The sequence below is a fragment of the Amborella trichopoda genome, chromosome 11, assembly GCF_054954075.1.
Source record: "Amborella trichopoda isolate Santa Cruz 75 chromosome 11, AtrichopodaSantaCruz75HAP2 v2.0, whole genome shotgun sequence".
In the NCBI taxonomy this organism is placed as follows: Eukaryota; Viridiplantae; Streptophyta; class Magnoliopsida; order Amborellales; family Amborellaceae; genus Amborella; species Amborella trichopoda.
This window is the reverse complement of record NC_142346.1, coordinates 16,844,674-16,916,762: the sequence shown is the minus strand read 5'-3', so window position 1 is coordinate 16,916,762 and position 72,089 is coordinate 16,844,674. Positions and strand designations below refer to the sequence as shown.

Below are 72,089 nucleotides of genomic sequence, written 5' to 3'. Positions count from 1 at the left end.
GTTTTAGAGAGAGAAACTCTCTTAAAATTTGAGAGTAACTATATCAAGTTTTAGAGAAAAAAAACACCTACAAAATTTTAGAGAGATAAAATGTCTCAAATTTTTTAGAGAAAAACTATATCAATATTTAAAGAGAGAAACTATCTCAAAATTTTAGAGAGAGGAACTATCTTAAATTTTAAGTTTTCAAGAGAGAAAGTATCTTAAAATTTTAGAGAGAATAACTATATCAAGTTTTAGAGGAAAAAAGTACCTACAAAATTTTAGAGAGATAAACTGTCTAAAATTTTTTAAAGAGAAATTATCTCAAATTTTAAGTTTTCGAGAGAGAAAGTATCTTAAAATTTTAGAGAGAACAACTATATCATATTTTAGAGAGAGAAACTACCGAAAAATTTTTAGAAAGAGAAAGTATCTTAAGTTTAAGAGAGAGTAACTATATTCAAATTTAGAGAGAGACAGTACCTAAAATTTTTTAGAGAGAGAAACTCTCTCAAATATTTTAGAGAGAGAAACTCTCTCAAATATTTTAGAGAGAAATTATCTCAAATATTAAGTTTTAGAGAGAAAGTATCTTAAAATTTTAGAGAAAAAAAGTATATCATATTTAGAGAGAGAAACTATCTAAAATTTTTTAGAAAGAGAAACTATCTCAAAATTATTAAAGAGGAAAACTATCTCAAATTTTAATTTGTGTGAGAGAGAATCTTGAAATTTTAGAGAGTGAAACTATATTAAATTTTAGAGCGATAAAGCACCTGAAATTTTAGAGAGCTAAACTATCCCAAAAATTTTAGAGAAATAATTTCAAATTTTAAGTTTTGAAGGGAAAGTATATAAAAATTTTAGAGAGAGAAACTATATGAAACTTTAGAAAGATCAACCATCTGAAAATTTTTAGAGAGAGAAAGTATATTAAAATTTTAGATAGTGAAATTGTATCAAATTTTGTTACTAAACAATGGACATGGAAATGATTGTAAGAAATCTATAAATTTTGTATAGTTTATCCAAACAAGAGATTTGAGAAATCTATGATAAAAATCATTGATACTGATTGTTTTGGATTTCAAATATTCAAGATTCTTAATTTCTTCCTATCCAAATGGTCATGAATTTTCGAAATTCATGAAATTAAGGGGGGGAGAGAGTGAGAGAGAGTCTTAAGTACCCAAGAAAAATTTAAGAGTAAAACAGTGATGATTGGACGTATCAAAATTTTGGAGGGAAGAGGAGTATTCAAATTTAATTCCATATGGATAAATATTTTGGAGCATTGTTACAGCTTGATCCAAAATTTCCCAAATGTTATGCGCAGTTCCAAATGCAATTTGTAGTGTTATGTTTTTTTAGTTGTCCCTTAGTTTGACATTTCCAACATCAAAACGGTAGGAATTCCTTTTTTTTTTTTTTTCTTTTCATGTTATGATACTATCTCATACCATAAAGAGAAAATGATGTATATATATGCTATACTTAGCATTATTATAGAATTACCTCGACGTTTCAATTATTACATTTACACCTGCTTTTCAACTTCATAACATTTTTTTTTAAAAGACAAAACTACCCTTTTCAGTTGTTTCAAACGACGAAGTAGTAAATTTCAAATTTTGAAAATACGAATTTATAGTATTTTGGTCCTTCGAAAACCGAAAAAAAAATAATTTTCTGGTTTTTGAGTAACCAGAAATTTTCACCCTAAAATAGCTTTAGAAATAACACTATCCAATGAGCATTTCTCTCAAGTTTTTAGGTTTCTCTCCTACTCTACCACTCACCCTCTCATAGTCTCTCTCTCTCTCTCTCTCTCTGTAACCTTTGAAATTGAATGTATTTGCCCTTTGTCTCGTTGTAAGTGGTATATTTCTTACTCTTGCCTTATACCAAAATTTCTCAAATATTATGCCCAATTCCAAACACAGTCCATAGTGTTCTATTTTTTCAGTTGTCCCTTAATTTTTTTTCCTTTTTTTTTTTTTTTTCATTTTATGAGATTATCTCATACCATCAAAAGCAAACAATGTATATATCCATTATACTTAGCATTATTACGGAATTACCTCGACGTTTCAGTTATTACATTTACACCTGCTTTTCAACTTCATAACATTTTTTTAAAAAAGATAGAACTGCCCTTTTCGGTTTTTCCAAAAACCCAAAAGTTATAATTTTCAGATTTTGAAAATCCGAATTTATAATGTTTCGGTTCTTTAAAAACTGAAAAAAAAATATTTTTTTGGCTTTTGAGTATCCTAAAATTTTCGCACTAAAAATAGCTTGAGAAATAATACTATTCAACGAGCATTTCTCTCAATTTTTTAGGGTTCTAAAAATTTCTCTCTCCTACTCTACCACTCACCCTCTCATAGTCTCTCTCTCTAACCCTCAAAATTGAACGTATTTGCTCTTGTCTCGTCATAAGTGGTATATTTGTTACTCTTGTCTTACACCATTGACTAAATTTTACTGAATTATTGCAATACTTTATGTTTGTGTTGTTATTATTTATCTTTGAAGTGGATTTTTTTTGTTAAATATTGGATTGTATAATTGATTTACTTTTAATATTGGATTGATTAATTAGTACATTGTTGGATGCTCCAAAGATGCTTTTGAAAATGGGAATATTTAAATAAACATTAAACTTCAAATAGAAACCTAGAGAACATCACATTCGGGGCCAAATTCAACCGTGCACTTCATATCTGAAACACATGCTTTATATTATACTAGGCACTGAACAAATCCAGATGTTTAATCCTCTGTTACATTTTACATCGTCTAGAGAAAGGAAAAATAAATCGAACACCTTTGATTATGGTTTTGAAACTTATACATTCATTTCTAAGGAAGAAAATATATAGATATATCAAAAGGGAAAAGATAATATCGAGGGCATATCGGCTCATATACCTGTGGATGTATGCAGGGATACTATCCTTCAAGTCTGGTCTTTCTAAGAGAATAGGTATCACGTGAATCGTAGGAGACGATAATTTCTATCTCTCTCTCTCTCTCTCTCTCTCTCTCTCTCTCTCTCTCTTCGTGTCTTGAATATCACTCTCTTTTCCACTCTTAATTTTTATTGAGACAAATTATCGGAAGAATTATTATCTCTATTGGACTGTGTCTATCATAGCCTCGGAAGAATTCTTATCTCTATTGAATCATGTCTATCGAAAATGTGTGACCTCTCTTTAATTGAGAAGTACTCTTTTTATACTGTTGCGTTATGGTTTTTCAAGGGATAACCATGTATTTTCCGTCTTTGAATCTTCACCCTTCATCTTCATCTTGGACTCATCCTTTTATTTGAATCTCAGAATCTATAGGTGTAATTTTTATCTTCATAATACTTGTTTACCTCTTGTGTTTAACTTTTCACACTTCTAATCTTACCTTTGGGTTGTTCACGCATGTATAATCGCTGACGCTTGTCTTGAATTTAAAACATTTGAATCTCATGATCTTATGGAGGCAAAATCAGGGATTCATCACTGTTGTTAGTGGGCTACAACTACTTCTGTTGTTCAACTCAACCCATGCTACACCTTTTAAGGGTGATAAAGCAATAGACCAAGAATCCAACAACACTGATTTCATGAGAGAACTCCTTGTATTGAAGAGGGGATCCCCCATTTCGGTAACCAAATGTCGCACGACATGTAAAGTTTTTAAGGCCTTAACTGTCGGGTGATGTGGATGATGGCTTAACCCATCTTCAGATAACTTTAGACTGTCGATTGACATGGTGATGGGTTAAGCCATCCCTCAACAGCTTTAAACTATCGTTGAGGTGGTGTTGGATTAAGCGATCCCCTGGCAGCTTGAGACTGCCGATTGACGTGGTATGGGTTAAGCCATCCCTGGGCAGTTTTAAACTGTCGTTGAAGCGGTGATGTGTTAAGCCATCCCCGGGCAGCTTTAAACTGCCGTTGATGCAGTGATGGATTAAGCCATCCATGGGCAGCTTTAGACTGCCGTTTATGTGGTGATGGGTTAAGCCATCCCTAGGCATCTTTAAACTGTCGTTGATGCGATGATGAGTTAATCCATCCCTAGGAAACTTTAGACTGTCGTTCGTCATGAGAGCGAGGGGAGGGTTACGATGGCTTGAACATGAATCCTCCAGAATCCCAACTTAACCTTGAATACAAAGGTATATTTTAGCTAGCAATGGATATGGAAATGGGTTAAGCCAAGCCTAAATATCGTCAAGAACACATTTTAGTGGTTTTACTAAGAACCATGCACATTTCTAACCATCTGTCAAGGACAATCATCCAGCGTACATTATCGCCTTTGCTACATGTGTCAATCAAGCATTCGTTCAAAACATACCTAGTCTTGTATGGGGACTATGTAATGTATCTTTAAAGCAAAGCTTGTTAATGACTTTATCTAGTGGTCACTCGCACCCCAATTTTCATCAAGTGTCTATTGGGATGTATCTGGTCCTTTAAAGACTAAAAGTACACCCAACAACTGTATTACTTAGTCTTGCCCCATGGGCAATTCCAACTTGACATATTTATTACGTAAAACTCACATTTTTTGAACCCTCAATCAATGTTTAGTTATGTACTATGCATATCCTATTTTTTTATGATGTGTTTTATTTATTCTCTATAACACGAATTTTAGTAATCATTAATATTGTAGCATCAACAATGGTTACCGAGGAAGTGCAACTGGTATTTCGATATGGGGGTGTTTTGAGACGAACCCATATGACATATTTTTTTTAATAAAAGGGGAAAATTGAAGAATACAAAGTACCATGAAAATAGTTCATTGGAGCAACTAAAAATTCATATACATATTCTTGAACCCCATTTATATTTGAAACCAATTGCTTTTTTTCACGCTCTATTATCTTCCATAGCATATAGGACTCAAGAGTTTGATTCATAATGTTTGATTATTTGTCCTTGCACTATTATTATAATGGGAAGCTTTCTATGTGACCTCACCCATATATATAATATATGTGATCATCCATTAGATCTGAGTAGATGGATGAGATAGCGTGAGTTTAACCGTCAGACGACTCATAGTTTTTTATTTTTTATTTTTATTCTACAAATAATTTTGAAGCAAAATTTGGGGCATGCATATATATGATAGGGGCGCACATGATAAAAATTATAAAATAAAATATTTTTTTGATGAAAAATTTACTAGAATACCCCTGAAAATTTCAAGGCATTTTGATTTTTTTTCCTTTTTTTCTTTTTCAGGTTCGCCCTAATTTTATGATGGGACGCCCAAAATTTCTTCCAAAAATAGTGCTTGGCATGATATTGTGATATGAGCAATCCTAGTCGTTCTATTACGATCAAATAGCTAAGAGGTAGGGTCGCATATATCTTATATATGTTGTTCGGCTCACGTAGAAATATTTTCCTTTTTATAAACCTTTAGTCATGAATATATAATGAGTTCTTGAAACCAATTTGCCATTTTTTCTCTATAATTTCCACTCCATAAGGCCTTTGAGACTCTTTTGGTATCAATTTCTCGATACCTTGAACATTGCATACCATAAACTACATAGATCCAAAAGAAAACTAGATGCGCTATCAAATCTCTAAACCCTTGTTCTTCTTAGGTTGATTGGTATTTTAGTTTTATTTCTCTTTTACTTTCTTTTTTTTAGAGTAACATGATTTGATTAGGATCTTGAATAAATAAAAGAAAGATCATCGAGATATTCATGAAAATTGTGCTAATTTGATATTAAATTATTCTTTTCATGGCTAATTTTTGGGCAGCCGAAAGTTTAATGTTTTTCAAAACATGGAGAAGGAAATTTTTCAAAGTAACTTGCATACAGACTACCACTGCATCAACCACCTGCCACCGTGAAACGAAGAGTCCATAGATGCTAGCCGTTGAATTGCAAATGCCTTAGATAAGATAATGGAGAGAAGTAACAATTGTGGTCAAGATAAAATGATGCAAGCTACTAAAGAAGATTGTTCTCATGGCACTTATTCAGAAGAGTTGCAAGATTTATTAAAATTTTCTATAGCTGAGATGGTAGAATTAATACAAAATTTGAAGGATGAAAACAATGGAGTTGCATTAAAAAAACTAGAAGAGCTAGTTAGTGAGGCTTGTTACACTAAAAAATTATTGAATAGTATACCTTATTTGTTGTTTTCTAAGCGATATAAAAATAATGTTTTGGACACCATCAGACCTAGTTCAAACTTATTTATAATGATTTTGTGATCAGCTGTAATTGTTTTGTTGAAAAGGTTCCAAGTTGTTCTTATTTTATTCTCCTTGATTTATATTGACATGATATGATTATTGATATTTTCATATTTTGATGTGATAATTATATAGTAACTGATACAACCATTTCATAGAAATATAAAGTTGTAAATTTGGAATGATGCAATATTTGATATTTATGAGATGATTTATTGTCACAACCATACCCCCTACCCCCCTTACCATACTTGCCGGAGGGCAACACGGCGTGCGACTGCAACTAAAGGTAGTGAATGCCATTTAGATGAGAGTGCGCTCAACGCTTTAATAAAAAGGAATCAAAGCAAACCACTAAAAAAAACAAAACTCCAACCACAAACCATCAACAAAAGCTGGACAATTAATTTCAAACTATGTACCTATAAAACTCTCAAGGTATTACAACTATGTCTAAGGCACCAAAGGCCCAACAATTATATATATCTTCAAAACAAAAACCACTATATGGCCAACTGCTATCTAAAACATACAATCAAAAGAAATGATCCCTTAAGAAAATACGGGGCTCCGGCAGCCGACCACAGTCACCAAGCTGTCCGCCTTCAACCTGCGAACTGTCAGTCTACACAGAAGAAAGTCAAAGGGGTGAGATATAAAGCCCAATAAGTAGATCAAGGCACCATCTTTTCTTGCTTATGAATATCACCTCATGGTATTAAGAAATTCTTATAAAACATGAGCCATGGGTAAAAGTCACATCTATCAGTGTACCGAGCATGATTCATAGTAAAGCACTAACAGATCGGATCAATCATGTATAATATGAAGCAGAGGTCAACTAAGTCATTCAGTTATACAATTCTTAACATACCAACATTTTTAGATAAGTATCAACAATTACCAACTAACTTACTCCCTAATTCACCTACTCCCGAAGTAGAAGCCCTATTAATTAGGCCAAGCCAATCTCATTATTTAAGACTTCTACTATCACTCAGGAGGGAAGACAATGTCAAGTGGGTGACCCACTTCGTAATGCCTTTACAAACACACTCACAATCCTAACGTGCTTTGGGGCTTTTGATAGACACTAGCATTACAATACACAACCCTCTTATATGCCCTTTTGGCTAGAGAGAGTTACACTACCAAAAGGATCCCAATAGATAGTGCCTCATACAAAAATTTGGGGGGACGCAACTCATCCCAACACACATAATCATCCTAGCTCCCATGCTATCATAAGGAGTTAGGGAAATATCCCAACTATCGGTACAACTTCTTATCATATCACATCATGGCCATGCAATACGCTCAAAGCATGCCAACAAATCACATATCACATTATGGCTATGCAATACGCTCAAAGCATGCCAATAAATCACATATCACATCATGATCATACAATACACTCAAAGCATGCCAATAAATCACATATCATATCATGGCCATACAATAAGCTCAAAGCATGCCAATAAATCACATATCGCATCATGACCATGCAATACGCTCAAAGCATGCTAATAAATCACATATCATATCATGACCATGCAATACGCTCAAAGCATGCCAATAAATCACATATTATATCATGATTATACAATACATTCAAAGCATGCCAATAAATCACATATCACATTATGACCATGGAATACACTCACAGCATACCAATAAATCAAATATCACATAGCTGACCACACATGTCTTATCACATAGCATGTCTCAGAATCATGCACACAGGTCACAATAGAACATGTATCATAACATGTACACATATCATAATAGATCATATCTCACTATATGCTTCTATATCATAACAGAGTATATCTCATTGTCATACATTCACATCACAACAGAGCATACTTTCATTTCATAACAGAACATACCCTCATTTCATAATAGACATACTTTCATTTAATAATATGACATACTTACATTTCATAACAGAACGTACTTTCATTTCATAACAGAATATACTTTCATTTCATAACAAATATGCCTCATATCACATTCTTATCATATCACGTTACACTACCAATGGATGATCTATTGCATAGTGCTTCATATCACATTCTTATCATATCACATCACACTACTAATGGCCGACCCATTGCATAGTGCTTCATATCACATCATGTCTTACTTCATGCATTCATAATATAAGAGAGCATATCTCATTAACAACAAATTGACATGCTCACACCTCATTCCAGCAACCTGTTCACATAGAACACCCACATACCCTAAGCATACTATGATCATAATCACATCATCAGACTTATTAACTCAAAAGAAATTGTTATACCATTTTTCTGGTTTTCACAGTGACCACGGTCTAATTTTAAAAGACATATCATAAGGTTCAAAAATCATTTGGATCTAAAACCACTTTTATAGCGATCGAAGCTCATGAAAACACAATTTTTTTGAAGGGGATAACCCCAAATATTGGCTTAAAATTGCCAAACTATATAGTGTTCTTGAATGAAACTTCTGGCTTTTCACAGTAGAACAATGCAGGGTGATATCTTAATGGAAAGTAGAATATAACTTTTAAACCATAAGAAATTTCATCATGCTTTCATAACCTTTTTCAAAATAGATTCATACATATTTTATTTAGAAATGGTTTGAGCTCATTCTGACATAATTTGGTCAATGAATAATCTTATACATAAACAATCTTACACAAAAACATGCAACAGTTTTAGAAAAGTTTCTGCATTCACAATAATGACATCTTCCTAGAAAAAGGGACATAATTTTCGATCCACAGGGAATTAATTCTAAAGCTATATTTAAATTAGACTCACTCATCTTTCATTCAAAAGTTGTTTGAGCTCATTTTGACATGATTTGGTCAGTAAATAGTCTTCTACAAAAACATATAATAGTTTTGGAAAAGTTCTTACATTTATAATAATAACATCTTCATAGAAGAATGGACATAATTTCCAAACCACAAAGAATTTCTTCCTGATTTCAAAAATATATTTAAATTAAACACACTCATATTTCATTCAAGAGTAGTTTGAACTCATTTTGATATGATTTGGTCAGTGAACAGTCTTACATAAGAACATGTAATAGTTATGGAAAAGTTCATGCATTCACAACAGTGACATTTTCATAGAAGAAGGTGTATAATTTTCAAACCATAGCAAATTTCATTTGACTCTAAAACATATTTAAAGTAGACTCACTCATCTTTCATTAAAAAGTCGTTTGAGCTCATTCTGACATGATTTGGTTAGTGAACAGTCTTACACAAAAATATGTAAAGTTTCTATAATTTCCTTTCACAACTCTGACATGTTCTAGCAAATGTCTCATAACTTTCTAATCAAAAGAGATATTGATATGTGGTCTTTTTTTTCTTAAAATAGACTCAAAAAGATACTTCCCCGCAAATTTTATAATCAATAGAGATAATTTCAGTACTCAAACAATTACTCAAATAGGAGGCGCAATTTTGGAAACAGAGTACATGCTTAACAGAATTTCAGCAACATAACTCCACACCTATTTTCACAATCACATTCATAATCATACTTAAATTTCATGTTTTTACAAATTAATTAAGCATGCATCAATGAAGGCATGAAAATATGGAAGCTAGATCCACTTATAATACTAAAATGAAGACCCAAAGTACCCTACATAGGTTCATTTCAATGCCAAGCTCCAAGATTGAGTTCAAGCTCCTAAGCTCGTAAGGCTAGATAGGATGGGCATGCTTGAGAGATGGCATAGAGAAGAGAGAGAACAAACCTCAAGGTAGGGTATGAAGTGAGGTATAAATAAGCAAAGGAAAAGGGGGGGGGGGGAGCGGGGGGATGGTGGTTTGGCACACAAGCCAGCATGCAATGGACAAGTGGCATCCAAAGACAACATACAAAGGACAAGTGGCAAACATAGGGGAGAGCAAATACTTAAGAGAGAAAATAAGAAAAAGTCCCCGGGACTACCCTATTCAGTTGCGCACGACGGCTCACAAGTGCAGCCGTGCTCGGTGGCAACGACCATTTGCGCTCGGCGGCGTCGCGCGTAGCTGCCGCGTCACACATGATGGCAACACACACGACAACACTGCAAACAACGACAATGCACACGGCGGCGTCACGCACAGCGGCAACGCACACGGCGATGTCATGCACGGCAGCAACACACACGGCAGTGTCGTTCATGGTAACAACACACACAGTAGCGTCACGCACAGCGGCAATGCTCGCGGTGGCGTCACGCACAGTGGTAATGCACACAACGGCATCAGGCACAGCGGCAACACGCACGGCGGCTTCACGCACAAGGGAAACACACACGGTGGCGTCACGCATGGTGGCAACGAACATAGCGGCGTCATGCAAGGCGGCAGCGCATACGGCGGCATCGCTCACAGCGGCAACGCCGCACTCTCGGCAGCATCTGCGCGCCAGATCACTAGTGCCAACGACTCGCCGGTGCACCACCAAATGCCGAAATGTCCGGGTCCTTACATTTATGGACTAGGATTGACTTAAATTAGAACTAATCAACTTTGTCTATGGGATATGAATCTAAAGAAGAAAGCCAACTGGAAACCATGCTAGAGGTTGTTGTTGTTGCAGGGTACTCCACAACTTACTTAGAAAAGATGCTTTGATGAACATCTAGTCTCCAAGTGCTAAATACATGCATGAGTTACTAAATGGACATCCTATTCATTATAAAGATACTCTACACATGGCACAAAAAATCCTTAAGAATCTGTGTAATACCTCGAAGGGAAAATCTCATCTAAGACTTTGAGTATATTAATGTGGAGGAACAAGTGGGAGTATTTTGTTATGCTATAGCTAATACCTCTAGCAACTGCATATACAAGAATGATTCCAACACTTTGGTCAAATGGTTAGTTGGTACTTTTAATATGTTCTTAATGTTATCTGTACATTAGCACCCCGCTGCATGTGCTTGTTATCAACAAATACTCCTCCAGATATCCATTATAATGACATTTACTTCCCCTCTTCAATGTACAATTCATATAGTATTATTTTCAGAATTATCAATGTCATCATTAGTATCTCACCAAAATTTTATCTTGTAAGGATTGGATTGGAATAGTTGATGAAACTCAGAATCTGAGAACCAAGCATGCTATTGAAATCGGAAAGGGTTTCTTTCCTAGCATGTTATGGCAGCATGTTCAGTCAATCTATTATTCACATGTGTTTATAAAGGACAAGAGGGTTATACTGCTGATTTTATAGTTCTTCAGACAACCTCACAAAATGGCTTCCATGTTCCCTAAGTTACTTCAAACTTAAGAAATAATTAATATACTTCGGTAAATATGTCACTTAATCATTTAGATCTTTTCAAACAAGCTAGGTAAATACTACATAGTTGATGCAAGTTATGCGAATACCCCAATTTTATTAGCCCATATTATCGAGTTCGTTACCACCTCAAAGAATATGGTTGTGGACAAAATGCTCCACAAAACTACAAGGAGTTATTCAATTTGAGACATTTTTCTCTAAGAAATGCTGCATAGTGCTATTGTAAAGTTAGAGGAAATTGTATTTATTTTTGTGTACAATATCTTCATTCATTTTATTTGTATCTATATTAGGAAGGTGATTCATTGCATATGTTACTTTTTTAATAATACATAGCTTTGTAACCCTATAAATTGGGGCTCTTGTACACATCTTCGATAAGCCTTGAGGGCTCTGAAATACATTAAATTCAATAGTTTCTTACAATCATAAAAAATCTCAATGGACACAGAGAGTCTCTAAAAAAAAACCTGATACTCTTCACATGGTATTAGAGCTATAGACTACTCAACCTCAGATCAGAGACGCAATCTCGCCCCTCAAATTTGAGATCTGAGCTCTTCTGTCAAGTCGTGTTTTGACTCTCTGCAAAATAGCCATTAGCGACTCTCTCATATGAGCTCTTCTGTCGATTCATGTTTCGACTCTTCGATATGTTCTTTGATCATTCATGTACCCTTTGATGTTGTCTTTCTCTCTAAAATTCATTTTTTGCTTTTTTTTTAAATTGTTGCATCTCTTTTAATTTCTCTTGATCGACTCTCCAACTATTAGCAAGTTGACGGAAGAATCTGATCTTCTCCCTCGGCTCGGCTCTGCTCCCTCCGTACTAAGGGAACTTCTCCCACGTTTTCGGCTTTGCTGCCCAATGGCTTCTTGTTGTTGCTATTTGGTGACGTCGCTCTAAAACCAATATACTTCCCCTCGTGCACTGTCTATCTGGACCTTGCACCATCTATTTGCACGTCCTAGTTAATAGTAAGTGTGGGCCATCTCAAAATTGTTCCTAGTAAGTATACAGTTGCTATTCCAAAACAAAGCTAGTCGCTACCCCTCCCATGAGGCAAATGATGGCTGTTATTCACATTACCCCTTTTCGACTAGTGTAATCGGCTAGGCTCCTGCACATTAATGCATCACCATGGAATCAATTGTCAAGATGGATTAAAAAACAAATTCCCAAAACCGTTAGATATGAAATACTTATCTGAATCGAATCAGAAACCCACCTCTAATTCTACCTTTGAAAAATGGCCTCTGAAAACGGCCGATCTGCCCTATCTGAAAAACCACCCCTATGCATGTTCTTGTTTTTGGATCTTGACCCAAATCCATCTGAAATCTCACCCAACCGCATTAACCATCTGAGTCCATATTCATATTATATGTTTTTATATGTATGATCGAGTTTATTTATTATGTTAATTGATCATGTCTATTTTGATATGTGAACTTGATGCAAATAAAAATTGAAGTTTATTTATTTATTTTATTTTTAATTAGGATAAGGATAAAGCTAGGTAGGATGAGGGAGGATTTTTTGTTACGTATTATGAAGTGGGATATTTAAGGAAGATTTAAATATGAGAAAGATATAGGAAAGTTTATTTTTTTAGCTTACGGTTTTTAGAAGGTAGAAAGTTATCATGTTGGAACCCAAATCACTATTTTTTTGGAGTCTAAATCTTTTAAGATGTGAAGAGAGTGAAAATAGGGGGATGACATGAGGAGAGAGAAAATAGGGGGATGAAGAGAGAGAAGATAAGGAGAGAGTAGGGGATGAAGATAGAGAAGATAGGGAGAGAGGGAAAATACATGCAAATTAGAGAGAGGTATTTTTTTTAGGTATAATTTTTCTTCTTTTTTAGTCTATTTAAAAGGAGATCTCCTTTCATTGTAAAGTAATGAATGAGAATTGAATAAAATTTGCTCTTGTGAAGAGATCGTTTTTTGGGTAGATTCCCTTGCAGATCTTAAGAGATAGTATATTCTCTCAACCTTTTCTTTGTTCATTTTTATTGTTCCCATGTTATTTTTCTCTCTGCATCAGTTGGTATCAGAGTAAGTTAGATCTAAAGAGAGAGAAAGTAAGATCCAAAGATTCAGTTTAGAAAGCAAGTAAGATCTAGAGATTTAGCTTTTTTTTTTTGTAATACCACCAAAAGCTAGTCAAGCTAATCATACTCCTACAATGGATGATCCTTGGGGACAAGCGATAGAAAATTTGATTAAAGCTATAGTTGGAGGACGACATTCATCGAGTAGAGGGCACTCATAACTATGAAGATCCGACACAAATCTTATTGTAGAGACGATTCGAGCTCCTCGACCGACCTGGGCTGCTGATCCAAAACGTCAAGAACAAATTTGCAGACAAGATTCCTATCCCATAAAACGTCCATGAGATTTCAGTTTTAAAATGGATCTCCAGAATTTCATGGTCCAAAGTGTTCATCGATTGCATATGGTGCTTGTTTGGAGCTCGGTACCTTCCTAGTAAGAAATAAACAGTCCATGCTCGTATTCAAAATTATTCTTTGAGCAAAGTCGCGAACTTTATGGTTTTTGAAGAGTTCCTGCAACAACAAAAAAGAAGAAAATGTGATGAGGTGGATGGTGGCATTACATCACCATTTAATAGAGGGTGATTGACTTTAAACTCAAGGTCGAGCTTCTCCCAACTCCGGAAGAATGATGTAAATAAAAATTGGAGTTTATTTATTTATTAATTAGGAATAAGAAGAGAGCTAGGATAATGATAATGTTAGGTAGGATGAGGGAGGATTTTTTGGTATGTATTATTAAGTGAGAGATTTAAATATGAGAAAGATATGGGAAAGTTTATCTTTTAGTTTAGGGTTTTTATAAGGTGGAAAGTCATCATGTTAGAACACAAATCACAATCTGAGTCCAAATCTTTTAAGACGTGAGGAGAGAGAAGATATGGGGATGACTTGATGCGATAGAAAATAAGAGAATAAAGAGAGAGAAGATAGGGAGAGAAGGAAAGTACATGCAAATTAGAGAGTGAGGGTTTTTTTTTAGCTATGGTTTATCTTTTTTTTTTAATCTATTTAAAGGAATATCTCCTTTCATTGTAAAGCAATGAATGAGAATTAAATAAAATTTGGTCTTGTGAAGAGATCGTTTTTTGTGTGGATTCCCTTGCAGACCTTGAGAGAAGGTACATTCTCTCAATTATTATTATTTTTTTTTAATATTTTCGAGTTATTTTTATTGAGAGAATATACCATTTCTTAAAGTCTGCAAGAGAATCTACCCCAGAAACGATCTCTTCACAATACCAAATTTTATTCAATTCTCATTCACTTTATAATGAAGGGAGATCTTCCGTTACATAGACTAAAAAGAAAATACCCATAACTAAAAAAATAAACCTCTCTCTCTAATTTGCACGTACTTTCCCTCTCTCCCTATCTTCTCTCTCTTCATCCCCTACTCTCTCCCTATTTTCTCTCTCTTCACCCCTATTTTCTCTCTCTTCATGTCATCCCCTATTCTCTCTCTCCTCACATTTTAAAAGAATTGGACTTAAAAAGATATTGATTTGGGTTCCAACATGATAACTTTCCACCTTCTAAAACCCCTAAACTAAAAAGATAAAGTTTCCCATATCTTTCTCATATCTCCCTTAAATCTCCCACTTAACAATGCATACCAAAAAGTCCTCTCTCATCCTAGCTCCATTATTAAGGCATGTTGCTCTGTTGTTGCTTGAGCTTGTTTTATTTGAGCCAACTGTTTCAGAGGCTTGCTGATTTGCCGCTGCTCGATCTTCTGTTCCTGCCATGTTTCTGAGGGTTGTCTCCTGTTGTCCAAACTCCAGTTGCTCTCTCTTAAGCTTCTTGTTTGAGGAGGAGTGTGAAGTTATAGAAATTTATATTTATTTTTGTGTACAATATCTTCTTTCCTTTTATGTGTACCCATATTAGGAAGGTAATTCATTGCATATGTTATTTTCTTTAGTAGTATATAGCTTTGTAATCCTATAAACTGGAGCTCTTGTACATATCTTCGATAAGCCTTGATGGCTCTGAAATACATTGAAATTCAGTATTTTCTCACAATCATAGAAAATCCCAATGGATACAAATTTGGTGTTCTCAAAAAGCGCTTTGCGAGCTCTCAAGGCCACCTGTATAGATAATTTAAAAACGAGTCGAGTTAGTTATTTTAATATTTTTCTTACATAATCATGTTTGTTTAGAGGTGATGACTAGCTCTATGAAGAATATGACAAGGAAAACCAAAGTCAAATATATAGACCAAGGGATTTTGAAGAAGAAAATGACCCAGATCTTGCTTATGCAATTAATCAACATGACATAAGTTATCTATTACAAGACAACATTGCATATAATATGTGGGTTGACTATTGCAATAGAAGAAGCTAGTTGTTGTTTGATTGATGATATTATGTTAGGTTTTAATTTTTTTACATATGAGATCATGTATTCTTTTTTTGGGGAACTTACAAAAAATATTCCTTTTTAATGTTATTTAAAAAAAAAACCCAAATCTTTTAAGACCTTATCCATACCCTTTTTTGTCATTGGTTGCGATTTTGTGACTAAAATACCCTTCACGGTAGAGTTAGGTCAGTAGAGGTTATCATGATTATCTTAAAACCGTGATGGTCAAATGGCGACCCTCTTTATGTGGGATTTTAGATCTCTACGGTTCTAATTGAACCGTGATTCTTGACTTCTTGAATCATCATCGTACAAGAGGAGCCGTGATGCTTTTTCACTTTATAAAGCATCACGTATCATAGAACCATCCCATAACTTAAAACCCCACCTTGAAAGTTCATTTTGTATAAGATACCATCACTGTTGTGTAAGTACACTCTCTCCCCCCCCCCACCCACACCCACACCCACACCCACCGTAAACAGTAAAAAACAAAAAAACCCCAAACCACACTCCCTTCCCCCACCCCCAACCCAACCCAACCCCCCCCCCCTCCCCCCACCACGCCCCACACACCGCAAACCTAAACCACACTCCCTTCCCCCACCCAAAAAAAAAAAAGTAAAAAACAAAAAAAAGAAAAACCGAAAGTACAGGTAAGGCCTCTATAACCATCACGATTCTGAGTCAAACTTGATAACCTCCACATACCCAACTCCACCGTGAATACTATTTTAGTCACAATATCGCAAACAATGGCAAAAGGAGTATGAATAAGATTTTAGAAGATTTGCGATTTTTTTCAATAACCTGAAGAAAAAAAAAGGTTTATTTTTTATAGTTTTCTTTAAAAAAAAAAAAAAAACGAAAAGAAATAAACTTTTATAATATTAACTTAATTTGCAATCATATCCCTTTATGGATTTTTTTAATGGAGCTATTTTCTTATATGACATGCCAATGAAGTTTCAATTCAAACAAATGATCTCCCTCTCTTCCTCTCTTGTAATCTTGTGTGTGGAGGTTGGATATCAATATAAGGCAATTCAATATCAATAAACAAAATAGAATATGGAAATACATGTAGGCCCATATTTGTTTGCAAGTTATCAAACAATTACTCTCTCTCTCCATTGTGTTGTGCTTCTATAAATTGTTGATTTTAATTTATAAGTTTTATGGGTAGTGCATATCTTTAATGGCTAGAGAGCCCAATAAAAAAAATTTAATAAATTCTGATTTTGTCTTTCAAAAAGTCAAATATCTCAAATCTAAAAAAATTCTATAATACATGTGTACACAGTCAGGCCTGCATAAAAATCCACATAATAGGATTAATACGGAAAAGTTTATATAGAGCCGAGGCTCTAAATAATCAAATTAGAGCCTACCTCAAAAATTTCACTAGAAGCTGTTTGTTTTGATGCTCAAATATCCTCAAATTGATCATCTCGACATCAAAATGCACGAACATGAGGAAAAAATGGATTTCAAGTCTTGGAAATAGTGTATTTTGTAAGGCATTTTTGGACCGTCAATTTTCAATATTTTCAAGTTTTCATAGATCAGTCGATCTACACTATAGTTGAAGTTTTAAAATTTACAAATAAAGATTAAAATATATTTTAAGTCTATCTTAAATATTTCCAATATTGAAACCACATTTCTCGACACTATTTGTAGGTAGGCTCTAATTTGATTGTTTGGAGCCTAGGCTCTATACAAACCACACCCTTAATATAATTCGGACATACGAAAAGCAGCCATTGCCTTTATTTAGATTTCCTAAAATTTGAACATTTTGATTCACTTTTGTCCAATAGACCCTTAAATCTATTGTGAGGATCAGGACGTAAGAGAGGTGGGAGTTTAACGAAGGTTGCAAAACCGAGAGAGGGGGAAGTAGTTCATGGATGGGAAGAGAGAGAGGAGGGGCTTTTTAGGGTGGATGATATAGCATTTTAAAAAAAAAAAGTAAAAATGACTAAATATTGTAATTTGGACAATAACAAAAGTGTTCAAAGCGAATTCAACTTTTTTTTTTTTATTATTAGTAATTTGAAGGTCCATGGCCTCTCTATAGACCAGGGTCTATTTGGAATGATAATTATAGAAATGGATACATGACTTTTTCCTAAAATACGTATTACCTTCGAACCCTCTTCTATAAAACCAAAACTCAAATATTTTATATGAAGAGTTTCAAGAAAGTTTGAAAATCTTTCTTGAAAATGAAGACATTTGAATTAAAAGAAAACTAAGAAATTTTTTCATTAAAAGCTTTTTGAAAAAAAATATGCATTTCCATTGGTTTCATATATAATAATAATAATAATAACTTTTAAAGATATTTTGAAAAACTCAAATTTTTAACTTTCTCAAAAATCACTTTTTTAATAGAAGATTTGCTAACAATGCCCCCATATACTCCTAGTCATTGTCCCTCTCCATCATCACTCCAATTGCTTAGTTCCTCTCCACTGTCACACCAGTAATCTTTCACCATGGCAAGCAATTTTTCCATCTTCCCTCAACTCTATTGCAACTCCATTAAATAATCTAGAGAACATAGAGAGAGAATACCAAAAAGGCGTTATAGGGAGAAAAGTTCTATTTCTTTTGAGACCGCAACATCAAGGAGAGAGAAACCAATGTTTGGGGCTAAAAGGGGGACAGGAAGGGAAAGAGAGAGAGGAGTATATAGAGATTGAGAAGTATTTAGAGAGAGGAGAGAGAAATAAGAGAACCCATCAATCACAATCTCCTCCCAGTTTTTGGTGATGGAGAATAGGTAATGTGCTTGTTTTGAAGGCTATTCTCGTTATTGAAGGATCTGTTTTTGTTCATATTGGTTAGTCTGGAAATTCATATTCGTTAATCTTTGCAACTTCTGTCATCATTGTTTGTAAACTTTTAACTGTTTTTCTCGATAAATCAATGGCAAAACATAAATTCCCTCCTCTTATTCTTCACCGAGTTCCAATAAATTTGCTGGCTTCTTGATCCAATCATTTCTCGAACAGATATATCCATTTGATTTGATCTAGGCATTTCATGGCCTCTGCATTGCCCGTCTGCCTTTTCGAATTTCAACTTCCATGCTGATTTTGTTCAAACTCAAGGATCAATTTGTTGGCATGTTTGGATATGAGGCCTTCCGTATCTTAGTCTATATTTATGGTAATTTCATATATCCAATGGTCATATCCATATAAATATAACCCTTCGAAGATCAGAGAACCATTTTGTTTCCTAGAGCCCCATTGAAAAAATACAACAGTTATCCCTTCTTCTTCCTATAAAATGGGATGCCAGAGAGAGGATGCGTACATCTCTTTAAAAGGCGAAGGGATAAAAATCCAGGTTCTGGGATTACCAGCTTCACGACACCCCTTTTCTAATCTCGGGTTTGATCTAATACACGCTTCATCAAATTTTACCAACAATGGTATCAGAGGGATCAAGTTTTATCTTCCATATTGCTTTATCTTATATTGCTTATATTAGATCCATATATATTCAGGTATATCTTTAATGGTGAGTCATACGTGAAGTATATGTTTTATCTTATTCACATGTTTTCAAAACAATAAACCTCTATTGGTATTATTGCAGTGAATTTCAGTGAGTACCATTGATTGTCATTACATATCACGTATTGATTAAAGGATTGTATAATAGTTACATGCATTTTTATAAGCATGTATTGTTTAAAGGATTAGCATTTATATCGTTGTTTAATAGATTGTTTGGAATTACAAAGTGATATGGCAATATAGATATTTTAGATTTCATATGGTAGAATTTTATGTCACAGAAATATTATCGCCTCTGTGAGTAAAATAAAATTATCCGTAGGGCTGAAATTTACAAAAAAAAAAAAAAAAAGTCACTAGATCCTGCGATCTCAGAGTTTTTTCGTTCTGGTTTTCTCTCTTTGAAAGGGTGAAACTCTCTCCTATTCTTTAACCTATATATAACCTCAGTCCAAGTAGACATAATACAACCAATACTTCCTTTGACTTCCCCACATATTTGAGAAATATGCTACAATCAAACCCTAATGCTTCCAAAGAAACCTTGGAACAACAAATGAAGGAAATCTTTGCAGAAGTAGGAAGGAAGCCGGTCTCATCAGATGAGACCATACAGTCATCACCAACTCACAACAATAGGTACTTTCCCTTGGAAGAAACAGACCCTGAAGAAGAAGATGATCTAGACGAATTCAGTCAAAGACCATGATTCACTCATATCACTATGTCAAGATACTCTCCACCGACATACGACAAACCAAGACTGTGCACAGATTCTCTCCACCGACATAAAAAGACAAAATGACGACTATTCAAGGATACCATCACTGTAGCACCGACATAAAAGACAAAGTTGCATACTGTTCTCTGATGCCTTTTTGTCCACAAGTGCCGACAACGACAAAAGGCTTTTTCACTTTTTCTTTTCCATTTTGTTTTCTTTCGCCGACAGCATATTCCCTATGTCACATCTCTTTTGCTTTATGCCTTGTCACCTTCTTCCTTCCTTCGCAACGAAGGCAATCCTTTTCCCTCTATATAAGAGCCTCTCATTCCTCCGAAGAGGTAGGTCACTCAGGAGCCCTTCCTCAGACGCTCTCCTCTCCTCTCTTCCTCTCTACACTTCTCTCATTTCTTCTCTGCACTTCTCTCTTCTCTGCATTTCTCTCATCTCTCTCTCTCTCAGAAGATACTCTTCTGCCCTCTACCTGCTCCATCTCCTGCAACAGCTATCTTGACCTCATAGCTCATACCAGGTCACATAATTCACCTTAATTTCCAGGTTCTATCTTTTCCTCCTTTTCATATTCCTAGCATGTGTGATTGTAATCTTCGTTCTCTCCTTTCCTATTGCCCTCAACACTGGAAAATCTTTTCCAATTATTGCATATGTAAACAGTAAGTTTGTTTTACAGTTTGTTTACAGTTAGTTTGATTTTCAGTTTGTTATACAGTTTGTTATAATTTGTTTACAGTTTGTTTTCCTTTTCGATGTATCTGTACAAATTTTTATATAAGAATGTAATGTGATGTTATGCAATTTAGTATTTAGTATCAAAATAGGTAATCTTAACGACACACATTGGTTAGTCATAGATATATCAATTTTACCTTTTATTTGCATAATTCTATTCTGTTTAAACTTTTACAGAATTCTACAAGAAATACTAAAATATAACAGCTTAATATTCACATACTTAATCTAAAACATTTTTTGACCCTAAAATACCCTTGGTAATACAAACTTTTTCAAGTAGGGGCAATTTTGGTCATTTAGAAGGGTAGAATGGATATTTTTATAAAAAAAATAATGACATTCTATTAGTAATTAAAAACAATTAATTGACCTTGTGGGTGATGTCACACCGCATATCGATGATGTCACGCACCATATCGATGAGGTCATTGTCCACTATTGTTAATAAATGCTTTTGTTTCTATTAGGAATTTCTAGTTTACCATTGACTAATTAATTAAAACACCCCTAAACAAAAAGTTACTATACTATAAGATAAAGGTATCTATCTAAATGTTTAAAAATGTTGAGCACTTTAAGGGTTTACATCACAAGCGATGTAGTCTAACAAAACCATATATATATATATATATATATATATATATATATATATATATATATATATATATATATATATATATATATATATATATATATATATATATATATATATATATATATATATATATATATATATAGGGAAAAGATGTGATTAACCCATTAGCTCATATGAACATATGAGTCCAACGTCTCAGATTGAATCTGGACCGATCTGAAGATCTGGTAGTGTTTGAATTTTAAAGTTTTTTCTACAAATCCAAATCACTTGAAATTTTACGTGTATATTCATAAAAAATAGGTGAATCTTGAAAAAATATCAAAAAAATATTTTACATGAAATAAATTGACCAAAATACCCCCAAAAAGTTTTGGAAGATATTTTGGTTATTTTATTTCTTATGAATAATTTTTTTTATATTTTTATTAGGCTTAATGAGAAGAACGCACTTGAAATGTCAAGTGATTTGGATCTGTAGAAAAAAAAAATTCAAACACTACCGGACATCCGTGATGGTCAGATCAGCCCAGATTCAATCTGAGTCATTGGGCTCATATGTTCATATGACCTAATGAATTTATGCATCTTTTCCCATATATATATATATATATATATATATATATATATATATATATATATATATATATATATATATATATATATATATATATATATATATATATATATATATATAACAGCACAAAACTTTACTACTCAAGCTGCGTTATATGCTCATTACCAATACATCACAAGCTCCATCATGACAGGGGCCTTTGCTCATGGAGCTATATTCTTCATTAAAGATTACAATCCAAAATAAAACGAGGATAATGTATTGGCAAAAATGTTAGACCATAAAGAAGCTATAAAATCTATTTGAAGTTATATATATATGGAAAAGTTTATATAATCCATTTTCAAGATTTTCATATATTTATAGATCTACTTGATTTTAACTATTTTTGAAATTTAAAATTTTCTAATTAGGTATGAAAATAGATTTTAAAATAATACTAAAGACTTTTTACAACAAAATTACATGTTATGATATAATTTTAAGATGCGCCTTAATTGGATTGTTGAAGGTTGCAACCTTTTAGAAACTACACCTATATATATATATATATATATATATATATATATATATATATATATATATATATATATATCTTAATTGGATTGTTGAAGGTTGCAACCTTTTAGAAACTACACCTATATATATATATATATATATATATATATATATATATATATATATATATAAAGAAAGAGCAAGCTTTCTATGCTTTCCCTACAGCATAGAAGTTCCATCCTCCCCCTAATCCAACCATCCATTTTGAATGGAAGTCTAAGATTGCCCCCATCACAACGTCAGATCTGTACACTATTTTATTTCTAATTTTTTTTATATGAACTATTTTAATGCCAAATTTTGGACGTCCATTCCTCTATTAAACTCGTACTAGCGAAAAATAGAAAAAAAATATTTTCAATAAAATAAAACGACCACAATACCCCTAAAAGTTTTAAAGGGTATTTTGGTCATTATATTTTATGAAAAAATTATTTTTAATAATTTTTATAGGTGTGCCCCAATAAAAAGATGGCACGTACCAAATTTCATACTCATACAATTTTTATAAAACAAACTAAAAATAAAACACTTTGATACGTCAAATCTAAAATCAAACAGTCAGTAGCTCTCTTGATCAAAATTGGACAACTGGATGGTAGGGGAGGAAGAACTACGTTATAGAGGAAGCATATAAACCTTTCCCATATATATATATATATATATATATATATATATATATAGATATATATATATATGAGTTTGTCTAAAGTTAACAACTTCTCAAAATACAAAAGTTCAAACTGGAAGGGGTTATGATGGGTGCATTTTTCAAAACAAACATTACAAAGACAAATTTGAAATTTTTACAAAAATACAATGACATTTTAGAAGTTAATATCCTGAAATTTTATCTGTAAAATACCTTTGTCTTTTAGTTAAAATTTCAATTTTACCTCTTATAGAGATGTCAAAAATACCATTTGTCTTGTAATAATATTTACAAATTTGCCCCACAAATAATTATTTAAAAAAAATAGATAACAAAAATTAATAAATCTACCCTTCACAACTCTGTCTATCTTGAACCTTTATAATTTGAAGGATTGTGAAGTTTAAAATATCCCTATATATATATATATATATATATATATATATATATATATATATATATATATATATATATATATACATGAGAGGTTTCCATAACAAAAATTACACAGTAACCGAAAACACAACATATATTCTAACAAATAAGGTTTGGCTATACAAAGATCAGATATGCATAACATCTTGTTCTGTCAATTAAGGGGGGAAAGGTTGCAATAGAAATCCATGTCTCATAAAGCACAAAGATCCCACTGCACACAGTAATGGAGCAGTCCTGGTTCATTTCATCAACTTTCAGCACTTGAACCCTCTACATGTTATCAGCCACACGATAAGGACAAAGACCAGCACAGCGATGGTGACCATGATTTTCAGTCTCAGGTTCTGCAGCCACATCTTCCTCCGAAGTTGCCGGCCTTGTCTCTGGAAATTATCAGCCTAAACACAAGTTTCCAAAAATCACCCTCTTCATTAGAGAATTGATGTCCAACTACTTATTGCCTCTCTCTCTCTCACACACGCACACACACACCCCTACTATACATCCTCCTACTAACATTACATTATCTTACACACACACGTACTAGACATCCTCCTCCTACTAACATTAATTATCTTACACCATAACCCAATGAATGGGGGATAAAATGCAACTCTTGACTATACCTGGAATTGTAAGCCTTCTGTTTTATCCACCAGAAGTTCGATTCTCTCCCCACGATCCAAAACCTGCCAATGTAAAAGAAACTGGTCATCAACAGATACTACAAATGGAAATCTAAAACATGAAACCCAGAACATGTGAGAACTCAATTACATGTTCTGTAACCATGTGAGTTCCCATGTTCTCTATTGCATCTCCTTTTTTCCTATGTTGCGTAAACACAAGTATGTGTGCCAATGTTTGACATGGTACGGGGTGTTTAATTCCTCACAATGAAGAAGAAGATTCGGCGACACAGCTATAGTAGGAAGAGAACCAAATCTCACAATGTTTTACTAATACTCCATTTCATGACTAGGAGCAAGAGATAATTAATTACACCTTATTTGTTTAAATTTGTAGATATTATGGAAATTCATGGAGATTTTCATGGCTAACATGTCCACTCAAAATGTCTCTAAGATTAAGCAATAAATGATTGATAAATAAAATTGAGAATCTAAAATAATCTGCATTGTTACACGAGTTGATAAGTGCACACGGTGTCAGATTTCCTCATGCCATGAAGAAGAGGATTCAGAGGCATGGCTATATTATGAAGAAACAGCCAAATTCAACAATGTTTTACTAGTATTCCACTCCGTGACAAGTAGCAAGAGACAAATAATTACACCTCGTTGGCTAATTCATTTGAAAGTTTCATGGACAATTTACAAAGCTCACATGTCTACTCAAAACAAAGGAGAAGATCATCTCTAAAATGATGTAATCAATAGCCAACTACAAGAAAAAGAATCCAAAAAAATCTACATTGACACATGCGTAACATGGGTATGATACCCAAATGGACAAAGCCTTGTAAAGCAATTGTCTTCTCATGTCTAGTTCCAGTAACTTCTCTTTTACTCCGAACCATCATTACAAACAAGAAAGGAAGTACCCATAAATAGCATTGGCCTGGAAGAATCACTAGATGCCACTCTCGTACACTCAAAAATCAATTTGTTTGACAAAATCCAAGTAATATATATATAGTTAATGACATATTCCATAGTAAATGCCCTCTTGAATAAATAGAACGAACAAGCAGAAACAGGACCGTTGCAATCATCATTGCCTTGGCATCACAACTCCAAAAAGATGCCAGAAGGCGATCTTCAAGCCCTAACTGTCTTTTCAGGCTGAAATCAAAGGTCCATAGAACCAAGAAGGCAAATAACTTCCTCAATTTCAGTCTAAAACAAACATTCAGAAAAACACTTGCCATATCAAGATCTCAATTTTAATTAGACCTCTATACCCATCATGAAGTATGGTTAGCTATTAAAAAAATGAAAAAAAAAGTCCAAGCCCCGCAAGTCCAAAAACATGGGCCTAAAAAGTGATGTAATCAAGGTCTTTATTCTTTATTTGTATTATTTCTTTTAGGATATTGAAAGTAGGTTTGAGATTATTTGGGCTTCTAGTTTTCGTTCAAGATATTTGTATTTTTTTTGTTATAGAAAATAAGGGGGAGAATTGAATTTTTAATTTCTAAAAGATGAAGGGTTATGATTTATTGTGATTAAGGCTTCTTAAGGAGCGAGATAGGTTTTAGGGTTGGACATGAAAGGAGATAAGATGATGAATTTATTTTTAGTTTTTTAAAATATCTTGGGGTGGATTTTGAGCCTTTTAAAATAGGGATGATGAATTTATTTTGAGCCTTTAGGGGTATATTCCCTTAAAGACCTAGAGAAAAGTTCAAACTCCTGAAACCTTTATGACAGACTCCCTTGTAGACCTAGAGAGATGGTCAAATTCTTTCACCCTTATTTTTGTATTTTTGCTTTTCTGGTTTAACGACTGGCCTTCACTTTCTATTTTTTTTATTCTTTCCCCCTGCAACAATTGGTATCAAAGGTTCAAAAGATCCATCCATCACAATGTCGCAAAAACCCACTTACACTTGAGGATATCATAGAGGCCGTGAATCAGATTATTAAGCCACGAAGATATTCAAGTTGAGCTAAGTAAAATTTGAGGAGAGATTAATAAATTTCGAAGAGATTGGTAAAATAAATCAACGGATGCGAAATTAAAGAATACATGTTGCCAAGAAGAACATGCTCCTATTCCAATAATTTTGGCACCAAACCTCAACCATGGAGATCAAATGGAGAACCTCTAAACCTTTGAGCTTGAAGGAGAAATCAAGATTATATGTGGTATCCTAAAGTTCAATTACAAGTTGCACAATTAAGTATTTGATTAGTTGACTTACTGAAGTGGAAAAAGTACCTTAGCAAATGGTGGGCATCCATTACCAAGTCTTGAGAAGGCGAGTAAAGGATATGATGAATTCAATGAACTCAACTTCGAGCTTCTTTCAACCTTGGGGGAATGATAAAACTAGGGTTTCCATTTTTTTCTTTAGGAGATTGAGATTAGGTTGGGGATTATTTGGGCATCGAGTTTTCTTTTGGTATTTGTGTCTTCTTTTATTTTAGAGAATTGAGGAGTAGGATTTTAGAAGTTTAGTGGGTTAAGTAAGAAAGAGATAGAGAAGAATAGAATTTAAGGAAAATTTCGTACAGACCCCTAATTCCCTATCTTATTTCATGACCCTCCTATTTTTCTTTCAAGCAGCATAAAAAGACCCTCAAGTATTTCACCGTACTCCCTCATCTCTTCTCTCCCACATTTATTCACTTTTGGCCACAAAAACTAGCCCCAATAAATTTTTTTGTTCCATCTCAATACAAAAAGCCTTCCAAAAAAGAAGAATTTGATTGTGTTTAAATTGTGTGCGCACATGAGAGTGAGAGTGAGAGTTTACACAATATAAAAGGAAGTATAAAAACTCCACATAAATTTATAAAGTGTAAAATAGGGTTAAAAAGGCTTTTGAATTGAGATGGAATAAAACAATTTGTTGGGGCTAGTTTTTGTGGCCAAAAGTGAATAAACGTGGGAGAGAAGAGATGAGGAGGTACGGTGAAAATACTTGAGGGTTTTTTAATGCAGCTTGAAAGAAAAATAAAAGGCGGTTCTATTGTGAAATAAGATGGGGAATTAGGGGTCTGTATGAAATTTTCCCTAGAGAGGAAGTCGAACCTCTAAACCTTTGGGATAGTGTCCTCTATGGGCCCAAAGAAGATATAAACGCTCAACCCTTATGTTTATTTTTTATCTCCATCTTCCCTTGCAACTCGTAAGTCCATGACCTACATCCTTAAATCTAACTCCATGACTGAACTCAGGACATATATAACAAATTCCCCTCTAAGCCTGAGGTACTCTTACACACCTATCCAAAAACTTAGTACACCTAACTATCACTGCATTCACATCATCATCATCATCATCTGAGCCTTATCTCAACTATTTGAGGTCGACTACATGAAACGTGTTGCGCCATTCTACTCTACCAAGGGCCATACCCTCAGCTAGACTACAAATCACCATATCTCTTCACTACTACCATCCATGTCTTTAGACTATATCAAGGGCAATACCCTCAGACTACAAAACCCACCCATTCATCCTCAAAGGCATTGTTTGCTCTATGGTAGCCATCAAGGACATGACTCTATCAAAGGCCAAATGTAGACCGACTTTGAGCAGTAAATTTCATTCCCAACATCCAAGGCTTTAGAGGCATATTTGAGACTCGAATATTCAAGAAAACTGACAAGTGGGTTTTAAAAATCATAGGGCTTATGCTGCCATTTCCAAAAATGGAGTAATAATAGCTATTTTGAAATTGGAGTGAAAGTTATGCCTATAAGAAGTTGGGGTATCTTTTTGGGGTTAGTTTTTAAGACAAGTTCATCTTATTTTATTTTTTCAATGGAAAAAGTCAATTTCATGGTCAATTTTAATCAAGAGTCCTAATCACATTAGAATTAAGAATCAGGTCAAGACTCCAGACATAGGGGTTTGAATTAAGATTTATATTCAGAGTTGATTATTGCTATTTCAGCACAATGTCCTAAGGAATTCTATTGAATTCACAACGCCATTAAAGCTATGCTTGTTAGCTTCCATTAATTTTCAGTTCATTTATTACTTTCTTGATGTCTTGTCTACTACTGGAATTTGCACAATCTAGTATCAAAGTGAGCTCATCTCCCAAAGCACCCTAGAACCACCACAAGTTGCACAGAGGCTGCCAGAGGAGGTCAAGTTGGTCAAGGTCAAGGGGCGGTATGCGACGCAGAAAGATATTAGTGAAATAATGATGACATTTAGGGAATTAACACACAACGTGCTCCAAAGCCAATCCAAGAGACTCAACAAGCCAATGAATGAGGTGAGGTGCATCAAAATTGACCTTATTGAGGTTTGGTCACCAATGAAAATGACCAGTTCGAGCCCGAGTTCAGGAATAACTCATTAAACAACTAGGGTGGGGAGATACAAATCTATTTCTTTTGAAATCCGTTTGATACGAGCTCTCAAAGGTACAGAGAAAGGTATTAGGGTTGATGTGTATGAATTTACCATGTGAAATGCATGGTCCAGGGCAAGGTGTGCACAATCATTATTGACAGGCAGAAGTTATAGAAACATAATGCCACAAAAGTTAGTGGATAAGTTCAAATTGAAGTGCAAGAAACATCATCAACAGTATAAAATCTCATGGTTCAAACGAGGCAACAAAACCCATGTTAATTCTTGTTATTTGGTTACTTTTGACATTGGCTGTAGGGAAAACCTACGAGGAGTCTGTATAGTATGACGTGTTGCCTACGGGTACATGTAATATCCTATTGGGTTGCCCATGGCAGTTTGCCCATTTTGCAATACACTATGGGAAACACAATACCCACTCTTTTGGAAGGAGGGGATCAGATTTACCTTGCAACTATCAAAGGAGGATAATCAGCACGAAACCAGGATGGGGGAGGGAGATACGCTCTTTGAGTTGGTTACTAGAGGAAAACAAGGAGAAAGGGTTCATGTATGCATTGGTACCTAGAGAGGAATCTTGTTTTAACTTCAATTCCAACCCCCATTATACCCTTGATTAAGGAGTTATGAATGTTATGTCTGGACATGCATGGAAGTAGTGAGAAAAGATATCGTGACTTATGGTCTCACTGTGGGTATGGCCCTTGATACAGTAAAATGGCTAAACAAGATTCGAGAAATCGATCCCAAATAGTTGGGATGAGGCTCGGATGATGATGATGATGAATGTTATGCTCGAGGAGTTACAAAATAGCCGATTAGAGATATTCAGCATTGTCTTGATTTGATCCTAGTTGAACTCTCGCTAAGCTGCCACATTATTGTGAGGGTCTAAAAGAATATGAAGATTACATAGGCAGTTAACTGCATTGTTGAATAAGGGGTTCATTTGAGAGAGTTTTGAATAAAGGGTCCATTTGAGAGAGTTTTGAATAAGGGGTTCATCTGAGAGTTTGAGTCCATGAGATGTTGCGATCTTTTTGAAACAAAAGAAAGATGGTTCTTGGCATGTGTATGGATAGTAGGGCCATTAACAAAATTACGGAGGAATTCAGAAAATCTGGTTTTAAGTTTTTAACACAAGGTCAAGACATCTTATTTCCATAGAAACTTCAAAAAAAAAAATTGAACTTCGAATTTGATAGATTCTTCTTCAATTTTTTCTGTTGGTGAAGTACAGTTTTCCTAATCCCCATTTGGATTATATGCCTAATATGCTGACAGGGTCCAAAGTCCTTTTTGGAATTAATTTGGAAAGTAGAGTTCATAATGTTGCGTATTGGCCATGGAGATGAGTGGAAAACTACCTTTAAAGACTCGAGAGGGTTTGTATTGGTGGCTCGTAATGTCATTTGGACTGTCTCATATTTGCAGGGATCTTAGTGATAGTGGCTTCCTCCTTGGAATCACGGTCTGGAATCCTGAGGCCACAGTGCAAGTGATAGTGGCTTCCTCCTATTGGGATCAGTTCCGAACTAAAGGGATCAAGATCCTCGACTATAAAGGATCTTGATCCCTATAGATAGGGAATCGCAACTCCTCCAAAGATAGGGTTGCGTTCCTAATTTGAAGGGATCTCTCTTCATCCCAACAACCAATGCTTAAAAAAGTAAAAATGGCTCCCTCCTGTCTTTCGTCCTCTCACCTCCCCAAGAGCTGGGATGAGGTGTATGCTCTCTACCCCAGACCTTCTCCCCCATCCCCCCACTTTGTAGTTCCTCCCACCATTCCTTCATTGAGCCCCAAATTCAAGGTACCTTATTCTAAGGTGGTGGCTGCTGGTGAGAAACCTACGCCACCTTCCTCTCCCCCTTTTCCTTCTACCCCTGAGCCCACGGAACGTCTTCACGCTCCTTCCTTCACCCCAGCGTTTGTAGAGGTTCAGCTAGAACTGATCCATTCTTCCAAGCAGTGGCTCCACTCTTCTCTGGTGGGAACCTTCTGCCCTGTGCGGCAAGACATCAGGGGGATCGAAAAAGCGACGCAAACCCACTGAGGGTTGCCCGATCTGACTTGCAGGCTTCTCTCCAAACGTGGGATCCTTTTCTCCTTCCCCTCTCCCCTCGCTTCATCTCTAGCCCTCCAAAACCCTTCCTCTTTCTCCTTCAAAGGTGCCCATTGTTCTCTGAGGCCTTGGTCTCCCCTTGACGGGTCTTTCAGGCAACAACGAGTTCGGTTAACCTTCCACCACATTCCTCTCCACGCATGGTCCCCTTTTGTTTTTCGACGCCTGGCCATTGTGTGCGGGTCCCTTATCCAGATCCATTGGATCTCTCTCAAAATGCTCCCCCGAGGGTCGATGAGGGTCCTCGTTGAGCTTTGGGGTCCCCTCCTTATTCCTAAGGTCCTGTGGCGTCAGGTGGAGAACCTCTTCTTTCCCATCTCTGTCTCTTGGTCCTTCGCCTCTCCACCTTCCCCTGCTTTTCTCCACAACTCCTCCCCTGCCAAGGTTTCGTCAACCTTACAGGACTTGTAGTCTTTAGTGGCCAAGAAACGTCGACAATGGAAGAGGCGGCGCAGCCCCTGGACAAGGCATCTCGGTGAGATCTCAGCTGTAATCCCCCTCCTCCCGACCGGTCTTCTCCTGACCCGAGGGGTTACGGGTCGATCGATCAAGCCTTGATCGCAATATTGGGCCAAACGGTTCCACCAGGCTTCTCAGCCGACCCGAGCCCTTCATTTTCAAATTTCACCACCTCCTCTTAACCCCACGCCAGGTGTCCCTCTTCGGTCACCCCTTTGGACGCGTGCCCCCCCCCCCACCGCTCCGACGTTGGACGTGTGCCATTCCCACAAAGCGTGTCAGCTCCCTGCACCCCAGCCTTTGAACGTGTGCTCCCCCCTGCTGTCTGCAGAAGCCTTGGAGGCCCCCCCTCCTCCCCCCACCATGCGTCGCCCTTCTCTTCGCCTGTCTCCCACCTGCCAGACGCGTGCCCAACCCAGTTTTCCTCCTTAGCTGCATCTTCACCATTCCTTCTTGGCCACGTGTCGCTCATGTGGCCCCCCCACCTACCTCCTCCCTCACTGCTGTGCAGTAGGCGCTGCCCCTTTTTGACCCCTCAGGTTCTGATCCAGCTGGTGGCGGCTCCCCCAGCCACACGTTGCCCCCCTGCCCCTTCCTCTCACCTCTTGCCGTCGGCATCCCTCCTTCCCCTGTACCCCCGCTACTTCAACCGTCCTCTTCCCCCCTCAAGCAGCCCCACGTGGCAAGCCCTTTTCCCCCCCTCCATCCTTTCTTTCCCTCCCCTCCTTTCTCCAACCCTTTCCAGAACCACCCCCTTCTTTGTCCACCTGCTATCCCCCTTTACTCCCTTCGGGCCCCTCGGTCAAGCCTTCCCCTACCGCCCCTCCTCTTCCTATTGAACCTTTCTCCTTTCTCCCCCACAGCGTCTTCCCGTCTTGGGATGCGGGACTATCATCTAAAGGGTCTGTCCTTACCGGTCTTGAACCACCTTTTCTCTTCCTCTCTTCCCTTTTCCCCCGCCCTGTTACTTGCCCCGTTTTGGTGGCTCACCCCTCTTGTTTCTCCCTACTGTTCCCCCTCTGCTCTTCCCTCCCTCTCTCGTCGTCATTCCGGCCCCTCCCCTTCTTCCCACTCAGCCCTCTCGAAACCTTCTCCTCTGCATCCCCCTTCGCTTCCATGGACCCCTCCGTCCCCTTGTGGTATAATGATTTTGCTGAAGCCTACCCTGAGATCGTTCCCCCTCAAGGTACCCGCCCAGTGGTAGTTAGAACTCCAAGGGTTCACCTGTGTCACCACTGCCTGGGCCCTTTCTGCATATCTCACCCTGTCACTACGATCTACCACTGGAGTTCCTTCCTCCAACGGCCCTGCTTTCTTCCCATGCCCCCCCCCCCCCCCCCTTCTCATCTTTTCCCCTCCCTCTTGCACGTTCACCTTTCCCTCCCTCTTCCCCCTCTCAAAGACAAGAACTCACCTTACAACTTTCATACCCCTCCCTCCAAATGGCTCTGACTACCCTTGAGTCCCCCTCCTCTCGGGTTCACTCTCCCTCCCCACTGAGCACGCTTCCCCCCCCCCCTTCCTCTCAATCTCTATCCCGTGCTTCCCCCCTCTTCGCCTCAGTTGCTCGATCCAGAGACGGCTTAACTCACGGTGCCCATCTCTCCCATCTCGTCCTGTGTGGCTGACGGGGTGGTCGACGGGGATGGCCATGACATTGCAACTGCGAACTTCTTCGTGCCCCTCTCTCCCCCCTCGGTGACTCCGGCAGGCGAGGAGTCGACGAGGAGGACCCAGAACACCAAAGAATGATCGCCATGTACAAGGTTATGGGGTTTCAGCCACAGGCCCATGGGAGTTCAGTGAGCTGCTTGGCCCTCGCCAATCCTCGTCTTTCGTTGGAGGTGGGTTGTAAAGGGAAGAGAGAAATCCTCAATCTTTTCTCCTCCCTCGCACCTACAGTCCCCTACCCCTCTTTGATAGGGCCACCCCTTCAAGTTTGCCCTCTGAAGCGATCCCCTAGGACTGCCTCCCTCCCTTCCCATCCCAATCTTCCTCCTCATGAAGCTAGTTTCCTAGAATATTGGACGCCTAGGTCAGCCTAAGAAAAAGTCAGCCCTCAAAGACCTCTCTTCTAAATATTGCCCTTCCGTCCTAGCCATTTTGGAAACAAAGAACCCTGACCCCACTCTACTCCTGGTGCGCCAGGTATGGGGTAGGCGGCATTGCCAATGGGTAGCCCTACCTGCAAATGGAGCATCAGGAGGCATTTGGGTCCTCTGGGACCCTACAGAAAATGTGCTTTCCTCCTCTTTTACAGGGGAGTTTTCGGTTACCCTGAAGATCAACAGAGCAACAGATGGCTTACCTTGGAAGTTTACGGCGGTCTATGGGCCTTGCACGTCGTCGTTTAGACTGCGACTTTGGTCCAAACTCAACCAAGTAGCCGCTCTACCTAACCCTATCCAGTGTCTGGGCGGTGATTTTAACATCACCCTATGGTCTCATGAACGCAATGCCAATACCCTCATTTCCCAGGGTATGATCCAATTCTCGGATTTCATTTCCCGGAATTGTGTCCTAGATATTCCCCTCCTTGGGCTACATTTCATTTGGTCGAGTCATTCATCCCTTCCATCTCTTCCTAAGCTGGACAGATTCGTTTTCTCAGTCGAGTGAGAGGAAACTGTAATGACCCTGAATTTTGGGAACTGAAAAATAATGTTAATATTGTTGATAGAAATAAATACAATAATAATAATAATAAATAAATAAACAAAATAAAATATAATATAATACTTAAAGAAATAATTTCTAAATGAGAGTCCATCATACTAATATTATACCATGTGGACTATTTACATAGGGTGGTCCATAATAGACCACTCCTTATCTTACTCCTTTTAATTAATAGGTTAGCATTCTCTTTTGTTACCTATAATACCAAAATTAACGTGTTTGGCCCTCTCTCTTGTTACTTTTGACGTGGCAGGTTAGTATGCCATCTCCCATTTTATATTATAATCTATTACCCATTTTATATACTCATTTAATATTTTATTAATACCTCTTACTTGAGGTGTCATGAAAGTACCTCTCTCTCTATCTCCTAAACAAAGTCTCTCTCGATAACAAAGTCTCTCCCTATCTCGGATGAGCTTTATATATATAAAAAAAAAGCTCTTTATAGTATGATGGTCTATATAAGCATTATGGTCCATAAGGACCATCACTACTCTTATTCCCTTTTACCCTTCACCTTTTCCTTTCACTTGCCACGTCCTTTAGTTGACGTGCGTTTTAAACATTACACACTTAATATTAGTATTACACCTCATGTATGAGGTGGAGTTTAATAAAGTAATATAATAATAAGTTCTAAGAAGTTAAATAGAAATTGTAGTATGAGCACTTAACAGGCAATAGCATCTAAATCATTCTTCTTTTCCAGTGTTGGATGATAATGTGGGAACAGTAGAGAAACTTTACAGGTACTTAACATGATCCAAAAATGTATTCCATTGCAGGTATTCAACTTTTAGATTGTTCAACATGTCTAAAGGATACAGATCAGAACATTAATCGAAAATTTTCTAACATGAGTAAAATTTACATAAATTTATTGAGGCGTAACAACATCTTAGAAGCATATAGCTTCTCTACCAACTCTTTCTACCCAGTAAAAATTGTTATGCAAGGACTTACAAGGAGAAGTCAATCAAAGAAATTTCAACTCGATTTAATGAGATTCACCATTAGATTCAAAAACTCCCTTAAAAAAGTCTCAAAGAAATAATTTTAAGCCACAGAAGTTTCATACTATTAAACAAGAAAACAATGCACCTTCTCAATGTTGTCGATCATGATCCCCTTGACCTCAGTAATTTGAGCCTTCAACTTGGACAGCTTACTCATCTCTTCAGGGTGATTCATGCAGTATTGCATGTGTTCCTTTAACCTGGGCCTTGTTTTTCACAAATAGAAGGATAAAGCATTAATCAGAAAGGTATCAACCAAGATAAAAATTTCAACTAGGCATAAAATATAGTACCCAAATTCCCTATCAAGTTTGTATGCAATACTGAATCTATCTTCGAGAAAGTCATCATCTTCATCTTCATCTTCAAGAGGATGAGGGTGGCTCTTTGCTTTTTCTCCATATCGATGCATGAAGTCTTCCTTCACTCGCTCAAGAAACACGAAAGGGACGCTCCTACCAACAGCCTCATCAGCAACAACAAGAAAAACTGCAGAACCACATGATTAGAGTATTTAAATTTTGTTATTTTGGAGTCCCATACCACATAATACATTAGAGCTTACAATAATTTCCATCACCAAGGTGAATATCACTTCAAACTTTCAAGTATAATAGTACAAAAAGAATCAACCCAAAATTCAACACCTGAGAGAAAATGACAAATGGAAGTGCAGAGCCAAAAAAGATAGAAATCAAGAATCGCAATAGCATAAATGTCCAGATAAAGTGACTATCTACATGTTAGTATTGGGAAACTACACCGAGCAGTTGCTTTTGCAAATATTAGTGAGTCAGGATTCTGTGTGCTGGGTTGGAGTGGGGTTTCCCTTTTTTTTATGAAGCAGGGGGTTGAGATGCCGCATTAACATCTCTTTACCACTCAACTTTCATTTTTCTACTACCTCCATGATGTCACTTATCAGAAAGAAACAAAAAACAAAGAGAAGAGAAGCCATGAAAATGTCCAAAAAAAGAAACTAGGTTATTTCCCAATAAAAAAGTATAGGAAAGTAAAATGTCGACTTTTGAGAACTTTAGTACTGACTAAAGTTCTAGGTCACAATAATATAGCTTTATTAGGTTATGAGAATAATCTATCAACCACATTTTTTTTATCAATAACAAATTCAAAAGGAGATAAAACCCTTTAAAAAGAAGGGCAAACATGCTAAGGATACTTATCCTCACCCAATTCTATGTACCTAATTTGCAACTTTATTTACCAAAGAGTTAGCCTCACTTCGACATCAAAACATGCAAAACACAATTTTCATATAAAATACCCCAAGGACCCCTTCAAGCATCCGAGGGATCAGTGAATTCCCCTGGAAGCCACCATTTAACACTATGAGAATCACCAGTCAGGATAAGAAAGAAACAAAAAACTAAGAGAAGAGAAGCCATGAAAATGTCCAAAAACGAAACTAGGTTATTTCCCAATACAGAAGTACAGGAAAGTAAAATGTCGACTTTTGAGAACTTTAGTACTGACCAAACTTCTAGGTCACAGCACAATAATATATTTTCAATAGGTTATGAGAATAATCTATCAACCACATTTTTTATCATTAACAAATTCAATAGGAGATAAAACCCCCTAAAAAGAAGCGGAAACAAGCTAAGGATACCTATCCTCATCCAATTCTATGTACCTAATTTGCTACTCTATTTGCCAAAGAGTTAGCCTCACTTCAATGTCAAAACATGCAAAACATAATTTTCATATAAAATTACCCCAAGGACCCCTTCAAGCATCCAAGGGACTAGTGAATTCCCCTGGAAGCCACCATTTAACACTGAGAATCACCCAGTTAGGACAAGGATACCCACCAAGATGGAACTAATCACAGCCAAACACCTACGCGCAACAGTTTCCATGTGTTCTAAGAAGCCAGCTGAAACTAGATTTCCTTTAGAAGAACTGGTACAATTCATCATCAGGACCCCTGAAGGAAACTGATTCTAGTCAAATTTCAGTTTCCCTTTGGTCTGACGTCATTAATTACTTTTACCCACGACACTTGAAGATCGGAAAACTTTTACAGCCCAATCCATAGCAGGACATTATAGTGTGACAGTATAACTTTCTTCTAGATAGTTAATGTTTACCACGTCGAACCGTACATAGAGACCATAATCAAGCAGTAATTAACATATTTCACAAATTCTCTTAACCACCAATAAGCATATTATTTAATTTAAATGAATATAATATAAAATGTAATTAAGAAGCAACAAACAAAGGAAAGAAAGAGTGACAACATATTTCAATGTTAAGCATAACCCAAATAACTTCAGAAGGAACTAAAAATAAATAACAGATGAAAGTGTAAGCAACACTGCAGATGTGGGTGACTTACCAAACCCATTATCCACGAGATAGTTGAATGTGTGACCATCACATGAATAGGTGAATTTGTTGCTGTTTGCTGGCAACCTTTGAAGGCATTGGACCGCAATAGTACTGAAATTACCCGAAAATGATGTATGTTCTGCAAGAACAACATTTCCTTTTGCAACAAAACTGTATATAAGTGGTTGTTGACTCATAGCTTCAGTGTGGGAAATAACTAGAAATGGACAAAAAAGCCAAGAGCTAAAGTTCTGCCACTAAAACCCCAAAAGTTCAAACTAAATTTACAGAAATGTGAGCTTGATTCTTCTTCAATACAGCTTCTCCCAATTGCAATATCATTGTATTGTCCACAACCTGGATATATCTACAAAAGAAAAAAAGTGAAGGAGTGAACACCAAGCCGCACATAGAAAACTAATTCACTAAGTGTACATAGTACAATCATCAATCATGATATGCATGAATAATAGAAATGGGAGTGATAACTATTTATATGGCAACAGATAAGGAAAAAAGTAAAGAAAATGCTCCCACTATGTCCAAGACATATCTAGGAAACAAAGCTCAACATGAAGAAATCTTCAACATGAAGGTCAGCAACACGAAATCTTCAACATGAAGAAAACCAGTACTCATGGAAATAGGTCCACAAATCTGGATAAAGTTTCTAACCAGAAACTTAGAAGCTTGGATGAAATGCATGGTCTCAATGTCAGTTAAACTGATATTTTCCCCATTTACCAATTGAAACTTCAAGCAACTATGATTTCAGTCAACAAAAAAAGAGCGAAACAGATATACTAATATTTAGAAACGATCCCAACCCACGGTGTAGTCGTATCTGGTAGTTAAAGAAGAACTACCAGGAATGAAGCAATCCTTTATCTTGAAATAGACCCCTCTGAGAAAGAAGAATAGGAATGAAGAGGATGCAATAGAAAAATGAATGCCAAGAGGCAGTTCTTTATTTTCTCTTTTCTCAATGCATCATTCATCCTCATATGGAAGGAATTGATATCATTAAATATCAATTACATACCACATGAACGAGTTTGTTTGTTGCCTATCTAAGTTTTCTTTGTGATCGAAAGATGAAAGATAGATATCGAAATATCTATTTAGACGGTGAGTATTTTATTGAAATATCAAGTTATTGCTGAATGGCAAAGAATTGTAAGGGATAAGACGGATTCAAAGCACCCAGTTCAATTTATATAGCGGACAGAATCTCATTGGTCTAATTTTGGACATTACCAGAAATTTAGAAGGTTGGATGAAACGCATGGACTCAATGTTAGTTAAATTTTGCATTTTCCCCATTTAACAAGTTGAAATATGAAGCAAGTATGATTTCAGTTAATAAAAAAAGAAGGAAACGGCCATACTAGAATTTAAAAATAAAGTCAGAGACTGGTTAAAGAAAAAGCAGAAGAAAAAAACAATTATCATGATGAAATTGAAGGAAACAAAAAAATCTACCAATAACGCTGAGTTCAACCAAGACTCAAGAGCATACCAATCAAATAACAATAACAAATGGAAAATATGAAATGATGAATATAACCACCAATACAACAATTTCTATAAAAACTACATAAAACCTCAAAATTCAAAAGGGTAAAAACGAAAAAAAAAAAAAAACCCTCAATAACCATTTCAACCGAAGAAAATACAGAAGTCCTTCAATTACCTACCAGTCACAACAAAATGAAAACTTTTCACACGAGAAATAAATCACATCACCATAACTCAATTTCTTCTATATCAAACCAGAAACCACCGATCCAAAACAAGACAGAAGATATTGCAAGATACAAGAACTCAATTTCACAGAAATGCGTATAAACAAATGACAAACAGAGTAAAACGAAAATGGAAACTAGTGATGAGGACCTGAAACCCTAATTCTCAGAACGGGAACAAAATTCAGAGTCGATTGAGCCGGCGACCCGAAGCTTCCTCGCTTTCTGTTCACGCCTTTGCTCCCGATCTCTAGTTTCAGTTTTAAGCTCTCTTTATAGGGGTGAAATAGACAATTTAAATAATTTTTTGTAATATATACTGTTTTCAGAGTTTGAAATCTTAAGTTTTTTCACAATCATAATATTCGAGTCAAATTTATCAATATGAAAGTTTTCTATTGCTTGAATTGCAATTTTAGATGAGTTATAAAGTTAGGTTTTTTACTTTTTTGATAGGACTGCATTTCTATCGAACTTCATTCAGGTTGAACTTCATTTCTACATATATAGTCAAAAAAGTGTAAAGCATACATCTTAAAGATGGATACAAGTAGGTGTTCCATCTATAGTTAACAAATCGGAAATTATCAATAAATTGGCTCACCATGAAATCGAAAACTAATCGTTTTTATTTTAAAAAATTGGATAAAAAAATTGGATAAAAAATATGGATCGACAAAAATACTTCATGTAAAGATATGGCAAATATATCGGATTAGACTCAAAAAATCGGAGTAAAAAAATCAAATTTATTTAAAATATTATAAATTTTAAAACTCTAAATATATATATCACTCATTATAGAAAAATTTAATAGTAGTGAGGAGTAATGCTTTCACTTTATATATGTCACTCAGTGTAAAAATAACCTCCTTCTAAATATAAATTTCAAATATTCAATGTGATATATCTCTAAATCAATGATTATCTATTGTATTCGTCAAGATAAGTACTGGGTAGGTGAATTCAATTTTCATCTTTCTAAAACGAAACTGTTTACCCCGTACTTGTTATCTATGGTCAACCAATAACCACCTGAAAAAATATGCACCATATCCATAGCAGAGAATCAGAGAAAGTTTCGGGATAATCGAAATAAAAATAGAAATAGAAATTTCATAAAACACAAAAAAGATATTGAACTTTCCAAAAAAAAAAGAGTATATTAATAGGAAAGATTTTTTGAAAAAAAAAATTTCAAATTTTGAAAAAGTCGTGTTTTAAACTTCTTCCTAAAAATATTGCATATTTTTATCGATCTATTGAAAAAGTCGCTGATTAAATCGTTTTTTAAAGAAGTGACGTTTTTTTAAAAAAGTCGCGATTAAATCGGAGACTTGCTAACTATGGTTCCATCTAAAAGCAATGGAAACTAATGGTCCAAATGTTTTTTTACTAAAAATTTTATTTTTAATTTTTAAAATTTAGTTTTTTTTTTAATATATATGATCTCCGAGATTACCTGTCTTTAAAATTAGATTTATTAAAAAGCACGTATTTCTATATATATACGGGCTTGGCCGAATAAAAACCGGGTCCTTTTCTAAATCCACTCCATTAACTCTAACACGTTGATGTCTAGAAAGACGAAACGGCCGTGTCTGTGTAGCATACAAAAGTGCGGTGACTTTCTGCTCCACGGGGAGCATGCCATCTAGTTGCACCCTAAGCTAGGACCATTTTTGGAACCCTAAACTTTGAGGACGTAAACGAACCTAAGAAAGAAAAAAGTAAAATACAATAATATTTACATGAATAATAGTGTCCTAAAAGTGAGCAAGGTTGTTGCATTTCTACCGGTCTAGATCTTAGCATTGACGATTTTTTATTTTTCTTGGAAAATAATCATTTGACAGATCTTAGATGAAAATATTGAAATTTCATGCTTAAAAAACTCCTTTTAAATAGCTCTTTTGCCGAATGGAGTATGCTCCTATGGGAGCATGTTATATATGCACTATACAAAATATCTGGACCTCTTTGCCAAAATTTACATGCTCCCACAAGAGCATATCATTTATTTTCTCTCATGGGTAATATCCTATCTCAAGAGTATTTCTTAGGAACCCCAGTATTTTGGGACATAAGCTCCTTGACCTAGCAACCGAAGGTGGAGAGTTTTTCAAATGAATTCCGAGTATACTTAAAGAATAACATCTTAATATTAAATGATCCAATTCTTTTGTGACCTTATTTTATAATTTAAAAAGAAAAATTGATTCCAAAGTGGATTTCAACATTTCAAGTTGACAAAATCTCCAAAGCAACTCTTTTGGTAGAGGGAATTAGTCTGCAATTTGATTCCATGGACAGGACATTATCATTTCCATTTGTCCTTGTTTTTCTTGTGTTAAATGGCTTTTGGTAGATGGAATTAGTCTACAATTTGATTCCATGGACAGTACATTATCATTTCCATTTGTCCTTGTTTTTCTTGTGTTAAATGGAAAATGAAGAGCCAAAAGATTATATACCCTTGCATAGTGTAATGTCGCTCTCTCATAGTACCCTATGTAGAGAAATTTTTAGGACATCATAGATGTAATTTTTTCAACTCAAGGGCCAACCATGAGAATGAGAAAAAGAAAAAGAAAAAGAAAATAGGATTATATACAATGAGACTTTTCACTTTTGATACAAGGTTAAATCATTGTTAGTCATTGGAGGTGAAATATGACATGTTGAAGTGAGCTATATATTCAAGAAATTTCATTTTAGACTTTGTGCCCCAATCAATGACACATCTCAACCACCCCATTTTATATCTAATAGTCAATAATAACTATAACCTCTACAACATATAACTTATATGTTGCCCCTTATCCAATCGTCCATTCTGAATGGAGAGCTAAGATTGCCCCAATCACAATACCACATCTCTATACTATTTTATTTTTAATTTTCTTATGTAAAATATTTTGACACCAAATTTCTTTTTAACTAAATAGTCTTTTTTTTTATTTATAAACATTAACATATAAACCATCTTATTATGTACAGAAATCATATGCATTAAATGAATAACATCATAAGATAGAACAATTCAATTTTTTGGGTGGTAGTGCACGTGAACTAAAAATTCAAACTAGTTTTGTGAAAGAATTTGGATACTAGAATGGATCATATAATCTCTTATCTTAAAATAACCTCCAAAGCAGCTCTTCCACATGAGGGCATTAGTATATACAACATGATCGCTTAGGAGTATATAGATAAATATTCAACCCGAGCAATGCATTGGCACATGGAGAGAGAGAGAGAGAAAAGTAGAGTTACTTTTGAAGTTGCATTTGAATAGAGACTACTAAAAGTAAAAAGAAACCTAATATCTTTTGGGAAAGCTCTCTATGCTCCAGTCATCCAATTTAAATGGGCGGTTGAGATCATCCCACTCAAAATATCACATTTTGAGGGTTACGGGCTCAACCATTAGTCATTCAATGAAGCTCATAATAGAGAGAGAGATAGGGAAAGCCGAGAAAAAAAAAAAACACGGCTCATTTGAAAGAGAGTGAAGGAGAAGAAGGAAACACACACACACACACACACACACACACACACATATATATATATATATATATATATATATATTTATGTATGGAAAAGCCATTTGAACGCCTATAGGTGATAATATACAGTGATTTTACCTCCTTCGATTGTGCCGTCCATTCAAACAAAATAAAACGTAAGGCTTGGATTGGCTAGAAAACCCTGCGCGCAAACAGGTAGGATTTGCTCAAATGCTTCAAATCCAAGAAAAATTGCCTTTACCCCTCCTCCCACTTCCTCTTCTCTATTGTGTGAGCCTCCACTCTCTCTTGTTCACCCTCTTCTCTCCTTTGCTCTACCAAGCTAGGGCTTGAAAACCCCTCCCCTTGCAATAGATGATACCACCAGTGACATCATATATATCATAGCTCTCTATTGAATATGAAGATACACGAGCAGTTCAACCAAGATGCCAGAGATGCCCTAAGGGAGCTATGTCAACCATGACTTTGGAGTGGCAAATCAGATGATTGTCGTAGCTGCACAGTAGTGAGTAGGGGTGGTTGTACCCAAAGTGGTTATCTATTCTACTCGCCAAGGAATAACTGGTCAGTCATAACTTTGGTGTGGCAAATCAGATGATTATCGTAGCTGCAAGCAGTGGGTAGGGGTGGTTGTACCCAAAGTGGTTATCTCGATAAACTGAGGTAACCTACTTCCCAAAGAATAACTTATGCACGAAGCAGACAGCGCTGACGCAAGGCCTTTCAATAAACAAACAAACCCATACCAAATGGGAACAATGCCCTTTGACATGATGCTCGATTGCCAAACGGGCTTGATTCTGACTGACGACGTCCGTACAAAATCCTCAACTTCAGAATCACAAACATTCCGCACGAGGGTGAGGACTTCGACAAGATTCCTCAAAAAAGTCTTTTCTCCCCCTAAAGTCTCCATGGACGGACCCGTGAATAATGCATCCCTACGTCTGAGCATCCTAGTTACATCATTACGTGAATCTCCTCAGCTTTCACGTGGTTCTGTAGCTAGGAAGGAAAAAAGTTAAAGCTGAAGGAAACTTTCCAAATGACTTTCCTTCTCTCTTCTCTTGAAGTACAACATTCAGTAGGGCAAGTTGTTTGAACGTATTTTTCAGCACCTTGGTCCCAGATAGGAAGCAGGTTAAGATCTTCATCAGCATTCCAAAAGTCCACCTACTAAGTTTCATTGCGATCAGACATGTATAAGGCAGTGAACACAAAGAAACAATTTCAAAAAAATCGGCCTCTTGCACCCTCAAATAGACCCTATAACTGGAACTATATTTCCGATGTGTCAAACAGCTGTGGAACCACCTCCATTGGATCCAACAAGGTCGAAAACCCCTATGGGTCAAGTTTAGGCTTAATTCGACACTCTAGAACAAAGTGCTGAGCAAAACATTAAAACAAGATGGGCCGCACACTATTTTCGTGTGGCTTCACTGCACCAAAACACCATTAAAGGTGATTGTTTTTACAGTCACGGACAGTCACTTTCGGAGCCTATATCTCGCTCATTCCAAGTCGGATCACTCCCAAATTTGGTAAACATGTCCGTCTCATCAAGACGAGCAATTCGATATGTGGTACGCCCCGTGACGATGCCCAAGCAGAGAGAAAAACTAAATGAAAGTCGTTGATCCATGAAGGAAGTTGCAGAAAATTCAGCAGCAGCACACCTCGTTCGAGCAACCAGATCACGACGCTCGCATATTAGATCGACGCGAAACTAATTACATTATGTGCGTGAGGTCTGAGGGTTCGAACCTCGCATACGATGAACGGTTGGATTTCATACACGAAAGCCTCAAAGCTACTGTAAATTTTGGCCGCCAGATTTCAATTCCGGTAAAAAACTCAAGACGACAAAATCTTCATCCGAACACGAAATCAAGCAACGTTTGTTGCAACATGATCTTGAAGGCATGCTTAATGTGATTCAATGAAGAAGTCACGAAGAAACATCATAGAATGAGCACACAATCGATCCGAAGTTTCCAAGATCCAAGCAAATTTCAAGTATCATGATCATGGTTAAAACACATGATTCATGGCTCGATGTTGGTATCAAAATGATAGCCATGTCGATTCCTACAAGAAAACCATAATCATTCGATCAAACGGGCATCAAAACGACCCCAGGTCATCCACGGAAGATCACGCAAGTTCTCGGGTAGCAGCATGGACTGTTCTGGAATTTCACACATTGTTAGGCAGGGGCAATACAATTCTTTTACACCCATTTTTCGAATTTTTTTAATTCAATTAAATTGTAATTATCTTCAGTTCTAGGTAGTTTTTGAGCATACAACCATGTTTTAGCTCAATTCAATATAAACATTCAAAGCTAAATTGTAAAGGGCTTCGGTTTATTTTTCATAGATCAATAAGATTTCCATTCTTGCTTAAGTTCTTGGCTACGACTTGGAGAGAGAGAGAGGAGAGAGAAGAAAGGGGTTGGTACTTTTCGAGCAGGTACCTTTTCCTCTCCTCCATTCTTTCTCTCCTCCCCTCTTCTCATCTCTATCTCTTTCTCTCTCCTTCCCTCTTTCTCTTTTCTCCCCTCTTCTCATTTATATATATTTCTCTCTCCTCACCCCTTTTCTCATCCCTCTTTTCTTGTCTCTATCTCTTTCTCTCTCCTCCCCTCTTCATATCTCTATCTCTTTTTCTCTCCTCCCCTCTTTCTCTCCTCCCTTTCATTTCTCTATCACTTTCTCTCTCTTCTTCTCATCTATATCTCCCTCCCTTCTTCGTCTATTGTAGTCAGCGAAGTCAAGCACCGACTGGATTTCTCTCTCTACTTCTCTTTTGTTGCAATCAGCGAAGCCTAACGCCGACTGCATTTTCTCTTTTCTTTTGACACAGTCGGCGAAGCCTAGCGCCGAATGCATTTTCTCTCTTCTCTTCTGACACAGTCGGTGAAGCCTAGCACCTACTGCGTTTTCTCTCTTCTTCTGACATAGTCGGCGAAGTCTAGCGTTGACTGCATTTTCTCTCTCTTCTGTCACAGTCGGTGAAGCCTAACGTCGACTGCTTTTTCTTCTCTCTTCTTCTGTCACAGTCGATGAAGCCTAGCGCCGTTTGTATTTTCTTCTCTCTTCTTCTGCTACAGTCAGCGAAGCCTAGTGCGACTGCATTTTCTCTCTCTTCTTCTATCACAGTCGGTGAAGCCTAGCGTCAACTGCATTTTTTCTCTCTTCTTCTATCACAGTCGGTCAAGCCTAGAGCCGTCTGTGTTGTATTCTCTCTTTTTCTATCACATTCGGCGAAGCCTAGCGCCAACTACGTTTTGTTCTCTCTTCTTCTGTCTTAGTCAGTGAACTCTAGCACCGATTGCATCTTCTCTCTTTGCTTTTGGCTCAGTTGGCGAAGCCTAGCGTCGACTGCATCTTCTCTCTCTTCTCCTTTGTATAACACAGTCGGTGAAGCCTAACAACCGCTGCATTTTCTCTCTCTTCTTTCTAAGATTCTCTCTCTTCTCCCTTGGCCTGTATTCTCCTGTTTTCTGCAATCACATATATATGGCAAATGTTATAAGACAGGTGGGTCAACAGACCTCACCTTACCTCTTTGGTGAACATACATAAGCATGCCCATTCAAAAGAAGAAGAGAAGAATGAGATAAGAAATATGGGGGAGAGAAGAATTTGACCAGGCGGGGAGATCTGCACAGTGACTATGCTGATGAGTAATTTGACTGACGTGGTAGTAAAACTGGCTCGGTAGCTTAAACCGGCTCAACAACATTACTACTAGACTTCAATATCGATACTGACTAGCTAGGCATGATGATTAGTCTATCGCAACAATAAAGTAGTCACAGTAATTCTAGCACAACAACATTACAGCTAGACGACAGGACTATCATGAGAAGCTATTCTCAACCCTTCTTAATCAAATGAAAGAATAATCGAATAAAATTCATAAAGAAAGAATAAAAAGTAAGATAAGAGAAGAGGAGAACAGAAAGAAGGAGGGGGATATGAGGGAAGGAAGAGGAACACAATCGGCACTAGGCGTTGCCGGCTACATTCAGCAAAGACGAGGAAGAGGACACAGTCGATGCTGAGTGTCGCCGACTGTATCAAGTAAAGAAGAGAGAAAGAACACAATCGGCGCTAGGCTTCACTGATTATATTAGACAGAGAGGAGAGAGATGATATAGTCGATGACTAGGCTTCATCGATTGTATCAGACAAAGAAGAGAGACAAGATGCAGTCAGCGCTAGGCTTCACCGACTTTATTAGACAGAGAAGAGAGAGAAGAAGCAGTTGATGCTAGGTTTCACCAATTATATAGACTGAGAAAAGAGAGAAAATGCAGTCGGTGCTAAGCTCCGCCGACTGTGTTAGACTAAGGAGAAAGTGAATATGGGGTCGGTGCTAGGCTTCGCCAACTGTGTTAGATAGAGAAGAAAGAGAACAAACAGTTGGCGCTAGGCTTCGCCAACTGCATTAGACAGAGAAGAGAGAGAAAATGTAGTCGGCACTAGGCTCCACTGATCAACAACTTCTCTCTAGTTTTTTTTTCTCCATGTTCGGGAATCGTCACGTGGCGTACCACATATCGAATTGATCGTCTTGACAAGATGAATATGCTCACCAAATTTGAGCACGATCCGAGTTGGATGGAGTGAGATATAGGCCCCGAACGTCATTGCCTGTGATTATAAAAACAACCACCTTTAATGGTGTTTTAGTGCAGGGTGGGCACACGGGAATAGTGTGTGGCCCGCCTCTTTTCAGTAATCTTCCCATAACTTTGTCCTGGAGTGCCCGATTAAGCTGAAACTTGGTGGTCCCATAGCAATTTGAAGCACCAAAAGTATAGCTCTAGTTATGGTGTCCATTTCTAGGTGCTAGAGGCCAATTTTTCTGAAATTATTTATTTATGTTCACTTCCTTTAAACATATCTGATCACGATGAAACTTGGCAAGTGGCCTTCTGAAGTGATGATGAAGATCTTGACCAATTTTGGAGCAATTCTAAGATTGTCGAAATTTCCACTGTTTTGTAAGCTTATTGACCTGCTTCCTCTTTATTCCGCATCAGGGACCAAGGTGCTGAAAAATGTGTTCAAAAATGGTGTTGAAGAATCTCGGAAGATTGAGGCTGGGGATGCTTCTGGGTCTGAGGTGCAAGAAGCTCTAAACTTTTCCATCGTTTCAGAGGAGCTAGTGGCTTAGATGACTATCACTTCGACAAGCCCGGTCCTTGAAGCCGAAGTCTCTTTAGTAGTAACCCTCCCAGCAGCATCGTCCAGGCCTAATGGGGTTTCTAGTATAATTGCAGGCATGCTTCATGCGGGCCTTCAGGGTTTAAGGGAGCTGCCCTTCAATGAGCTAGGTAAGGCTTTGGCCAAACTGAGGGAATTTGCTGCTACCACTATGGTTGGGAGTGCGCCAGCAGTCCTTTCCCATTTTGATGCAACCCTAAATGAGTTGGAAAGTTGGCGGCTAGGAATGCTGCATCATGAGGCAGAGACAGTAAGCTAGCCTCCTTGGAGGAGTCAACCTTGCGTCGTTGCGAGAAGATAGATTCATGCATTTAGAAGAAGGCCACCATGACTGAGTGTCAACTGGATCTCAAGAGGGAAGCACGGGATTGCGTCAAAAGGATGGTTGAAATAAGGGAGGAAATGCAAATATTAAGGAAGAAATTTGATGGCCTTGAGAAGGAGATGACTCAAAGAAGGGCCATGGAGGCCTCTTTGGTTGCAGATTTATCCGAACTCAGTTGCACCATCGAGTCGGAAGCTGTGGCAATGGAGGAGGAGACTCAAATGGTAGGCGAATTGAAGAAACGAGTCCAGGACCCCAAGGCTTCTTCTGTAACATGTAGAAAATGATCAATTAAAATAAGATAATTGATCATTTTTTAATGTCTTTTCTTTTGCCAGCACTTTGTAAAAAGTTTGAACTCATTAATAAAATGCTTCTTTTTCTCTTGTGACTGTCTTTGCTGCATGGCTTCATTCTCCTCTTACTTTACTGCACCTCAAGTGGTCTTTTTGGATTTGAACGCCCCTCCACATTTTCAGTGTTTCAAGGGGCTAATACCCTAAGACTTGTCTAGTCCGGTGACGGGGAGCAAGTGCTTCTTCTCCTCTTAACGTTTGATTGGCTAAGGTTTCATAATTCATTTTCCTCGTCATTTGATGAGCCTGCTCACTATAAATAGTCCAATCAGGAGGGGCTTTGGCCTCCATTAGCGGTGCATTCACTTCAAGCCCATCATAGCTTTTAGTCTCGAGCACAAACTCCTTGAGATGCTTTGAAGTAATGCGCATAACCTCCTATTGGCTCTGGAGACTGCGCACTTTGCTCCTTAACTGTGCTAGGGGATCCTGCTCTTGAGGGGAAGAAGACTATCCTTTCTCAAACTGCTCTCCTCCCGACAAACCAGGAAAGTATAAAACTTGTGGTTGGTAAGTGATATGAGGAGCATCCTCTATGCTTATAGCAACCGGATTTTGAAAAATCTTTCGCAATGGTGGGTGTACCACTAATGCTTTCAAGAGTGCAATGGGGATATGCAGGACTTTTTGATGGTCTGGTGTATAGGTGATCTTTGGAGCTAGGAATTCTAACCCCATGGCTTGCTCAATCTCAGGAATGACCTCTGGTTCATCTTCTGGCCAAGGTCACTCAGGACTGAGGGCAGAGGGCGAGGACTCTTCTTCAAGTGAAGATGGAGTTTCTTCAGGGATGATTGTGGGGATACTAGAATGAATAGGGGTTAGTGGGAGGATTTTCCCTGCCTTTCTTCCTCTTTGAACATGTTTACCAATGTTCTCCCCACATCCTCAACATTTTCATGAGGGGAAGAACCGGCTTGTGATCTCCATCATTCGGCCTTTGAGGTGACACCAAATCTGTGAAGTAATATTTAACATCGGCGTAGTGAGTTTCGGCTATAGGAAATGGTCTTTTGTCAACATAGACCGTATGTTGTCTCCCATCTCTACTATACTTGAAACACTAATACAACATCTATGGAATCACTCCCTGGTCATGGATCCATGCCCAGCCAAGGAGAATGTTGTAGGAAGTGTCGGTGTCAATTACATGAAATTAAGTGTAATCGTTTAGCTCACCGATCTTAAAATGAAGGCGAACTGTGTCTGCCGGCTCCTCCCTGACTGGTTGAAACCTTGAACCATGACATGGGTCGGAGTACGATCTTCAAACCCTAATCCCAATTGAGTAAGGATCCTCCTTGGTATAAGGTTGACTACGGACCCTCCATCCAACATAATTCAGTTGACGGGGCATGCATATAATTCACCTGTCACAAAGAGTGGGCGATTATGAAACTTTTCTCCTAATTGCATATCGTCCTCTGAAAAGGTGATTGGCATACATCCACCTAATATTGCGGGGTCCACTTCAATGGGTTCTATCTCGGTCTCGTACACCTCTGGGTTAGAGAGAGCTTGCACCAAAGCCATATGGTAATCCTTTGAGAGCATGAGGGTATCGTAAATGCTGAGAAGGGCTGGAAGTTCCTCAGATGCCCTATCACATCATATTTCACCTTTTCTTGGTCAAGGCTTTGTGCCCCTAGTCCTGCCACTGTTTGGGGTTGTGTATTGGGTTGAGGAGCAGGTTTGGGTGGAAGAGGCTTATTTTGACCTACTGGCTGCCTTGATTGCACATCGGGCTTGGTTTGGGTGATAGAGGTTCAAGGTTTTGGAAGCGATTGAGTTAGAGGTATCCCAGGGAATTAGAGAATAGGTGGATTGTTTGAGGTATTTGGATTAGGGAGGAGCCCAAGGAGCTATAGGATAGGCAGATTGGTATTTGGATCAAGGTGAAGTGGCGAACTAGGAGACTTCAAGGTGCCCAACTTCTGCGGCGGAGGTTGCAGCGTCTTCCCCGATCTGATATTCATCTGCTCTGTGCTGGGTGATGATCCTGAAATTTGCACCATAAGACAACCCTCATGAGAATAAAAGCTTTGCTCCCTTGATTCTCTCAATCTCTGCTCAAAGTCAGGCTCAGGGAGCCACTGAGGTCTCTTTGGCTTCGACTTTTTGTGTTTCTTTGAAGAAGATGGCTTTGCCTTGGCCTTAGTTGCCAGAGCATCAGCAACTGTTAAGAATCCAGCTGCCTAGGCCAGCGTCTTTTTCAACCGCCTTCACTGTGTCTTGGTTATATTTGATCCCTCGAGTTCTCTTTCAAGAGCCTCGAAATCTGGACATATCAAGGTTGTACCTGCAGGAGACAAAGAAGAGGATGGATTAGAAGCATAAGAAGAAGAAGGGTTAGAAAGTGGGGAACTTTTAAGGTCATTCCCCTCATCGAACCGATCTAGGCTGCTTTTTACGTCATCATTAGAGTTGGACGTGCTCTTAGTGAAAGATGACTATGGGAGGTCCTCTTGATGAGATGGGGAAGGAAGAAGGATCGTGCTAGGGATAAAGTCCAATAAAGTTGGTAGTGGGAGAAGGGGCATGAGATATTCCTGGTCAGCCGGTGGATGCGCTGTCTTGTTTCTCTGGCGAGCTGCCCTTGGTGCTCGTCTCCTTCTGGTTTCACATGGTGGTGCTTGTTTCACTTCGTTAGGCTTGTGAATAGCCCTAGCTTGGAGAACTGCTTCTCGCCTTAAAGACTTGAGCCGACTTCACCCATGGTGAACTATCCATGGCTGGGAAGTTGAGGGTTTAGTGGAGTCTGAATCATTATTAAGAAGGTCTTATGTTGGGAGGTCCTCTTGCACCGGTGGAGCAGTGGCTTGAGGATCACTTACTGGAGCATTGTAAAACTCTTAACATTCCCACATTTTCTTTGTAAAACTCCTAGTGATAAGGGCACCAACGGTCCTCAGTCCCTTGAGCAAGGCGTTGGGGTTGCCTTACCGGTTTTGGTGTGATTAGGTCTTCCTAAAGCATTATAATAAAGATGGCGTGAAGGATATCAGGGGATTCATCTTCCTCTTGGACTGTTATTGCATGAGAGGCTTCTGATGCCCCAAATGCCTTCTTTAGGTCCTCAAGGTTTATCTGACCCTTCTGAATCAGGGCCTCAATAATGTATTTTAGCATGAAGCAGTCATCTGTGGGGTGATTAATCCTTCGATGGTAAGCACAATAATTCTCCTGAGTATCGAACCTAGCTTGCTCAAGGAACTTGGGCTCTAGAAGCTCAATCATGTTTTGCTCCAACAATAACCGAAACAGTGCAGGGACCCATTCCTTCTCAAAGGGGTAGAAATAATCATCCCGATTAAGATTCGCCGATGGAGGTACTCGACTATGCGACTATTGTTGCTTGCCTGCCAGGGGGCGTTGTATTCGTTGTGCTTACGCCTTTGAAGAGGTCCAAAGTTTGGAAGGGAGCCTTCTTTAGATTGTTGACCGTGACAACTGCATTGATTACTCCTTTTTGTTGGCTGCCCCGAGCGTTAGTTCGAGAGCTATCATTGCCTTGGTTATTCCCTGAGCTTGCAGAAGGTTGTCGTGACCCGCTGTGGTGGCGTGATACACTTTCTATGTGGACTGATTTAGAGATCAATTCTGACATGGAGGTCGGGTTGGAGGCCTCAAAATGTAGAGCGATCTCGGGTCGCATGTTCCACACGTAAGTTTGTACTGCTTCCTTCTCGAGCATAGAGTTGGGATGGCTAGTGGCCAAATTCCTCCATCTTGATATGAACTGGTCCACGAGTTCATCGAGATATTGGGTCAGGGTGAGAATTTCAATGGTTTGAACCTCTCTTTCGACCTCATAGAAACATTGGTGGAACAGTTTCTCCATTTCTTCCCAAGTATGCACCGAGTTTGGGGGAAGCCGAGCATACCATTGAAAAGATGAGCCATCAAGGGTCTCAACGAATTAACGGAGAAGGAGTCTCTCGTCAGTCGCTGTTTTTCGACATGCTGCTTGGAAGTGGGCTATATGCTGGTTCGGGGACGTGGTTCCGTTGAATAGAGTAAACTTCCCTTTCTTATTATCTAAGGGAAATATGACTTAGTCAATATATGAAGGGTATGACCTTTGATAAGGCGTTTCACCTTGTATCCTCGGAATTTGTCTATTCTTTAAGCTATGGGTTACCATAGCGTCAATGTCTGCCTGTGAGACGGGGTGAGGGACATAATTGTTCTGTGAGGTAGAGGGAGGGGCTGCCTTAGAGGTGCACCATCTAAGTGGTGGGAATTGACCTCATGGTTAGTTGATTATCGTGCGATGTCTATACGATCAATCTTTTCCATCATTGTGCACACCATATATTTGAACTTGTTCAGGCGGTCTTCCTGTGAGTCGCCAGGCTCGTTTACAACCATTACGCTAACTGTTTCTCCAGGGACGTCAGTGTTAGTTTCTATTGAGGGCTCACGAACTTGACGGGTCGCACGAGGCAGGATGGTCAGCATGCCATGACTGGACCCGAGTCTTATACACCGATCGCGTGAGGACCGATTTTCGACGGTCATGGGACTGTGATTGAGAGTGGCTAGGTCATCTTCTACGACACTTACCACATTGCAGGGTTGATGACCTTTTTCTTCAGGTTTTGTCATCTAAAGAGGGTAGAAGGGATTCAGGTGCAAAGGGTCGTTAAGGCTAGTTGCCCCAACCACCTTGGTCACTCCCTTGGTCAGAATTCGCAGACCTCTATCACGCTTAGCTTTGAGGCTTTGATGGACCTCGAGCCAAAATTGTGATCAAGACTACGGTTGTTCTTCTCTTCTTACACAAGAGAGAGTTGTCTCGATCAGGTGCAACAAAGGATGGGGGTCAGGGACTGGAGTCATTTTGGGCAAAGGAGGATGAAGGATTCGATCTTCCAACAGGTTATTGCCTCAAGCTCTCTTGTCGGCTCCGGAGACATGATCGAAATGATGGGGTTAGTTCATGACTGTACTCTTGGGGAAGGTCTTCGAGTATCAAGGCTGGAGGTGCTTGCTGGAAGAAGGAGGAGCAGGCAGGAGCAGAGTTGACTCATGAAGACGCTTGAGTTGAGGGCGAGGGGCTGTCTGTGACGGTGACACGTGTGCGCCCCTTGAAGAAGGATCACGGGTGACCAGGGGGTCAACTCGGGCTCGAGCAAGTGGTCTGGCCTTAAGAGGTCGAGAACTGCGAGCAGGTGTTTGTAAGGGAACAAGTGGAGGCCTTCCCCTTATGGGGTGCGCTCATGTGTGGTGAGTAGGAGGAGGAGAAGATCGTCTCTTGTGTACTCAGGTTGGCGCAATGACGACGTTGCCCCGAGCAGTGGGATGCATATGAACAACGTGTACAGGACCTGGTCTTGGAAGGTCTGATCTTGGACACTGACTCGAGGTAACATAACGGTTGCCTCGAGGTGTTGCTCGAGTGGATGACCCTCGAGCCTTATGGTGTGTGCGAGACGTGGAGGCCTCAGGGTCTCCGACTGGAGGCCTTAATCTCCACCTCTATGTGTCGAGCCTCTAGGGATAGAGACTCGTGGTGGTGCAAGAATGTGGGGGGAAGCCTTACGGTGACCCACAGAAGCAATGACAACTTGCTTGCTTTTTGCAAAGAGGGACTGGGCAGCCTTCCGGCTTACCTTAGAGATACGACCGACAAGTGACTTGCGCGTGGCTGAGTGCATGTTGTGTGCGGCAACAGACGTGTTGCAATGCAGGGGGCCTTTGTGGAGGTTCCACCAGGGCTAGGAGATGGGAAGTGACGCACCTCTAAGTCCCACCTCAGGCCGATCCAGGTTAAGACTTGGGATCTCAACGTTGCTCAAGAGGAAGGTTGGGAACGAAGTTGAAGGAACTTGTTCCTTGGGGACACTCACGAATGCGAAGATAAGAAAGTCCCGAATCTGGATAAATGGGTTACAGAACTCGATAGACATAAGTGATGTGTGAAAATAGAAAAACAGAAAAACAGAAAGGAGAAATTAGCCAAACAAGTACGATCCGACTAAGCGGTAGCAAGTCCCCGGTGGAGTCGCCAAGCTGGTAAGGTTCCTCAATCTCGTCCTCCGAATCTGGATGATCGGGCGGCACGTGTCTCAGGTTTCAAGGAGACCCGAGACTTTGAGATCGCTCTCTTTGGAACCTTGCTAGGGTGGAAGGGCAGGTGGACCAACCAATGAGAGAGGAATTTAAGGTGGGTTCGAGACTTACTTGGGCTGGCTCGTGTGGGTGCCTTCTTAGATCACGAAGAAAGCTCCTAGTAATAAAACTGGTTTGGAATCGCCTCCATTGTCCTATATTCTCCTGTTTCTGCAATCACACACATATAGCAAATGTTATAAGATGGGTAGGTCAACAAACCTCACCTTGCCTTTTTTATGAACACATAAGGGCGTATACATTCAAAAAGAAGAGGAAGAGAAAATGAGAGAAGAAAGATGGGGGAGAAAAGACTTTGACTAGACAGAGGGATCAACACCGTGACTAAGCAGGTAGACAATTGACATGACGTGGTAGTAAAATGGCCTTGGTAACTCAAACCGACTCAACAGAATTACTAGGAGATGACAATACTAATACTGACTAGCTAGACATGATGGTTAGTCTGTCGTTGTAGTAAAGAGGGCACATTAACTCTCATTGGCACAACAACATTACGGCTAAACGACAAAACTACCATAGAAGGCTAATCTCGACACCTCTTAATCAAACGAAATAATAACATAAAATATAGAGATCATAGAGAGAGAATATAAAGTAAGATAAAAGGAGAAGAAGAGAATAAAAAGAATAGGAGAAAGAGAAGGAAGGGAGAATAAGAGTGTGAGAGATGATAGAAGGAAGGGGCAAAGACAGACACAGACATCCAGAAGAGGAGGAGTAGGGAGAAGAAGGAAAAGGCACAGGCAGCAATGTGCTTCCATCGACTGTGGCAGAAGGAAGGAGAGAGGAGACATAGGCGGGGCTAGGGCTTCACCGGCTATGGCATGAGAAGACACAGGTGGTGCTAAGCATTGTCGATTGTGTTAAACAAAGAAGAGAGAGAGGACACAGGTGACGCTAGGCATTGCCGGCTGTGTTAGAAGGAAACGAGGGGTAGGACACAGGTGGTGTTAGGCATTGCCGGCTGTGTTAGAAGAAGAAGAGGAGAGAGAGGATATAGGTGGCGTTAGGCACCGTCGACTGTGTTAGAAGAAGAGGAGAGAGAGGACATTGGCGATGATAGCATCACCGGTTGAAGAAGAGAGAGAAAGAGGGGATATACGAGAGAGAAAGAGGGGAGGAGAGAGAAAATTACCTTATCGAGGGGTTCCAGCCCCTTTCTTCTCTCTCCTCTCTCTCGCTCCAAGACGCACCCACGAACTTAAGCAAAAATTGAAGCCTTTATTGAATATTGAAGAATGAACCCAAATGTCTGTTATTGTTCTTTATAATTTAGCTTTGCATGCTTATATAGAATTGAGCTCAAACATTAGTGTATGTCCAAAAACTACCTAGAATTGAAGATAATTACAATTTAATTGAATTAAAAGAAATTCTAAAAATGGGTGCAAAACGACTATTTACCCCTGCCTAACAATGTGTGAATTTCTAAAACAGTCCCTGTTGTTGCCTGAGTACTTGCGTGATCTTTCATGACTGATCCGAAGTTGTTTTGATGCCCGTTTGATCGAAAGATGATTGTTTTCTTGTAGAGCTCGTAATGACGATCGATTTGATACCAACTTCGAGCCATGAATCATGTTTTAAGCCATGATCATGAAACTTGAAATTTGCTTGAATCTTGAAAACTTTGGATCAATTGTGTGCTCGTTTCTTGATGTTTTTCTTCAGTTTCTTTGCTGAATCACATTGAGCATGCCATCACGATTAGTTGCAACCAATGGTTTAAAAAACGGATCGGTGACCCGGATCGGGCACCCAAAAAACCGATTCGGATTGGTGAATCGGCTATCCGGATCGGGAATCGAGTGAATCGGTCAGAATAAAGTACAAAAAAATCCAAAGAAATTATTAAAATTCATTATAAATATTATTTTTTAGGAATTCAATAAGAAATGAGGGTACTCCATTAAGAATTTTCATGTTTTTGAATGAATATGCGAATATTGATATGTTCTTTCCCTGCATGAACCGCCATTCATCATTTAATTTACATCACACAAAAGGATAAACATAGAATTATCATGGAATAAGTATATCAACATACATGGACTACAATAAAGCATAAAATTAGTAACATACGATCTAAAAATAAAATGATAGACGACGTTGTTGTTCTTCTTGGTCACGCTGGTGCTATTGATTGAATTCGTTTGACAATTCATTGATTCGATCTAAAAACGAATCATCGATATTAGCAGGCGTCTGACTATTCCCAAATCTTTGAGTGTTAGTGTTTTGTTGTGTTCCCAATCCAAAATCCCCAAAGCTTGTCCATTCTTCATGCTCACCTGCACTGTCGTGCTCATCCCTACACTGTTGCTGTTGAGACTCAATATGTGAATAATATGGCTGGGATATGGTGGCCTCAGAATCATCATCTCTCTCATTTTCTCTTAGACCCCCTTCCCACTCTCCCTCATTAGGTGCAATATCACCGACATCTCTGATGAATTGTGGATACGTTGGCTGACTGCTTCCTCTTTCATGCTGCTCATCACTTTCTTCAATATCTTCATCACCGATAGCCTCAAGGAACGCTCTCTTGTGCAACACTGGCTCCTCCTCTTCTACTACCCATTGGTCTGCTGTGTCTGTGACAAATATTGTGTCTAAGTCTATCGGCCCATAGTCTTCAAGCTTCCTTCTTATTTGTCGCTATCTGAGGTTTAAATTATAATGAACGTAGACTAGTTTACGAAGCTTCTCAGAAGCGAGTCGATTCCTTCTAGTAGTGTGTAACCATTGGAACGTACTCCAGTTGCGCTCACAGCCAGTAGCAGAACATGTCTGGGAGAGCACCTTGATTGCTATCCTCTTTAGGTGAGGTGCATCAGTACCATATATCTCCCACCATTCAGCTGGATTAAAATGCAAAAAGCATTGTAAGGGCAAGAATAATTCATAAGATTAAATATATGAATGAATAAAATATTAGTGAGGGGATAACCTGGATCCATCATAGTTCGAGAATTTCTGGCAAGTCTAGTTCCAAAGGATCCTATAGCATCCCTATACATAGCAAGCTAAAACAAATATATTACGTTTTAGTGCATTATTCATCACAAATATAACAACTCAATGAAGTTCTTACCCAAACATTAAATAATACCTCTTGTATTGCTGCTACTTGGTTTCGATGGCTTCTCTCCAACCTTGCAATAATGTATCTGACCCCTTTCATAATCTTGTGGGGTTGTTCAGGTGTCAAATAGAAAATTTTTGGGTTGAAGTAGTAACCTAAAAAATATATAGGTAGAAAAATGTCATTTACAATTTCATAAAAAAATGATTTAAACTGAAACATTGTAATGATATAAATATATATTTACCAGCATAATGAATTGGACGTCCAAATTTGGTGTTCCACCTCCTTTCTATAATCTCGATCACTTTGCTAGCAAAATTACACTTCTCCCCAATAGCTGATTTCGCCCTTTCAATACCTTCATAAAGGATACCCATGGTAGCTTTCTTGTCAGCATCCACCATTCTTAATGCCGTGACCAAAGGGGCAGTGGCCTCTACAATACTGGAACATCGAGACCAGAACCGCCTATTTGAGACTATGTTGTCCACTTTTATACCGGTATTGGACTTCGAGAGGCGGTCATTTAACCACTCTTCACAGGTAAACAATCTCTTTAATGCATCTTCAGATTCTCAAATGGAGTCCACAGCTAAGTAATCGGTCGCAAAGCGGGTTATGGCAGGCCTGATTATCTCTTTTTTCTTAGAGTGTTCTCTAAATAGAAATAAAATTTTAGAGTGGTTGTATATAAATCTCGACACCAACCTTGCTTCCTCTAGAGTCTCCTTCACAATTTTGATCTCACCGATCTCCTCTAACATAAGATCGATGTTGTGTGCAACACACGGGGTCCATACTAGATGCTTCCTCTTATCCATCAACTTGCTGCCCACAGAAACACGTGCACACGCATTGTCCGTAATAAACTGAACTACATGCTTATCTCTCACCTCCTTCACTATCCGATCATATAATCGTACATAGAAGTTTGCATCCTTCCTGATACATCTTTGCTAGACAAAAAAGTTGTACCTTTTGGGGAATAGGCCAAGAAGTTTACAAACTCTTTTTTGCTAACTTTATTCAACCAACCATCACTCATGAGAGTAATGCCTGTCCTTGGCCAACTCTGTTTATATTCTTCAATCCACTTTTTAACTTCCTCCACCTCTTCATCTAATATTAGCCCACTGAGCTCATATGCCGTCGTGGGTTTTACCTCGGGCCCGACTCTCTGGATTGCACTGACCATAGGTGGAAAATATGGGCTATTGGCTGCATCAAAGGGAATCCCTTTATCGTAGACCATTTACCAACATATCTCCCTAACATGTTTCTTGTACCTTTAACCATGCCTTTTAGGGTCATTTGTTGTGACTTAGGCTTTGAGAGAAATGGGTCTTTACGACCATGACCTGCAATACTGGCACTCCTAGGTAACCTAGAAACAATTTCTTCAACAACTGATTCTCCTTGATACATATTGTCACCAACCCCTCCATACATATTTGAGCTAGGCCCGCCATACATGCTCGAGTTGGGCCCGCCATGCATATCTGAGCTAGGCCCACCATGCATATCTGAGCTAGGCCCACCATGCATATCTGAGCTAGGCCCACCATGCATGTCTGAGCTAGACCCACCGGGCATTCTAAACCCACGTTCCCTCTGATATTGTTCATGTAAACTCAATCTTGTGGCCATGTCCAGCTCATTATTATATTGCTCTTCTAGGTCATTATTATATTGCTCTTCTGTATCATTCCTGCTTGATGGTGTATATAAACTAGCTATCTCCTCATTCATCCTATGCTTGGCAATTTTTTTACCTTTGTTAGCATTAAGAATTGCCGCCATCTGTTTTTTTACATTACTAGGGACACTAGTGCATGCAGAAACTTCTCTCTTAACCCTTGCCAAGTGTTGCTTGAACCTATGTACCCCACTACTTATCACTCTTTGACAGTAATTACAAATAATTTTGTCTTTCTTGTTGGGATCAAGTCTGACCCCATGTTGCCATGCAGGGTCTTCTGTAGATCTTGACATGATTCAACTGTTTTAAAATGTAAAAAGTATAAAATTAACCTGACAAATCAAAAAGAAAAATAATCACCATGTGTAGTGATAATATGTTGCGGTAGTTCATGTAGTCCTATTTGTTGTTATTTGTTATGGCAAAATACCTTTATTGAAAATAATAATTTTGTACATATCAATTACAAACATTCAGGATAATATAATACAAAATGCAAGCTCCAAACATGGCTACAACTCAATTATCAAGAACATACATTTTTTGCATTAAAAAATTAATAATAAAAACAATTTTTCACAGAGCCAGCTAACATCAGTCATTCCAACTAAAAAATCCATGAACAACAGATAAAAAAAATACAGTTTTGCATTAAAAATATAATAACATGCATTTTTTTGCATAAATAATCTATCAACACACAATTTTTTCAACAAAAACTTTAACAATAAAAATTTAAAATATGGTTTAATACCTCATGATAATTAAAACCTTGTCACGATTTTCACATCTTTTCGGAAAATAATCATTTTTCAAAAAATTCGATCATGAAAAAAAAAAAAAAAAAAAAAGTACGGCAAACTCAAACAATAAAAATTAAAAATTGGGTTTAATACATCATGATAATCAAAACCTTATCACTATTTTCACATCTTTTCGGAAAATCATCATTTTTCAAAAAATTCGATCACGGATAAAAAGAAAAAAAAAAAAAAAAGTACAGCAAATTTTGAAAAAGTTTGATCATGGATTACAAAAAAAAAAATTCGATCATGGATTAAAAAAACAAATTAACAAATTTTCAAAAAGTTCGATCATGGATTAAAAAAGAAAAATCACAAATTTTCAAAAAATTCGATCATGGATTACAAAAAAAAAATTCGATCATGGATTAAAAAAAAAAATCACAAATTTTCAAAAAATTCAATCATGGATTACAAAAAATTCGATCATGGATTACAAAAAATTCGATCATGGATTACAAAAAATTCGATCATGGATTACAAAAAATTCGATCATGGATTACATAAAATTCGATCATGGATTACATAAAATTCGATCATGGATTACAAAAAAAAAAAAAAACATAAAAAAACAAAAAATTCGATCATGGATTACAAGAAAAGAAAAAAACAATTCGATCATGGATTATAAAAAATTCAATCATGGGTTACAAAAAAAAAAAAAAAAACAAAAAATTCGATCATGGATTACAAGAAAAAAAAACAAACATTTCGATCATGGATTACAAAAAATTCGATCATGGATTATAGAAAATTCTATCATGGATTACCAAAAATTCGATCATGGATTCGATAAAATTCAATCATGGATTACAAAAAAAAAAAAAACAAAAAAAACAAAAAATTCGATCGTGGATTACAAAAAAAGAAAAAACAATTCGATCATGGATTACAAAAAATTCAATCATGGATTACAAAAAACTCTATCATGGGTTACAAAAAAAACAAAAAACAAAAATTCGATCATGGATTACAAAAAAGAAAACAAACATTTCGATCATGGATTACAAAAAAAAAAACAAACATTTCGATCATGGATTACAAAACATTCGATCATGGATTACAAAAAATTCTATCATGGGTTACAAAAAAAAAAAATAAAACAAAAAATTTGATCATGGATTACAAGAAAAGAAAACAAATATTTCGATCATGCATTACAAAGAATTCAATCATGGATTACAAAAAATTCTATCATGGGTTACAAAAAAACAAAAAAAACAAAAAATTTGATCATGGATTACAAAGAAAAAAAAAAAAACAATTCGATCATGGATTACAAAAAAATCGATCAAGTATTACAAAACATTCGATCATGGATTGCAAAAAAAAAAAAAAAAAAAAAAAATTCTGTTCTTCTCAGAGCCATTTTACATAAGCCATTTTAACTCAAAAATCCACCTCTAAGTGAATAAATTACATCTAATTGAGTATATTTTCTGATAAACAACAATATAAGGAATCAAAACCCTAAATTTTTAACACATTATTTCTAATATATCATGAAAAAAAAAATCAAAAGGCGGAAAAAAAAAAAAAAACAGGGGAATTTTGGTTTTACAGACATCTCTGTGTTCATCTCAAATTTCATGTTGTAATTGACCAAATTACATAAAATTGAAAATTTTAAATCATAATAGACACAATAAAGATTAAAAACCCTACAAATTGAACTCATTATCTTCAAAATATGTCGTGAAATAAATCATATGGCGGAAAAAAAAAAAACCCAAACTTCTTACCTGATTTTGTGAACCGGAGCCTTTAATCTCCAAAAAACTCTGTTTTTCTCAACGATTATCACAAATTAGTAACAAAAGGTTTTGATGCACAACTTTACGATCAAAATACCTACAAATTTTGAAAGATTCATGCCCTATTTGGCATGAAACACAAGGAAAGGCGAAAACCCTAAAAATACAAGTTTCGTGATCCAAAAACACCAAATTTTTCAACCATTTAATCCGTGTAAAAGCTGAATAAAGCTGTTTACAGCCTGCAAATTAGATCACATGCCAAAAAAAAGAAGAAAAATGATCAAAAAATGACAAATTTTGAAGAATCCTGTGAAGAACACCGTGCAACCCATGTTCTTCACGGACTCGCCGATTTCGTACAGTGAATCGGCGAGTCACTGTGTAGAATCGTTCGGTTCTCTCTAGAACCGGATGATTCCCATTTTTTTAACCGATTCGATCCCCCCATGGCGATTCCCGAGTCGAACCAGGCGAGTCCGGTTCAACTCGACGTTTTTTTAAACATTGGTTGCAACAAACGCAGCCGATTTCATGTTCAAATGAAGATTTCATCATCTTGAGTTTTTTGTCGAAATCTTGAAATTTGGCGACCAAAATTTACAGCAGTTTCGACGCCTTCCTATATAAAATCCAATTGTTTATTGTATGTGGGGTTCGGACCAGAGATAGCCTCGGACCTTACGTACATAATGCAATTGGTTTCATGTCGATCGTGTATGCGAGCGTCATGATTTGGCCGACGGAGTGAGGCTTACTGCTGTTGAATTTTCTGCAACTTTCTTCATGGTACAACAACTTTTCTCTGCTCAAGTGTCGTCACGGGGCGTACCACATATTGAAACCCTCATCTTGATGAGACGAACACCCTCACAAAAATTGAGCACGATCTAACGCGAAACGAGTGAGACTTGGGCCCTAAAAGTCACTGCCCATGACTGTGAAAACAACCACCTTCATGGTGTTTTGGTGCAGGGTGGCCACACGGGAATAGTGTGCGGCCTACCTCCTTTCGTTATTTTACCCATAACTTTGCTCTGAAGTGCCCGATTAAGTCGCAACTTGACCCATAAGGGTTTTTGACCGTGTAGGATCTAATGGTGGTGGTCCTACAGCAATTTGACATACCAAAAATATAGTTCTATTTACGAGATCCATTTCGGGGGTGCTAGAAGCCAATTTTTTCGAAATTGTTTCTTTGTGTTCACTGCCTTAAACATGTCTGATTGTGATGAAACTTAGTGGGTGGTCTTTTGGAGTGCTTATGAAGATCTTGATCAGTTTTGGGGTGATTTTAAGACTGTCAGGTTTTCCACTGTTTTGTAGACTTTATTGACCTGCTTCCTCTTTATTTCGCATCAGGAACCAAGGTGCTGAAAAATGCATTCAAACAGTGGCAACACCTATCACTGTCTACAAGCTTCCTTCGCATGCACGGTACCTATCGCTGTCCGTGAGCTTCCTTCCCACGCCCGGTACCATCTCCATCTGCGAGCTTTCTTTGTGCGCTGGGTATACATCGCTGTCCACAAAGGCTCTTTCGTGCGCTCGATACTCATTGCCACTTGTAGGGTTCTCTTGCATTCCATGCTATCATCATGTGCCTTAGAAAGAACTATCATCACATGCTTCACAAATGGCTATCGCCTTGCGCTTCACAAGAGGCTATTGCCGCTCGTGTAGGGGTTTGCTGCCTTCTTGTATTGCCAACAACGATGCCTAGCACCACCCGTAGTTCACTTCTCACCCTCTAGCAGTGAGTAATAGTGTCTAGCACCGTCCAAGGGTCGTGACGCTACTACTCCATGGTCGTGGGTGGTGACCCTTAGCACCGTCGAGACCCCATCTCTTCGTCGCCTCGTGTCGTCTCTTCATTCTCTCCTCTTCTCACTTGACTGAGGGTTGACCCAATCTAGCACCGCCTTAGCGGTCTGGCTATCAAGCAGTATTGCCATTGTGCTGGTCCTGAGTATCATGCTCGTCTTACTGTCACACCAGATTAGGACAGTCATATCGGTCTTGGTTTCGAGTAGTGTTGCCGTCATGCTAGTCCTGAGTACCATGCCCGTCTTGCTACCACTTCGAGTCGGTCACTGTCCGACTATCATGCTAGTCTCATCCCTTCATCAAGTTCTCTTCTCTTTTTGACCTTTGTTCGAACCTTTCACTTCATCATCCTAACCTTTCACATTCTTCGTCACATGATTGTGCATTGTCCAAAAATAAGGGTGGGTCCTTCGGTCTACTTGTCTTGCAAATTAACCATAATAGTGTTGTGCAAAAAACAAGGAGATTGCAGATCAAGGGAGACGATTCTGAACCAGCTGAAGCAACTAGGGGGCTTTCCGTCATGATCTAAGAGCGCGCCTGCGCATGTCAGCCCGAGTAGTTCATGGACCCAGGTGAGGTTGGCCCCCACATCACATCCAAAATTCCTCTCTCACTAGTTGGATACCTATCCTTATTCTTGAATAAGGTTCCCGCGAGAGCAATCTCAGTTCCCAAGTCTTCCAAACCCGCAACATGTGTCACCCGATCATCTAGATCCGAGAAGGAGAGATTGAGGCACTTAACTAGTGTGTTGGGAGTCTTTTAGGTCTTTTGTCTTCTCAGACCATTGGGGAGTGCTTTTAATGTCGTCACCCTCATTGGACGTGTTTTGAGAAGAAGATGGCGGAGGGATATCCTCCTACTGAGATGAGGAAGGAATGATGATCGCGTCAGGGATAAAGTTGGTAGTGGGGGAAGAGGCCTGAGAAATTCCTGATCAACTGGCGGTTGAACCGTCTTGTTTCTCCGGCGAGTAGCCCTTGATGCCTGTCTCCTTCTGGTTTTCTGCGGTGGTGCTTGATTCGTCTCGCTAGTCTTATGAACAGCCCTAGCTTGGCTGACTGCCTCTCGCTTTAAGGACTTGAGTCTACTTCGCCCATGATAGACTATCCATGGCTGGGAAGTCGAGGGTTCAACGGGATATGAATCATTATTATGAAGGTCTTGTGTTGGGAGGCCCTCTTGCACTGGTGGAGCAATGATTTAGGGGTTTCCTTTTGGAGTGTTACAAGCTTCTTAGCATCCTTGTATTATTTTTTACGATTATATCATGGAACTGGAGAATTTGCTCAGATCATGGCCCCATATCTGATGGTACAGACACTAATGGTTCTCAGTTCCCTAAGCAAGGTGCTTATGTTGCCTCACTGGCTTTGGTGTGATGAGGCCTCCTTGAGCATCATAACGAACGAGGCACACAAGAGATCAGGTACTTCATCATCCTCATGGACTGTCACTATGTGAGAGGCCTCTGTTACCCCGAATGCCTTCTTTAGCTCTTCAAGATTTATCTGACCCTTCTGAATCAGGGCCTCGATAATGTCTTTTAACGTGTAACAGTTGTCCGTGGGGTGATTTATCCTTCAATGGTAAGCACAGTAATTCGCCTGAGTATCGAGTCCAGCTTGCTCAGGGAACTTGGTCTCTAAGAGCTCGTTCATGTTTTGTTCCAGTAATAATCGGAATAGCGCAGGGACCAATTCCTTCACAAAGGGGTGGACTTTATTCCTATGTCTGGTTCAATAATTATCCCGATTAAGATTCGCAGGTGGGGGAACTCGGTTGTACGACTGTTGTTGCTTGCCTGCCTGAGGCGTTGTCTTTGCTGTGCTTATCCCTTTGGAGAGGTCCAAAGTTTGAGAGGGAGCTTTCTTTGGATCACTTACGGTGACGGCCACACTAATCACTCCTTTTTGTTGGCTGCCTCAGGTGTTAGTCTGAGCATTACCATTGCCCTGATTGTTTCCTAAGCTTGTAGGCTGTTGTCGTGACCCGCCGTGGTGACATGACAGACTTTCTATGCGGACCGACTTTGAGATATGTTCTGACATGGAGGTTGGATTGGAGACCTCAACATGTAGAGAAATTTCAGGTCGATTGTTTCGCGCACAAGTTTGAACTGCTTCCTTCTCAGGCATAGGATTGGGATGAAGAGCGACCAAGTTTCTCCATCTTGATATGAAGTGGTCCACGGGCTCATCGGGATCTTGGGTCAAGGTAAGAAGCTCGATGGTTTGAACCTCTCTCTCGACCTCATAGAAATTTTGTAGGAACAATTTCTCCATTTCCTTCCAAGTATGTACTGAATTTGGCGGAAGTCGAGCATACCACTAAAAAGCCGAGCCATCAAGGGTTTCAACAAACTGATGGAGAAGGAGTCTCCCATCAGCCGCTGTCTCTCAATACGCTGCTTGAAAGTGGGCGATATGCTGGTTCGGGGATATGGATCCATTGAATAGGGGAAACTTTCCTTTCTTATAATCTGAAGGAAACGACAACTGGTCAATGTATGAAGGGTATGGCTTTTGAAAAGGTGTTGCACCCTGTATTCATGGGATTTGTTTGTTCTTTAAGCTATGGGTCACCATAGCATCGATGTCTACCTGTGAGATGGGGTGAGGGACATAATTGTCCTGTGTGGCAAAGGGAAGGGGCTGCTTAGGAGGTGCATCATCTAAGTGATAAGAATTGACCTCATGGTTAACTGATTGTTGTGCAGCATCTATGTGATCAATCTTCTCCAACATTGTGCGCACCATATCTTCGAACTTATTCATATGCTCTTTGTGAGAATCGCTGTAACCTCCCAAATTTCTTGAGCATGAGGGTGAAGTGAAGGGCACGCAGCAAAGTGAAGGGCGCACAGTGAAGTGAAAAGCACATGACAAAGTGAAGAGTGCACGGCAAAGAGAAGGGCGCGTGACGAAGAGAAGGGCGTGCGGTGAAGAGAAGGTGCATGCGGTAAAGAGAAGGGCATGCGGCGAAGAGAAGGGCATGTGACGAAGAGTAGGGCGCGTGGCGGAGTGAAGGGTGCGCGGCGAAGTGAAGGGCGCACGGCAAAGTGAAGGGCATGCCTAAGAGCGCACGACGAAGAGAGGAACACCATACATAAGAGGTAACGCCTCATGAAGAGTGGGTTATCGCCGGCTATGTCCTTGACTTGCATGAGTTGTAGGTGACACTTGTTAAATGCATGCTGATTTGAGAGCCACTTGTCCAGATTTTTGAGCCTCTTGGTGACACTTGGTCAGCCATCTCAAACACAAGAGTACTTAAGCTTCTTCTCTCACCCACGCCACTCATTCTTACTTCATCTCTCTCTTTAAGACACAAGGTTTGAAGAAGTGACTATTGGAGGGTAGCCATTATTGGGTGGGTGAGATCTGTGAAAGGAAGATTGGAGAAGGCACCATAGTTGTTTAGGTAAGTGGATCCATCACCATTGCATTGTAGCCATAAGGATGCATGGGAATTTATGCATGTGAAATGAGCAATGAAAGTGTATGTGATGTAGAAAATCCTTACGCCTTGTTCAGTTAAAATTGGGGCTTTTATTCTATGATAATGGTGGATGCTGAGAATGAATGTATGACTATTAGATTATGTAAGAAATGCATGTTAAGTGTGTACATTGTGAGAGGATGGTTATTATCTTGTTCTTCACCATGAAATGAAGGTCATGGAATGTGTTCTTGAGACATGTTATATGCCATTGTGAAGTTCCAGAATTATGTGTGTTCTTGAAAGAGGCTTTTAAATAGACAAATGGAGTCCGATTGACCTAAAATCACTGCCATTGGAAATATGTAAACATTTTAGCCCTACGTTGAAATTCGTTTCAAAAATGAAGTTATGCTTCAAAATGAGAAGGTATATCACTGTTGACTGTTTACCTAGATTTTCCACTAATACCATTGTGGTCACTGATTTTAACTAACTAAACGAAGTTCATTTTTGGCCAAAACACAGCTATTTGAAAGTTTGAATGGGCTAAAATTTGTATATGAAACTATTTTAAAATTCTTCTTAGATTGAAAATTATACTTCGTTTTATGAAGGTATGTCACTGTGGACAGTGTTGATAAAATTTAGAACTATCACCTTGCTTGGCACAAATCTTTGAACAACAAAATGGAATCCAAATGCTTTAAAATTAGCTTTGTTAAAAAGATGTACGTCTTGGCTCAAACTTTGATTTCAAAACCATCACAAGTTCCTTCACAATTTGGGAGTTATAGTGATATGAAGAAAGGTATATCGCTGTTTCCTGTGCACCATAGGGTGCAGCTAGTAAACCCTTACCTCTTTGAATCTTTAAGAGGCCAAATGGGGTCCAATTATCTACAAACCAATCTAATTTGAAGGATTGTGTGTTTAGTACAAAATTGGTTTTGGAGTCATCTTCACACTCTAAACGATTTAAAAGTTATGACCCTAATGGTGAGCGCATGTCATTGCCCTTGATGGCAGGAAATCAAGCTGTAACGCTTAACTGGAATAATGTCATTATTACTATGGTACTATCATTATGATATTGCTTAAATGTGATATGCCACTATCTAATGTGATATTGCTGCTATCATGATGAAATATTGATATCGACATAATGTGATACCATGTTGCTTGTGTGATATGTGAAAAGATACCTACTGTGTACCATGCTGCTTATGTGATATGTGAATAGATACCTACTGTGTATCATGCTGCTCATGTGATATGTGAATAGATACCTACCATGTGAATGACGGTATCATGGTGCTTATGTATTATGTGAATAGATACCTAATGTGTGAATGATGGTACCGTGCAGTTTATGTGAGATAGGAATGGGCACCTACTATGTGAATGATGGTGCTGACAGCTACCTGATGGGAATGGGCACCTACTGTGTGAATGATGATGCCGACACTTGTGATCTTTCCCTAGCTCCCCATGATAGGGTGGGAGTCAGAATATGAATATTTGGGAGGGTCGCGCCCCCAGATATATATGGCACTATGCATTGGGTCACCCAATGGTAGTGTGACGCTCTCTCGCTAGAGGCACATAAGGAGAGGGTCGTGTCTTACAAGGCCACTGCCTATCAAAAGCCCCAAAACAAGCTGAGGATGTGTGTGTGTGTATGAGGGCATTACGAAGTGGGGCACCCACTTGTCATGTCCTCCCTCCTGGTAGAGGTTTTAAGCGGTAGGATTGGTTTAACTCGAGCAATAGTACTTCTGCTTCGGGAGTAGGCTTTGCTAATTTTGCAATTGTGTTATGTTGCCCCTACTATATTGTTGGTAATGAAGTGATTTATGACTCAATGTGCTGCATATTAGATTGCTTCATCATAATATTGCTAGAATATTGGAAAGCATATTGGGGGGGGAGGGGCTCATATATATATATATATATATATATATATATATATATATATATATATATATATATATATATATATATATATATATATATATATATACATGGATGATGCTACTGTTAGCCTAAGGGTTAACAGAAAGATGTGAGCCCAATGGCTCAGATTGAAGTTGGGTCGATCTGATGATCACGGATGCCCGTTAGTGTTTGAATTTTGAATTTTTTTCTACAAATCAAAATCACTTGAATTTTAGGTGTGTGTTCATAAAAAATAAGCGAATCTTCGAAAAATATCAAAAAACTATTTTACATGAAAAACATTGATCAAAATACCCCATAAAGTTTTGGGGGTATTTTGATCAATTTATTTTTTACGAATTATTTTTTTCATATTTTTATTAGGTGCTTCTAGATGAGAAGAACAGACGTCTAAAATTGCAAGTGATTTGGATTTATAAAAAAAAAGTAAAATTTAAAAACGAAATAAGGTCATGACCGTCAGATCAACCCATATTCAATCTGGGCCGTTGGGCTCATATCTTCCTGTTAGCCCTTGGGCTAACAAAATGATTTTCCTATATATATATATATATATATATATATATATATATATTTGTACACTGCATATTGTTATCATTGTTATACTAGTTGGAATGCAATGACGTAGATCTACTTACTAGGTTGTTAGCTCCTTCCATCTTATTTACATAATTATAGAGTGAAGAGGGTTGGTGTTTGTGCTAAAGGTGGGTGGCCGTTTGGGGGTTTGAAGCTCAAAGTTTAGAAGCTTGGAAAGCTGTCCTCCGAAGACTTTCATAGTATGTTTTGGTGGTCTCAGCAATATGATGCATATTTTATTTTGGGTATTTTGGGTCAGTAGTGCCTTGAAAGAATTGTAAAGACTTTTGATATTGAATGAATGAGACGGTTGTACTTTTGAATTGATTTTTGTCTGTGATTGGATTTAGTTTAGTTTTCCTTCATGGTTTGCTCTTGGTTCCATGTTTTTATGCGTTGAGCCACTCACACGTGAGTAACGTCCACGACCTCCGGTCACGATCCCACGCTCTGTCGCTCTCCGGCAGGGGTCAAGGGGCAGGGTCATGACAGTCGTCAAGTTCGTTCACAACCATTTGTTGGAAGACATTTTTTATCATCATGGGTCCCCGGTCAATAAAGCCTAATAAACAAAGAAAATTCGAACAGTCTCAAAATGGCCCCAGAACTGGTCAAGATATTCATGAAGATTCCTAAAATTCTCCTGTCAAGTTTCGTTGGATTTTGACATGCCTACGGTAGTGCAGACTGAGAAACAGTTTCGGCAGAATCATCCTCTAGCGCCCTAAAACAGACCCTATAACTAGAGCTACATTTTCGGTGTCCCAATTTACTATGGGACTATCGCCATTAGATCCGACACGATTGAAAACCCCTAGTGGTCAAATTTTAGCTTGAGCGGACACTTCAGGAAAACGTTATAGGCGAAAGAGTGAAACAGGAGGAGTTGCACACTATTCCCATGTGGCCACCCTGCAACTCAACTCCATTAAAGGGACAGTCACGAATAGTGATTTTTGACGCTCATATTTCACCCATTTCAAGTTGGATCACGCTCAAATTTGGTGAGCACGTTTGTCTCTTTAAGACGAGCGTTTCGATATGTGGCACGCCCCTTGACGACGCCTGAGCACGAAGAAAAGCTAGAGAGAAGTTGTTGATATATGAAAAAAGTGTAGGAAAATCACCAGCATCGTGCCTCGCTCAAGTGGTCAAATCACGCCGCTCGCGGCCCGATCGACATGAAACCAATTCCATCAAGTGCGTAAGGTCTCGGGTGATCTCTGAATCGAACCCCGTACATGACGAACGGTCAGATTCCGCATGCGAAGCCGACGAAGTGACTGCAAATTGCATCGTCGAAATTCCAAATTTCTGCCAAAACTCCAAAGTCGTAAAATCTTCATCCGGGAATGGAATTGAGACGCGTTTGTTGCCCCCCTATTGTGACCTCATGCTCAGTGTGATCCAACGAAGAAAGCACAGAAAAACATCAAGGAACGAGCACACTATCGATCCGAAGTTTCAATATCCATTCAAATTTCAAGTCACATGGTCGTGCCTTAAAAACATGATCCATGGCTCGAAGTTGGTATCAAATTGATCGCCATGCCGAGCCCTATAAGAAAACAATCATCTTTCGATCAATCGAGCATTTGAACAACCCCAGATCATCCATGAAAAATCATACATATTCTAGGGCAGCACATGGACTGTTTTAGAATTCCACAAATAGTTTGGAAACGGCAAATCTGTCATTTTCCATCCGTAATTTTTTTAATTCAATTAAATCTTAATTTTCAGCAATTAGGTTTAATTTTGATCAATCCATCCATGTTTGGGGCTAATTCTATATATACCACGTACCATCGTTGTACACACACACTCAACCTTTTGCCAAAAGAGAGTTTGTACTGAATAAAATTTCTCTTTCTTCTCATGGTTGGGTCATGTTTGGAGAGAGAGTAAGAAGAGAGAAACTTTTGGACCTGTACCCTTAGGCTCGAGGTAAATCTCCTCTCTCTTCTTTCCTTTCTTCTTCTTCTTCTTCGTCTAACCTTCCCTAGAGGCCATGCACAACAGTGGCAGTGTCATGCATGCCTCTTTCTTTTCTTCTTCCCCCTCCTATGGGTTCACAAGTCTAGCATGGCGATGGCAGCACCATGAACGAGCTCCTTTTCCCCTTTTG

General features: G+C 38.3%; 1 protein-coding gene across 1 annotated transcript; it reads right to left on the bottom strand.

The window, feature by feature from the left end:
• Positions 1 to 23,880: 23,880 nt before the first annotated feature.
• VAMP727 (vesicle-associated membrane protein 727) lies at positions 23,881 to 39,461 on the bottom strand. The gene is made up of 6 exons (XM_006855041.4): positions 39,368 to 39,461; positions 37,479 to 37,838; positions 35,410 to 35,605; positions 35,202 to 35,322; positions 24,442 to 24,504; positions 23,881 to 24,213 (listed from the first exon to the last, which is right to left on the bottom strand). Exons 2-6 carry the CDS (start codon positions 37,666 to 37,668, stop codon positions 24,070 to 24,072), a joined length of 714 nt encoding a protein of 237 aa, XP_006855103.1. The 5' UTR covers positions 37,669 to 37,838; positions 39,368 to 39,461; the 3' UTR covers positions 23,881 to 24,069.
• Between the last annotated feature and the right edge of the window lie 32,628 nt (positions 39,462 to 72,089).

What these genes read in the sequence shown, in the direction of transcription:
- VAMP727 (XM_006855041.4), bottom strand. Translation starts at nt 37,668, where the DNA reads ATGAGTCAACAACCACTTATATACAGTTTTGTTGCAAAAGGAAATGTT. An exon ending in AAACTTGATAGGGAATTTGG is followed by an intron (nt 35,323 to 35,409) that starts GTACTATATTTT and finishes GTGAAAAACAAG; the next exon opens with GCCCAGGTTAAAGGAACACA. An exon ending in CAGAAGGCTTACAATTCCAG is followed by an intron (nt 24,214 to 24,441) that starts GTATAGTCAAGA and finishes ACTTGTGTTTAG; the next exon opens with GCTGATAATTTCCAGAGACA.